Source organism: Schistocerca serialis, chromosome 1, assembly GCF_023864345.2.
Source record: "Schistocerca serialis cubense isolate TAMUIC-IGC-003099 chromosome 1, iqSchSeri2.2, whole genome shotgun sequence".
Taxonomy (NCBI): Eukaryota; Metazoa; Arthropoda; class Insecta; order Orthoptera; family Acrididae; genus Schistocerca; species Schistocerca serialis.
The window spans coordinates 831,797,269-831,869,357 of NC_064638.1; the positions used below are offsets into that span (position 1 = coordinate 831,797,269).

The 72,089-nt window shown below is 38.5% G+C and overlaps 1 protein-coding gene across 1 annotated transcript; it reads right to left on the reverse strand.

Annotated features, from left to right (window-relative positions):
• Nucleotides 1-1,010: 1,010 nt before the first annotated feature.
• LOC126484784 (transcription initiation factor IIA subunit 2) lies at nucleotides 1,011-29,823 on the reverse strand. Its single transcript, XM_050108384.1, has 4 exons — nucleotides 29,597-29,823; nucleotides 6,721-6,825; nucleotides 3,937-4,066; nucleotides 1,011-1,367 (listed from the first exon to the last, which is right to left on the reverse strand). The coding sequence occupies exons 1-4, from the start codon at nucleotides 29,666-29,668 to the stop codon at nucleotides 1,351-1,353; spliced, it is 324 nt and encodes a 107-aa protein (XP_049964341.1). The 5' UTR covers nucleotides 29,669-29,823; the 3' UTR covers nucleotides 1,011-1,350.
• Between the last annotated feature and the right edge of the window lie 42,266 nt (nucleotides 29,824-72,089).

Genomic DNA, 72,089 nt, shown 5'->3' on the forward strand with positions numbered 1-72,089 from the left:
CTTTCAGACACATAGAATGGAAAAAGAATAAAATAAAATGAATAATAATAAAAACTCAGACTTTGTGGCTTGATTGGAAGTGAAGGGTGGTTTTACATGACGAGGACAACCTGAGATCACTCTCTCTACTTGTGTGTTTAGTGACTGGAATACTGGAGAGAAATCTAATGAAAGTAATTTAACTGAATGGGACACACAAGAGGAACCCAAAAACACCAATTGTTACACATGATATGAACAGAAAATGCAATTAATGGTTGTGGCCGTCTGTCGTGACATGACCATAGATAAGGACAGCTCTTGCTCTTCTGTCCAACCCAATAACTTGTTGTAGAAGTGAAGGACTGAAAAGGTTGTGTCATCTGGCTGTGTAGGTGACACTTTTTTTTTTTTTTTTTACTGGAATGCCCGTGTCATTTCTGTAGCAGTGGGTAGTCTATACTTTTGTAGTGTCACTTATGTTAATTTACTATATGTATGATTGGCAGCGACATTACCAATACACCCAGATTTATTTTCGTGGGTCCTTGGAGGCCCAGCTGCTGACAGTTTTCAGGTGGGGAACAGTGGAAGGATATTGGTGGCTGGCAAAGTTTGTCAACGTGAGAAATCAGAGCCAATTTTCAGGGAGTAGCCATCTCAGTAAACTGGCGGTCACTGTTCTGCAGTATCAACAAACATCACTATCCGCTGGACCACCAGCAAAGTACAACCTAGGGAGGGATCTTGTGGCAGTGGGAAAGAGGGAATCTGTACTTGGGATCTGTCTTCTGTCTTCCTATAGTACTGATCTTCCTGGATTTATGTGGCTTTTCGTTACTTGTTGCCTCGTACACAGAGGGACAAGGCTTTAGTTACTGCTCTCCACAATGCAATGTTCAAGTGACATACAATTTTGGTCTGCCAGGAACTTTAATTTCAACGAGTACTTGATCACAGCCCTGTACATAATTATATAAATATATTTAAATCTTGTAATTTTCAGTTACTGACAAAACATAAACAAAATATACAATACTGTAACAGAGATTAGTTTATTTTTATTTTTTTTAACATTACACAACATATAACTAAACAACATTTACAAACTCCAAGATACAAACAAACATGGGTTACTGGTGGGAAACACATTCTACTGGTAATGTTGGATTGTGCTTCAACAAATTGTATTTGTTTGGAACTCTGTATATGTTAATTACAAACAAAATTACTATCACTTAAAAGTTTTTCATGAAAGGAAGTGTCACAGTTTTAGAGCCGTAACAAAACAGTCTTATTAAGCAAAAATTACACAAAACAAAACCTGAGCAATGTAGACAATGATCATGATTCTTCTGGAGATTTCTGATGCTAGTCATTACTGTGATCTGAAACAGAAAAAAGTCCAAAATGTTTAGAAGTGCATGTAGCAGACTGATCATACTATATTTTGCAGAATGCCCAAATATTTTTGTGACATTGTAAAACAGATTCATAAAAGTTCTTTTTCTTATCTTTGCTTTATCAATGCCTTGGTCATAGAAAGAACATGCGAGACATATATTTTTACTTATTCCAAACTTGTAACAAACCTCATCCTTTCTTTAATCTGTTCATAAACATTGCTATTAAGTAATGCTGCAACCATTATCACATTTCCCAAAAAGGAACACTAACAAACAAGCTTCCTCATTCAATGAACAGGTTCGCCCCCCCCCCCCCCCCCCCCATAGTTACAGAGAGAGTCCCGAGGTTACTAAATACTATGTCAGAAAATATCTTTTCTGTCAACAGTCAGTCTAAGGCTACCTATTAACCACTACACACACACACACACATTCTTAAGGAAACTAGTCACTGGCACATGAAGCAAGAGAGATCTGAGGCTTCCAATAGACTTCAGATCCCAATTGTGACCTGCTGTTGTCAGGCATCCTAGAGGACAAGCTATTCATAATCAAAACTAAATTTTATGTTTTTGCAGGGATTCATGTCCTATGTATTACAGTCAGCATTTATCTTATCTAGAACGAGTTTCAACTTTTCCACGATTTGGCAAATTTCATTTTATCACTTGACTTTGTTGCCAAATGCCCTTTCTCACACCACAGTCTTCAAGGTAACCATTTCTCATGTATAAGGTCCTCATCCACTCAATATTTACTGCACAATGACATTGCGTCAATGTACTGTGCAAAATACAAGGCCAAGAACAGTACAATATTACTGCACAATATTTATGCGTGGGACATCTGTTAGAATATTGTCTTTGAAGCAAACAAATTGGCACTCTATGATGTAGGACTTACATGTATTGTGGTTGCAATTGCTATGTGATGCAAAAAGAAAAGAAAGAGGAGGAAGTGGCTATGGGCAAAATAGTGTATTTCTGTAATAAATAATTTAAACTTCTGAAATGAACAAATGAGCAGTTGCAGTGATATTTCCCTGCACTTAAGCATTTTTGTTGGATGTTTCTACAGCTAACAACTGAATAAGTACTAAATACGTCATCAAAGTACTCCCTGAATGACCTTCAACAGATGATTCCTTTCATCTGTCTTTCCTGATGAAGTCATATCCATATGGCACGACTTTATTAGTTGTTTGCATGTCCTCAAATCACAACGTTTTGGCTGGAATTACTGTCCATTATGAAGTATCAACCTTACATGGCACAATATATTGCATAGTATATTTTTAAAACTCTGCAGTCTCTTAATATATTGTACAATATCACCCTTATACTCTACAGTATATTGCAATGTATTTCACATGGGTCTCCAATCATTAATAATAAATTAGTGCACAATGTACCTCAATAACAAACATTACTGCCATTCAAGGCTGTTTCTCCCACAAACACAAAGTTTATCATTCAAGTTCTGCCAGACAAACTTTAACTCGCATTCCTTGGAACATGCCTAAAAGCTTACTTTCTCTCATTTCTTCTCCCTTTCTCTAATTGTTATGGGCTGTTTGTCCCATGCCAATCTCTGCACTTAAATCATCTTCATTATTTTTATCTTTTCACAGATGTAGCTGCTCTTCTGTATGATAGAAATAAATCTCCAATATTAGAATATCATCAATGATCTCCAGCAAACAACTTTTAATGAGGAATGGTGCTCTGACAATTATAATAATATATAAAATCTATTACGTATTAACCCACTGAATATAAATGACTGAACTTCCTCTTCAAGCTGCAGTTAATATTTCTCTTGTTAACATAGCAACAATTGTGGGAGTGGCTGATTTGTCACATATGCAAAAGGCCCCATGAAAATAAAGCAAGTTACGTGCAAAGCTGAGAAACATGTCTACACTATCAAGCAATGTCGGTCTCTCTGTTAGTAGTCTGATAAAGTAAGGAGTATTAGTTTCCTCCAATTACAAGTGACAGTAATACAAGTTCTACAGCCAAATCCAGTTAGGATAATGATATTAAGTCATATATCTGCTGTAACTGTCTTCTAAGGATGTCATCTTTCTTACTGCAATGGAAGTTTTATTTTACTTCAGTGTAGTAGGTACTACTCCCAAACATGACTCAATTAAAATCTAACTTCTGTATTGGCTCTGAGCACTATGGGACTTAACATCTATGGTCATCAGTCCCCTAGAACTTAGAACTACTTAAACCTAACTAGCCCAAGGACATCACACAACACCCAGTCATCACGAGGCAGATAAAATCCCTGACCCCACCGGGAATCGAACCTGGGAACCCGGGCGTGGGAAGCGAGAACGCTACCGCACGACCACGAGCTGCGGACTAACTTCTGTACTGATTATTTAGAACCTCGACGGTTAAAACGGTATTAATGTAAGACATTGTCACACTTAATTATCTAGTGCTGAAGTACACAGAACATTCAAAAATTAACTGAAGACAGTTATAATCTTTTTACAAGTTATTATTTCTTCTAAAAATAGAGTAAACACATTACTTACTTTTACCATCACAAGCCACAATTTTCACTTTGTCAGCTTTTGCAAGATCTTGCACCTCACGAAATTCCACATCGTTCAGCATAAACGTCCATACATTGTCACAAAAACGATATGTATTTAATTTCCCAGCCTTAAGACAAATGAAACAAAACAGAAAATTAAAAGCACTGAGGATCATATTACATAAGCTGCACAATTTCTTTGGAAAGACTGTCTCATACTATGTGCAGGTTCTTAAGAAAACAAGAGACTCATTTTAGAGATCAATAGATTAAAATATGATACTCAATAAGCTGTTTTTGAAATATCCCTATACATTCTTACTAAATAGAGAAAATACTCAGCATGACTACTGAAATTTAGAAGGTGATAGTTTATCCACATGTTACAGCATATCAATGCATGCCTTACTTAATGTCTGTTTTCAGTCGCTCATGGTTTTATGGAATTACATATGCTTCTCACTTCTCAGAAGTCCTCATTTACCTTAGTAATCTTATTGCAGAAGTAATAAATAATAACATGGAAAAGATATGTTGTTACTCACCGCACAGACAGGCAGAATGAAAAAGAATGCTAAAAATGTTCAGATTTCAAATAAGTCCTTCATCAGATAAAGAAAACACACATACATTTACAGAACTACAACATACTAGTACACCGTAATCTCCAGGCTCTAAGGCTAAGGCAGTTGGGCAAAATTACATTGCCCCTCTGACAGAAGGAAAAAATACAAGCCTGTTAAGTGCAGCAAAATATCAAAATGATTACGAACAGCAAGAGTAGTGCTTATTAATCAGACCACTTGATCACGAACTTTGTGGAGTTAAAGTCAAGAGAAGACTGGGCATAGACTGTTCAAGATAATTTTCAATTCAGGGGCGCAGAAGCAAAATGGTAGAGGAAATGTGAGATGTGCCCAGACAAGAACAACATTGGCTATTTTATTCTGACCTGTGCTGCCAATTATATTCTCCAATTATTGATGCAGCACTTTTTAACAAGAATGGCAGCAGATATAAAAAGACTTCCACAGTAAAGTTGGTACACAAACTACCTACTGGCAAAGTTTAGTGGGCTTTATGACAGAGTAGGGGTGAAATTTCAGTAAAATAACTGGATCGTGATAGTAATTTGCATTTGGATCTTACACTAACTGGCTCACTAACACATACACTATAGGACTCACACAATTAGAAAGCAAAACAAGGACTTCAAAACTTACAGCTTCATACTCAGACGGCGTAGCTGATGTAATGAGGCAAACTGTACAAAGTTAAACATCTACAGATCTTGAGCTGCTACACTGTTACAGAACTGTCATACAAAACTGTTGAGGCTTTCGTGACCAACTGTTGGCTTAATGCCTGTTTGCCTGTTGATTTTGTCTTTGAGTGTTTAACTGAAGTCTGATTAAAAAAATTCTTATGTTTCTACAGCACAAATGGCTGGTTTTGACGAAGGTTCACACTCCAGGTGGTAGACTGATATCAAGTCCTATGGTCAGAGATTATATGTACCTGTCACACCAAAGTTTGGAGCCTTTCCCTGGTTATTTCTGCTGTGGTTCTTGCCTTGTTACTTGCAATGGTTATTTGCTGCAGCACTGGTATCCATGATCCATTATCCCCAAAAAATAATCCACTAACATATCCTGTGCCTTATCCACACACATCCCAAATCCTCCACCAACCCCAAGAATTGGCTGTAAAGAAATGCCCTCCTTGTCACCCAATATCATCCCAGACTGGAACAACTGAAACATATTCTTCATCAGTGCTTTGATTTCTCTCATCGTGCCCTGAAATATGGGATATCCTACTCAAGATAGCGGTGAAGTATGCATGACGTATGCCTGCTTCTGTGTGTGTGTGTGTGTGTGTGTGTGTGTGTGTGTGTGTGTGTGTGTTTTTCAATTTCTGAAGAAGGCTGTGGCCTACAAGCTCAATATGTAAACAGTCTTTTCATTGTACCTGTCCACAACTCAATGTCATATTTACGGTGAGTAGCAATGCATCCTTTTCATAATATTCTTGATATTCCAACTTGGACTTTCCATTGTTTAATCTCAACATGTACTTTCTGTAATAGCTTCAGCTGGCATACATTTTTTATCATCCGAGCAAGCAGCAGAATGTTTACCGGGGATCAACCCCATCAAATACATTATGAGGAATATACAAAATACTTTTTAATGCTCTAAGTTAGGTCTTAGCAAGAAAAATTAAAATAAGGGCCCAACAAGACTAATGTTCATTCCCATTTACAACACGACCTTCAAGAAATTGTTCCTCAGTGAGTACCATGTTGGCAGACTGCTGCATTTCCCCAATAGTGTGCACAATGTTGGCTGAAACAACAGATAGCTAGTAACATCCAGAGGTATCTACCTGCTTGCAGTTGTAATCACAAAGCCAAGAAATTTTTCTGAATTTTTGTTTTCCACTGTTAATTTCACGTGTCAAAACAAGTAAAATGTGGTATATGGAATTTACATAGTAAGTAAGTGCAAAAAGATTATTGCTGGTTTCAACATGATAAAAACAACAATGTAAACAGATAGTTTAAAAGTGGTGCCTGGATAGCCCTGCACCAACTATATAAGGCACTCAAGTGCAAAAGTACTTGGCAGAATGAAAGGCACATGAGTAAATAGTAGTATTAAGTATAAGACCCTATGTGCAAATGAGAACTCAGAATAATAAGTAATATGTGACACCTATTCCAATCAATTAATACAGGCAACTTCCTCAATTCTTCAGGGCAAAGAAAGATACAACATACCTTGAAAGTTAGCCTTGATTTCACTCTTGTTGCTAACGCATTGTTGATTGATTTGTCAAACTGAAGCATCACCTTAACGGCAAGCTGTGGAGATATTTGTCCATACTGAAAGAGGAAACACACAGCACTATATTTCTATACAGGGCATACTGTACTGTTTTGTAAAACCAGTCATGTTACAGAAGATACAAACAATAACACTCTTCCATGTCAAAATAATCTTTTCTTTGGATGCTTGAATTTAAATCTGAACAAATTAATAACCTGCATATAATATACAAACAAGAAACAAATTATGTAAGACCGAATAAAAAGAGAACAGCAGAAAATTAAAACAGTAACACGATGTGTGAGTAAAATTATCAAAGCAATATTTTTTTAAGGCTACCATGACTTGTTCCATATCACCGAAGGCTTTCCTTGAGAGGATCTGCAGACAGGTTTATTGACTGAATGAAAGAATGAATAAGTTCAAATGATTTATATCTTTACAAGCCTTACTATTTAGTGTGAGGTTCCAACAATATCTGTAATCCTTTTTTTTCTTGTCTACAATAAAGCTTTTGTTTGAACTTCCTCCTGTTCTGTTCCTCTTCAGTAATACATGTGTTTCAATTCTATTTGGTCTTCTTTGATGTACTTCTCTTAGGCATAGTTAGGCAAGCCACTTGAACCAATTTGACACATCCTGGAACTATTTTATTTCTGAGGTTTAATTTTCAATGTCAGTTCACCATTACTGGTATACGATTAGAAAAATATTTCATGAATATTTTCTTTCTATCTTTATTTCCTAATCTGTAGAATACACCTGATGAGGATATTTGGTTTGTGGGGCACTCAACTACGTAGTTATCAGTGACCGTACAAAGTCTCAATATGTGCACAGTCCAGTCTCGCCACTTTCCAGAATGATGAAATGGTGTGGACAACACAAACACCCAGTCTCCTGGGCAGAGAAAATCTCCAACCTGGCCAAGAGTCGAACCTGGGACCCCATGATCCAGAGACAGCAATGCCAGCCACTAGACCACAGGCTACTTGGTTTAGATCATATGAAAATGTAATTTTAGAGCACTAGCTTAAACAAGATGGTTTTCATAATCACATTACTAAAATAAAAAAATAAAATAAACAAAACATATTTTGCATGTACCAATAAAGCACTGATACCTTTTGGATACCACACTAATTTATCTTAAAAAATACAAGTGCATAATGGTCAGTTGTTTAAGGAAAAGTAAGTATACTTCATTTCTTGTCAAATTTAGTTCTTAGGGCATGATGTGTCTTCAAATTCACCAAATCCACTACATAAAAGATGACATTTTAGACTCTTTCAATCTCTTGGATAAATTTCTGTGGAGACCACGCTGATAGGTTTAATTGCTTTTTACATTTTACAGATATGCATCTGGGCGGACATCGAAAAGAAACTTTAATATGATCTTGTTCAGTAAAATGAAAGTTCAGAATTTCAATCTTCATTCTATTATTCATTTTGTCACTATGCGATGGACAAGCAACAGAAGTCTCTTAGACAGATTTTTGTTTTAAAGTTTCTTAGTATTGCCTGACAAGGTAGACAAAAGGCAAAACCAGAATGACAGTACTATCGTACTACACCCAAGAAAGACAGACAAATAAAAAACATACTGCCCAGTATTATTAAAAGTGGATCAGTACCATGCTGAACATCTAGCATCAAGTAAACACTGAATGGTGCATTTCATATTATGGTTTGAAATCTGTTATTCTATGACTTATCTAAATAAATCACTGCAAGTTTGAATTTCATTGCTTTATTTATTTTGTAAAAACCTACATGTACATGAATACTGTGCAATTTACACTTAAATGGTGTGCACAGGTTTCATCGAATCACTTTCAGACTATTTCTCTATGGTTCCTCCCTTGAACAGGTAGTCAGAAAAACAAAAACTTAAGTCTTCCCATGTGAGTTCTGATTTCTCTTATTTTACTGGGATGGTCTTTTCTCCACATGATAGTAGAACCCAGCAAAATACTGTAAGATTTTTAGGGGAAAGTTGGTCATTGAAATTTAAAGGTTCTCTCCATAGTAAGAAATTTCTGTTTTAATTACTCCTGCGACAACTAGTGTGTCATATCCATAATGTTCTTCCCCCCTTTCTGCCACAATAAAAAGCGAACTGCACTTCTTTGAAATTTTTCGATGTCATCCATCAATCCTATCTGGTAACGATCCCCCATGCAGCAGTATTCCAGAAGAGGATGGACAAGTGTAATGTAATGGGGTTCTTACATCTTCTACATGTTCTGCCAATAAAACACAGCCTTTGGTTTGCTGTCGCCACAATATTATCTCTGTGACGCTTCCAGTTAAAAATTTTGTAATTGTAATACCTAGGTATTTAGTTGAATTGACAGCTGTTAAATTTGTTTGATCTACTGTGTAACTGAAATTTGACGGATTCCTATCACTACACACATTTTTTATTGTTTATAATAGTCACTTTTTACACCACAAAGATATCTCATCTGAATCATTTTGCAATTGCTTTTGTCTTCCATTAGCTTTAAGAGATGGTAAATGACAATCTAAGAGTGCTGCTCAGATTGTCTGCTACATCATTTACACAGATTAAGTACACCAGAAGACCTGTAACGTCTCTAGCGGTACGCCGGTTATCATTTCTCTTTTATTCAGTGCCTTTCTGTCAGTTACTTCAGACTGTGATCTTTCTGACTTGAAATCACGAATCTAGTAGCACAACTGTGATGATCCTTCATAGACATGCAATTTGATTGGGAGACACCTGTGAGGAATCTTATCAACAACTTTCCGTAAATGTAGAAATGATTAATCAATTTGAGAGCCCCTGTCAATAGCACTCAATACTTGGTGTGAATCTAATGTAGTGTGTCCTCTTTACATTTTGTCAATCACATGCCAGCATGCGTTTAATCTTGTGCTTAATTCCTTAAAGTATGGTTCAGATATATTCTTCATTGGAGTGGGGAACCAACTCTCCAGTAGTACATTTATGCATATCATCACTGTAATAAATAAGTGTATTACTATATATTTTGGGTAAGTAAGCCCACTTACATTCTTTCAATATTTTGCACTCCATTTACAGATGTAACCTTTCACAGGCCTATGCTATCAACAGCCCTTTCCACCAGCTATAAATTCAATCACATTCATAACAACGTACCTCATCCAACCGGAAAGAAATTTTCCGCAACCACCTTTCTCATTGCACACAAACTACTTTGAGCTGAAATATGGCTGTACATAATCACGTTATAATGTTACTTCCCACTGCTGCCAAAAATTATGTTTACTTTTATTGACAAATGGTTTTCTTTACATAGTTCTTGGAATGCACATTTCATCCAATTGCACATACAATTTAGCAAGACTATTCTAGCACAGATAAAAACTAAGACCTTGAGACATTCGTAGATAATGGTTGGCCAACGCTGTTATTCTATCTTTTGCTTTAAAAGTCGATTTCCTTGATGTCTGTTGCTTTATGTCATCAGAAGCCAACCAGCAACTTTTCTCATACAGTTTCCTTGCCATACTCTTAATTGCAGAAGTTTATGATCTGAAGAAAGTTTAGTTGAATATAAATAAAAACACAGCAAGAAATGCTACTGACCAATACTGTAAAAAGTGGAGAAACAAGAAATAAACTTTAAAAAATTACTTAGACGACTGATGTAATCTACAATACTCTGAATACATTGCTTACAAACTTACACCACAAGATATTGACCTAATTTTTTGGATTACTTCATGCCTTCTATTTTTTGATGCTGACTGGCATTCAGTTGAACAGTAAGTTGGACATATGTGGGAAATTCCCAAAACTACCATCAAATTGCCTGATAAAATTGGCCTAACAGTACAGGACTGAACCAAGCTGATACTGTCAACCCAATTTGACAGGTAGTTCTGCAGCCACACCAGTTGCAGAATTTATACCTGCATAATTTTTTTTGAGTTGCACTTCATAGAATTCATGATGACGCAAACTACGGAAGTGGACATCTTTTCTAATGTAGAAATTTCACTGTTTTCTTCCCTTTCTTAGTGCAGAAAATTGCTTCCTCTTTTTTTATGAGAATAAAATGGTGGTGGTCTTTACTGCCCACTATATTGCTCGGTTCTGTCATTTCAATATTTCTGAAGATGCGCACTGAAGAACTTTTCTTTCACTATTAATCTACTTTAGCATCAAATTTCCCTTATCATCCTTTAAAGGCATTTGACACCACTTACAACCTCCTGCAACTTTTCACAATGATTTTCTACCTCCTCTTCAAAATGAGACCACATTGATTCAGAATATTATTGAGCAGTATAGTGATATACTGATCAATCTTCTACTATTAGCTTGTCTTTTTTTTAAAATGTATAACCTGACCCGATCCACACGCCTGAAGGTTCTTCTTGTTGATGGAATCTACAGAACAGGGTGAACAAATTACTATTCCCATGGAATTAATTCTGTTAATCTTTACAAGTTGAGCTATTCATTCAATCTGAGGTTCCTCCAATGTCCACTATACTGTTTTTAATTTCTTTGTTTATAATGGAGAGTCTTCAACTGAACTTCCTCCTGTTTCATCCTCATTGGTAACAAGTGTCCCGATCTTAATTCTTTTTGGTTTTTCTTCCTTTTTTTCCCTGTAATTCTGCTATCCACACATCTCTGGATCATAAACTTTTGTAATTTATTGTCTCTAAATAAAAGGTAATACAGGCAAGCAATTTTCTAAGGTATACTTGTGTCTTTAATACAACTGGCTGACAGAGAACACCTGGCCAGCATCTCTTGTCCTGGGGTCTGAGTGACATGCCCTTTTTTAACCCAACATTTTTAGTATGATGGCATTTTTTTATTGTACGTATGGTACATTGTTAACATAAGGGTGGCTTTTTGTGGCTGTGGATATAGTGGAAATGATTTCAGCTACATAGGTAAAGTGGAAATAATTATGTACATCCTACTTCATAAATGGCTTTTAAATTTCAGATAACTACATGTCACTTTTGGTGGGTATTGTGGACTTTATTGAAACTACAAAGGTCAAGTGAATTGATCATTACTAGCAGTTGTGGCTCTTTTTTGGTGAAGTTGCTGCTCTGTCATTAGTTGGGATGATGGAGTTATGTTTAGCTTCACAGGTTCAGTGAAATTATTGACAGTAGTAATTTTGGTGTTTCTTCTTGTGGATATCACTATTTTTCATTGGTGAGCGTCCCACAATACTCATTTTAGGTGTATAAGTCAAGTGAATTTTTCAATACCATCAGCTAATGGTTTTTTTGTTCTTTATTTTTCTCTTGAAATTGTTATTTGATCATTCTTTAGTATCACGAAGTTGAGTTTACTTACATAGGATAATTAAAGATGACAACACCAATTTCCTGATATATTTGGAGGGTTTATATAATATGGATTAATCCATTTTTGACTTTGGCCTATGTAGAAAGTACGGGATCTGTCATTACTCATGTACTTGATTGTAAGCGGCATTTTGATGGTAGAGCTAGGCATCCCGTACGGGGCAGACAGGGACCAGGTAGAAATCGCAGTGTGATACCAATCCCCAAAACCAACAAGTTCTAGGTGCTGTCATTCCCTTACACTCAGCCTGAGAGACTCAAGTCATCTATTTTGGGGAAACCTGTTTTGTCCTGTGTCAAGAGGAGGCAAACACAAAAGGGGAGGGATCTATTAGGTCATCGGGGTAGGTGTCCATCAGTCACAGACAGTTTTAATGTATGGCGAATGATGGTATCCCTTAGGGAACTGGCAGCAATGGACAGGAAAGGACACCAGGTACACTCAGGGTGTATGCCTGTGGGCCTCATTCAACATGTGAAGAGGCTATTCCAGCATCCACTGAAAGACCAGCTGCAGAGAGTGGTGCATGTTGGAACAAATGATGCCTGCTGTCTGGGCTCCAAGGTCATACTTGGATCATTCCAGAAACTGGGAGAGAAGACTAGCCTTTTGCATGGAGTTTCAACAAAACCCACTATTTGCAGAATAGTCCCCAGAATTGATTGTGGCCCCTTGGTTCTGAGTCATGAGGAGGGACTGAACCAGAGATTTTGAAGATTCTATAACAAGCTGCGCTGCAACTTCTGAACTTGTGCCATAGAGTTGAGAACTGCGGGGTCCCCCTAATTGGGTCGGGTGTGCTCTACCAGCAAAGGTTACTACCCAGGTAGTTGGCACTGTGTGGGATGCACACCAGCCTTTTTTAGATTAGGCGACTCGCCATCAAATTCAGGTAACAATAGCTGTAGGAAACCCAGAAGTATCAGTGGAAGATCGAAAGAAATGCCTCCTACAGGTGAGAGTATTAAAATCCAGAGGTTAACTGTTGAAGTATTCGCAACAAAGTGGCAGAGTTCAAAGCACTCCCGAAAAGCAGTGAAGCTGACATAATACTAGGTACAAAATGCTGATTGAAACTTGAAGTTAATAGAAGTGAGATTTTTGGGGAAAATGTAAGTATATGGTGAAAGGATATGCTAATGAGAAATGGAGGCAGTGTATTCGTAGCAGTAGACAACAAATTCAAATCCACCAAGACAGAAATTGAAGCTGCAAGGCAATTCAGTCTCCAGTCGACACCGTCTCTGTGTCACATGTTGCTGGACTCAAGATTACTTGACCAGCCTTGGCACCAACCGTTGCTACGGAGATACATTTTCAGAGCAGCAGATTGGCCACTGATGATAAGTTACATTGAGAGATATTGCCAGAGGAGTCTTCAAATGTTATGTAGCAAGTGGAGGCACTCCGAATTTCTCCTACCCTAATTCCTTAATTATCCTCACCCAGTTCTGTACTCTGAACCACTTATAGCTTGTATCTACAAATGGCCAGAGTTCTATACGCAGTCCACACAATCTTCCACTCATCGATTATTTGTCTGAGGTAAGACCCATATTGCAGAAGTGATGTGTCCTTCACGCTCCCTCTCAGGACAACAGTATGCAAAGATGGGCAGCATGAATGTTCAAAGGCTTGTTTCATCTGTAGGAGAGTGTCAAAGAGATGGTGAAAAAAGCAAACAAGTAGACTCTTGAAGACAGACATGAACTATCCTGAGAAAAGTCTACTAACAATGTTTCAAGAAGCAGATTTAAATGATGACTCTAGGAATATGCTACAGCCCCCTATGTATTGCTCACACAGGGATTGTAAGAACAGGATCAGAATAATTACAACACACACACAGAGGCATTCAAACAATCATTCTTCCCGCATTCCATATCCGAACAAAAAGAAACCCTAATAACTGGTATAATAGGCTGTAGCCTTTGCCTTGCACTTCACAGCCGTTTGCAAAATACAGATACAGATTACAGATGTAGACGTGATGGAAGTAGCCATAAATTATTTGGTTTGTTCTCGTCCAATCCCTGTGGAAGTTTCATTATTTACTTATTAGTTATTTGATCATTTTACATATACTTTCTATTACAAAACTGTTGTCGTTCTTGTTTGTTGTGCCTGCTTGACTGAGACAATGGCTGCCATACTGGATGTAGGTGTGGTGTTTACCAATATCTACCACTTTGGTGTGAACATCTGTGTTGTATATTGGGAACTATCCCAGTTGGTGCATTCAGCTTTCAGTAAAGTAAGTACCTATGAGTGATGACAGCCTTAAAATGAACAGATTCTTAGGCAGTGATACACAGAAATCACAAACTGATATTACTAACTAATGTGATTACTGTTTTCTGAGTTAAGAATATTTTTCAGGATACCCATGAGGCTATGCAGACTGATAAAGATACTTGCCAAATTATTTGCATACATTCAACAAGTTCCATAATGAGACCAGCCTTATTTGAAAGCTTTTTTTTTACCTCTTGCCTAGATTTTCGAAATTGTATTAGCTATCTCAGGTCATTATTCACATCAAATGCTAGAGGAACATTCCTCTCACTATATAACTTGTTTCCCCACCACAGCTATGACTTCCTAAGGCTTGCATTGAAATATGGCATGCCAGAGCTCAGATAGTTTCAACATCATACAAGGTTAGGTTTGGTTTCTTTCTCTTTTGATATCTGCGTAACTGTATGCATTAGATCTCTTCCCACTTCTTCACTGAGTCTTCTTTTGATTTAATATTATCCACTGCACACTGGACCTGTTCCAAGCCCTCAAGGTTGCATATCATGTACATCTCCCTTTTAATTACTGTGTCACTCTATCCAACTTTGTAAACACTTTTCACTTTAACTCATTTATCTTCATATTTATATTCTTATGTCAACTGTGCACTTCACTCTCTTCACTAGTTTCAAGATACATTATACAATTGTGAATTATGCAGCTGCTCCTAACCACATACCCATTTCTTATTCTTTCATTAATATACAACAGTTTGCACTTCATTCATTTCATTAAGCACTTTTCTTGTCAACACCTTTTTTTCCATACAGAAGTCTTAATGTTCTCCACATTTCCCCTTCATTTTACTTTAGTGCTGACACAGAATTTTACATTCTTCATAGAGTGAGGCAATTGTCAAGTTACGAACCCAGTCCTCAATACTCACTTGGGTTTAGGACTTTTTCTGATGCTTTTTGGTTCTTTTATCTCTGACAGTGGTTTTCATACATATAAAAAATGCAAAGTTGCCCTGGTATTTGTTAAACTGTCAAGTCCCTCTGTAACATGCTGGTTGAGTTTGTTCAAACACTGGTATCATGGACCATGTCCTCTAAAGTATCAAGTTGTTCAACCTGACCTTCAGGAAGAGGACTGATTTGCCCCCCCCCCCCCCCCCCCCTCTTTTTTACTGTCTGAGGTATAAGCGTGATCAACAATAGCAAGATTACATGTAGCAAAACAATGTTTCAACGTGTTAACATTATATAATGCTCCGTCGCATAAATCTTTAGGAGCATTCTGTAAATGACTAACAAACAACCGTTTTCAGTTGCTTAAAGTCAACTGAAAATTTCAAGATATATTATTTATATTTCCGAAACTTCACACCAAACAATTTGTTTCCTTTGTAAATACTGAAAGTGTCTTAATCACGTTACTTCCAATTTGAAAGTAAATCAATAGTTCATTACATAATTTAGATTTTGTATGCATGAAATCAAATGCTTACCACCATTCATTTATAACACAGTGGACATGGAAAGATATTCTGTTCAGCTCAATGGGAAATTAAAAATACCACAATGATGGAAAATTTATTTATTTGTTTACGAGCACCTCCCAGAAAGTTTAGTGGCTGAAGAACAAACAATTGTTATCTAATGAAAAATCTATCAAACAACAATTGATATTAATTTCCATAATAAACAAAAAATTGGTTATTAATCACTTCAGCTCTCAGATACCAATGAATGAAAAACAAAAAAATATATTTTGTAGGTGATAAGGTAAAATTTAAGACTGAGTTACAGTTAGAGATACTGCAAATTACCATGTGGGTTATAATTTAATTGAGCATATAACACTATACTGCTCAATGGAATTAATTCATTTAATCATATGTTGTTGTTGTCTTCAGTCCTGAGACTGGTTTGATGCAGCTCTCCATTCTACCCTATCCCGTGCAAGCTTCATCATCTCCCAGTACTTACTGCAACCTACATCCTTCTGAATCTGCTTAGTGTATTCATCTCTTGGTCTTCCTCTGTGATTTTTACCCTCCACGCTGCTCTCCAATACTAAATTTGTGATCCCTTGATGCCTCAGAATATGTCCTACCAACCGATCCCTTCTTCTTGTCAAGTTGTGCCACAAACTCATCTTCTCCCCAATTCTATTCAATACCTCCTCATTAGTTACGTGATCTACCCATCTAATCTTCAGCATTCTTCTGTAGCACCACATTTCGAAAGCTTCTATTCTCTTCTTGTCCAAACTGGTTATCGTCCATGTTTCACTTCCATACATGGTTACACTCCATACAAATACTTTCAGAAACGACTTCCTGACACATCTATACTTGATGTTAACAAATTTCTCTTCTTCAGAAACGCTTTCCTTGCCATTGCCAGTCTACATTTTATATCCTCTCTACTTCGACCATCATCAGTTATTTTGCTCCCCAAATAGCAAAACTCCTTTACTACTTTAAGTGTCTCATTTCCTAATCTAATTCCCTCAGCATCACCCGACTTAATTCGACTACATTCCATTATCCTCGTTTTGCTTTTGTTGATGTTCATCTTATATCCTCCTTTCAAGACACTGTCCATTCCATTCAACTGCTCTTCCAAGCCCTTTGCTGTCTCTGACAGAATTACAATGTCACTGGCGAACCTCAACATTTTTGTTTCTTCTCCATGGACTTTAATACCTACTCCGAATTTTTCTTTTGTCTCCTTTACTGCTTGCTCAATATACAGATTGAATAACATTGGGGACAGGCTACAACCCTGTCTCACTCCCTTCCCAACCGCTGCTTCCCTTTCATGCCCCTTGACTCTTTATAACTACCATCTGGTTTCTGTACAAATTGTAAATAGCCTTTCGCTCCATGTATTTTACCCCTGCCACATTTAGAATTTGAAAGAGAGTATTCCAGTCAACATTGTCAAAACCTTTCTGTAAGTCTACAAATGCTAGAAATGTAGATTTGCCTTTCCTTAATCTATTTTCTAAGATAAGTCGCAGGGTCAGTATTGCCTCACGTGTCCCAACATTTCTGCGGAATCCAAACTGACCTTCACCGAGATCGGCTTCTACCAGTTTTTCCATTCATCTGTAAAGAATACATGTTAGTATTTTGCAGCTGTGACTTATTAAACTGATAGTTCGGTAATTTTCACATCTGTCAACACCTGCTTTCTTTGGGATTGGAATTATTATATTCTTCTTGAAGTCTGAGGGAATTTCGCCTGTCTCATACATCTTGCTCACCAGATAGTACAGTTTTGTCAGGACTGGCTCTCCCAAGGCCGTCAGTAGTTCTAATGGAATGTTGTCTACTCCTGTGGCCTTGTTTCGACTCAGGTCTTTCAGTGCTCTGTCAAACTCTTCACGCAGTATCATACCTCCCATTTCATCTTCATCTACATCCTCTTCGATTTCCATAATATTGTCCGCAAGTACATCGCCCTTGTATAGACCCTCTATATACTTCTTCCACCTTTCTGCTTTCCCTTCTTTGCTTAGAACTGGGTTTCCATCTGAGCTCTTGATATTCATACAAGTGGTTCTCTTTTCTCCAAAGGTCTCTCTAATTTACCTGTAGGCAGTATCTATCTTACCCCTAGTGAGATAAGCCTCGACATCCTTACATTTGGCCTCTAGCCATCCCTGCTTAGCCCTTTTGCACTTCCTGTCGATCTCATTTTTTGAGACATTTGCATTCCCTTTTGCCTGCTTCATTTACTGCTTTTTTATATTTTCTCCTTTCAACAATTAAATTCAATATTTCTTCTGTTACCCAAGGATTCCTACTAGCCCTCGTCTTTTTACCTACTTGATCCTCTGCTGCCTTCACTACTTCATCCCTCAGAGCTACCCATTCTTCTTCTACTGTATTTCTTTCCCCCATTCCTGTCAATTGTTCCCTTATGCTCTGCCTGAAACTCTGTACAACCTCTGGTTTAGTCAGTTTATCCAGGTCCCATCTCCTTAAATTCCCACCTTTTTGCAGCTTCTTCAGTTTTAATCTACAGTTCATAACCAATAGATTGTGGTCAGAGTCCACATCTGCCCCCGGAAATGTCTTTCAATTTAAAACCTGGTTCCTAAATCTCTGTCTTACCATTATATAATCTATCTGATACCTTCTAGGTATCTACACTTAATCATATAGCAATTCAATAAAAGGAACATCCTTGACAGCTTTCAAAGCTCCAAAGACCAGTCTCTGCAAGACACACAATTCTTTTAAAGGCATGTGAAATCCCAGTGGATGAAAAGTGGGTAAACTTGAGACCTTCCTATCAATTTGCTGTTTGGCTTCCTGGCTTCAACATTACATACTGAGCCTAATTCACCCATTTACTCACACAGACTACTCCATAAATGCTATACTGATGGAGAGGTTTCAGGGATGTGGAAATAGTCCAGTTATTGTTGGGATTTTGTGAACAAAATATTTGTTATGTATGTGAGCAGTGAGTTAACATGTATAGATCTCTCTACCTATTACGTGTATTCTTAGGTATTTAAGCTAAATGTTCTATCTTGTGTACCTCGTGTAGTCTCATGCTTTTGTAACCTATGGAAACACATTAAATGTAGAAATGTTTCTCCATCAATATTATTTTATTGCACAGATATATAATTCAACAATTGAACTGAATAAGTTTATCCAGTGAATGGTGGAAAACTAAATATTTTCTGTGAACAGTTTATAATTTACAGCAATTATATTGTAACTGCACAAATGGCTTCTGCCCAAATAGCACAGACTGGGAAGCCCATGGGTTGAGAGAATTATGCACCTTTGACAACAGTTGGATTACCTTTGGAATGTCATGGATGGAACCTTAAAGTCAACATATTCAAATTTCCAGAACAAAAATTGTAAGGCAAAATCCAATTACTTTTTCTAGCCAATCCTGTAAATTACATTCATAAAGAAAAATAAACTATAGAAGGCAGTTGTAATTTCCTTCCTTTGAGTAATGAGTTTTCAATATGTACCCACGTTTACTTCCTTAGAACCAACCAAGGACAAATTGAGATAAATATTTGTTACTTTTCATGGCATGGTTGAAAGACAGGGTAATCGTTGAAAGATGACAATGTTACCAAGTACGTCAATGAACAGTTTAGGCAACAACTGAGTGAATTTGGAATTAGACATAAAACTACAATTTGCTACAGTTCTGCTCAAAATGGAGTAGCAGAATGGGCTAACAGAACAATCTTAGAGAAAGCAAGGAACATATTAAAGGATGCAGAATTACCAAAATGTTGTTGGACAAAGCAGTATGAACTGCAGTGTATCTATACAACAGATTGCCTACTAAAGCTGCATGAACCAAGATCCCGTAAGTAGTCTAGACTGGTGAGAAACCTGGTCTAGATCTAAGAGTTTTTGGATGTAAGGGCATGGTACAAATTCCCAAACAACTTATAAGAAAATGGGACTCAAAATCCAAAAAATATATTTTTAGTGCGAAGATGCCCGAAACAGACAGTTAATAACTAGCAGAAATCTAACATTTTTAGAATCTGGTGAAAATGAAACAAATGATGAAAAGTGCGTACAGATATTAATTTCAAAGAAGACATCTAAAAACATACAAAAGCACCAGTAAATTTAGTAAGAAACTCCAGTAGCATAGGATGTCATTTTTAATGCTAATCACATGTAATGAAATTTAAGTTGTATCCAGCTTATGAGATGTATATGTCTGCTCACAGATTCTACAATGAACATCTTATGGTTGAACAAACCTTGACCAGTCCAAATACAGATAACTGGTAGAAAAGGAATTACAATCTTTCTCCAAGAATGACACTTATGAATGGGTTGATGCACCACAAGGAAAGAAACCATTACAAGTAAGAGTGAGTGAGTTAGTTAGTTGGTTGCGTGTTCCATTGATCAATCGCACAGTACGGTAGCCATTATGATGTGGAACGTGTCAAGTGCACAAGAAATGTACATTGAAACAATATATATATATATATATATATATATATATTAAAAAACAAAGATGATGTGACTTACCAAATGAAAGTGCTGGCAGGTCGACAGACACACAAACAAACACAAACATACACACAAAATTCAAGCTTTCGCAACAAACTGTTGCCTCATCAGGAAAGAGGGAAGGAGAGGGAAAGACGAAAGGATGTGGGTTTTAAGGGAGAGGGTAAGGAGTCATTCCAATCCCGGGAGCGGAAAGACTTACCTTAGGGGGAAAAAAGGACGGGTATACACTCACGCGCGCACACACACACACACACACACACACACACACACACACACACACACACACACACATATATATCTCCATCCACACATATACAGACACAAGCAGACATATTTAAAGACAAAGAGTTTGGGCAGAGATGTCAGTCGAGGCAGAAGTGCAGAGGCAAAGATGTTGTTGAATGACAGGTGAGGTATGAGTGGCGGCAACTTGAAATTAGCAGAGATTGAGGCCTGGTGGATAACGGGAAGAGAGGATATATTGAAGAGCAAGTTCCCATCTCCGGAGTTCGGATAGGTTGGTGTTAGTGGGAAGTATCCAGATAACCCAGACGGTGTAACACTGTGCCAAGATGTACTGGCCGTGCACCAAGGCACGTTTAGCCACAGGGTGATCCTCATTACCAACAAACACTGTCTGCCTATGTCCATTCATGCGAATGGACAGTTTGTTGCTGGTCATTCCCACATAGAATGCGTCACAGTGTAGGCAGGTCAGTTGGTAGATCACGTGGGTGCTTTCACACGTGGTTCTGCTTTGATCGTGTACACCTTCCGGGTTACAGGACTGGAGTAGGTGGTGGTGGGAGGGTGCATGGGACAGGTTTTACACCGGGGGCAGTTACAAGGGTAGGAGCCAGAGGGTAGGGAAGGTGGTTTGGGGATTTCATAGGGATGAACTAACAGGTTACGAAGGTTAGGTGGACGGCGGAAAGACACTCTTGGTGGAGTGGGGAGGATTTCATGAAGGATTGATCTCATTTCTGGGCAGGATTTGAGGAAGTCGTATCCCTGCTGGAGAGCCACATTCAGAATCTGATCCAGTCCCGGAAAGTATCCTGTCACAAGTGGGGCACTTTTGTGGTTCTTCTGTGGGAGGTTCTGGGTTTGAGAGGATGAGGAAGTGGCTCTGGTTATTTGCTTCTGTACCAGCTCAGGAGGGTAGTTGCGGGATGCGAAAGCTGTTGTCAGGTTGTTGGTGTAATGCTTCAGGGATTCCGGACTGGAGCAGATTCGTTTGCCACGAAGACCTAGGCTGTAGGGAAGGGACCGTTTGATGTGGAATGGGTGGCAGCTGTCGTAATGGAGGTACTGTTGCTTGTTGGTGGGTTTGATGTGGACGGACGTGTGAAGCTGGCCATTGGACAGGTGGAGGTCAACATCAAGAAAAGTGGCATGGGATTTGGAGTAGGACCAGGTGAATCTGATGGAACCAAAGGAGTTGAGGTTGGAGAGGAAATTCTGGAGTTCTTCTTCACTGTGAGTCCAGATCATGAAGATGTCATCAATAAATCTGTACCAAACTTTGGGTTGGCAGGCCTGGGTAACCAAGAAGGCTTCCTCTAAGCGACCCATGAATAGGTTGGCGTACGAAGGGGCCATCCTGGTACCCATGGCTGTTCCCTTTAATTGTTGGTATGTCTGGCCTTCAAAAGTGAAGAAGTTGTGGGTCAGGATGAAGCTGGCTAAGGTATTGAGGAAAGAGGTTTTAGGTAGGGTGGCAGGTGATCGGCGTGAAAGGAAGTGCTCCATCGCAGCGAGGCCCTGGACGTGCGGGATATTTGTGTATAAGGAAGTGGCGTCAATGGTTACAAGGATGGTTTCTGGGGGTAACGGATTGGGTAAGGATTCCAGGCGTTCGAGAAAGTGGTTGGTGTCTTTGATGAAGGATGGGAGACTGCACGTAATGGGTTGAAGGTGTTGATCTACGTAGGTAGAGATACGTTCTGTGAGGGCTTGGTAACCAGCTACAATGGGACGACCAGGATGATTGGGTTTGTGAATTTTAGGAAGAAGGTAGAAGGTAGGGGTTCGGGGTGTCGGTGGGGTCAGGAGGTTGATGGAGTCAGGTGAAAGGTTTTGTAGGGGGCCTAAGGTTCTGAGGATTCCCTGAAGCTCCGCCTGGACATCAGGAATGGGATTACCTTGGCAAACTTTGTATGTGGTGTTGTCTGAAAGCTGACGCAGTCCCTCAGCCACACACTCCCGACGATCAAGTACCACGGTCGTGGAACCCTTGTCTGCCGGAAGAATGATGATGGACTGGTCAGCCTTCAGATCACGGATAGCCTGGGCTTCAGCAGTGGTGATGTTGGGAGTAGGATTAAGGTTTTTTAAGAAGGATTGAGAGGCAAGGCTGGAAGTCAGAAATTCCTGGAAGGTTTGGAGAGGGTGATTTTGAGGAAGAGGAGGTGGGTCCCGCTGTGACGGAGGACGGAACTGTTCCAGGCAGGGTTCAATTTGGATAGTGTCTTGGGGAGTTGGATCATTAGGAGTAGGATTAGGATCATTTTTCTTCGTGGCAAAGTGATATTTCCAGCAGAGAGTACGAGTGTAGGACAGTAAATCTTTGACGAGGGCTGTTTGGTTGAATCTGAGAGTGGGGCTGAAGGTGAGGCCTTTGGATAGGACAGGGGTTTCGGATTGGGAGAGAGGTTTGGAGGAAAGGTTAACTACTGAATTAGGGTGTTGTGGTTCCAGATTGTGTTGATTGGAATTTTGAGGTTTTGGAGGGAGTGGAGCTGGAAGTGGGAGATTGAGTAGATGGGAGAGACTGGGTTTGTGTGCAATGAGAGGTGGTTGAGGTCTGCTGGAAAGGTTGTGAAGGGTGAGTGAGTTGCCTTTCCGGAGGTGGGAAACCAGGAGATTGGATAGTTTTTTGAAGTGAAGGGTGGCATGCTGCTCTAATTTGCGGTTGGCCTGTAGGAGGATGCTCTGAATAGCCGGTGTGGATGTGGGAGAGGAAAGATTGAGGACTTTTATTAAGGATAGGAGTTGGCGGGTGTGTTCATTGGCTGAGCTGATGCGTAGAAGAAGGATTAGGTGGGTGAGGGCAATGGATTGTTCAGTTTGGAACTGGTATAGGGGCTGATGGAAAGAAGGGTTGCAGCCAGAGATGGGAACTTTAAGTGTGAGGCCTTTGGGGGTTATGCCAAATGTCAGACAAGCCTGAGAAAATAAAATATGCGAGCGTAATCTGGCTAGGGTGAAGGCATGTTTGCGGAGGGAATGTAAATAAAACTTAATGGGGTCGTTGTGGGGGTGTTGTGAGGGTGACATGGTATTAGAAGGTGGAAAGTGTAACATGAGGTTGAAATGAAAATGAAAGATAAAAATATATGGGGAGAGATAAGGGTGAAGTAGAAAATAACTGGAGATCTGGTATGAAAAAATGCGAAAAAGTGTTGGTTAAGTTGATCCTGTGGTGAACTTGGGTTGGTAGACAGCGATGTGCATGAAGGTTAGGTGGTTGTGTTGCCGCTAAAACACGTTAAAGGACGGAGAAATTCGGGAAAATTTCGAAAAAACGTGTAAATGTATTAAAAGGCGTGGTGTTGTGGTGAAAGATTACGAAAATGAGGCTAACAATTGTAAATAATGACGTTAAAACCTGTGGAGAGCGGCTAAAAATGATCAGTGATGTACGAAAAACGGAAGTGGAAATAAAGTAAAAGTTATTAGAACTAGCCGAAATGGTTGTTGAATACGTGAAAGCAGCTGTTATTGAACTTATATATATATATCCTTTCGTCTTTCCCTCTCCTTCCCTCTTTCCTGACGAAGCAGCCGTTGGTTGCGAAAGTTAGAATTTTGTGTGTATGTTTGTGTGTCTATCGGCCTGCCAGCGCTTTCTTTTGGTAAGTCACATCATCTTACAATACAGAGTTAAAGATTAATATTTCTATTATTTACCCCATTCCCTTAAATGGCACAAAATGCATATACTATAATTATAGATTTATTTATTCATATTCAAGAATTCATCTATGGTATAGAAGGAGTTGTCAAGGAGACATGATTTCAATTTATTTTTGAAGCTATTACTGCTGTCTGTCAGACACCTTATTTCATCTGCTAATTTGCTGGAAATTTTTATATCACCATATTTTACCACTTTCTGTGCCAGAGATAGGTTGATTAAAGGATAGTGTAAGACTTTCTTTTTTCTGGTTTTATAATCATGAATGTCACTGTTGTTTTTAAACTGGTCCATGTTGTTGAGAACAAATTTCATTAGTGAGTAAATGTACTGTGAGGCTGTTGTACGAATTCCCCATATTTTAAAAAGATGCCTACAAGATGTGCGACTATGAACCCCACACATTATTCTAACCACTTTCTTTTGAGCAGTGAATACTTTTTGTCTAAATGTTGAGTTACACCAAAATGTTATTCCGTATGACATCAGAGAGTGAAAGTATGTTAGCTCATTAATTTCTATATCCTCAAAATTGGAAATTATTCTGATTGGAAAAGTTGCTGAACCTAGTCGATTTAGAAGATCCAAAATATGAATTTTCCAATTAAGATTCTCATCTGTACAACCAAAAACTTAGTATACTCTACCCTGTCTACTGACTTCTGCTGATGTGTTACATTTATTGAAGGAACTGTACTTTTCCCAGCAGAAAATTGGATGTAGTGTGATTTTTCAAAGTTTAGAGCAAGCCCATTTGCAGAAAACCAATTAATGACTTTTCCAAAGACCTTATTTGTATCGTTTTCAATTGGACTTTCTTTTACTGGATTAATAACGATGCTTGTATCATCAGTAAACAGTGTCAGTTCAGCTTCCTGTTTCAGATAAAAATGGAGGTCATTCACATATATCAAGAACAGAAGGGGACCCATGATTGAACTCTGTGGAACACCCAATGTAATTTCACCCCAATTAAATGAAGAGGCAAACTTATTTAAATCACTTGACCCATATAACGAAACTTTTTGCTTCCTTTTCTGTAGGTATGACTTAAACCACTCGTATGCTATTCCATTTATACCATAGAATTGTACTTCTGTAACATAATGTCGTGGTTCACACAATCAAATGCTTTGGACAAGTTACATGAAATTCCTATTGGTGACATTTTACTATTTAAAGACTCTATTATGTGGACAGTGAAATTGTATATTGCTGTCTCAGTGGAACATCATTTTTGAAATCCAAACTGGGATTTACTAAGTATCCCATTACTGTTGAGATGGCTAACCACTATTGAGTACATTACTTTCTTGAAGGTTTTTGAAAATGCTGAAGCAAGGATACTGGCCGATAATTATTGACATCTGTGGTGTCCCTCTTTTTGTAGAGAGGCCTGACAATGGCATATTTTAACCTTGAGTTAGTGATGAATTATGTATGTGACTCAGAACATCAGCTGTAATTGCTCCACATTGTTTTAATATCTTATTAGAGATGTCATCTACTCCAACAGAACATTTATTTTTCAGAGATTTAATAATTTTACTTATATCACAAGAGATTGTTAGGTGAAACTTAATCTGACTAAATTCCTTCCATGTACTGTCTGGCTTTTTCTTTTGAACTGTTCTCACCAATTTTTTCTCCTACACTTACGAAATGGTCACTGAATACATTAGCTACTTGTGTACTGTTGGTTAGGATGGTCTCATTCTCTTTAATAGTAATACCACCTACCCCAGTGGTTACTTTTCCTGTCTGCCTTCTAACAACATTCAATTCTGATTTTATTTTATTGCCGGAGTTGTTAATTTCTTCTCTAACATACATATATCTTGATTTCCTTACAACTTTTCTCAGTATGTTACAATAATTGTTATAGTGCAAAACTACTTCTGGATCTTTAATAGTTTTTGCTGTCTGATACAGTTTTCTTTTTCTTTCTGAAGAGACTTTAACACCTGTAATAATCCAAGGTTTCTTGGAAAAGTGTGTGGTGTTACACTTGGTAATTTTCTTTAGGAAACAATGTTCAAAGAGGGATATAAATTTATCAAGAAATATGTTGCACTTATCATTAACATTTGGCTCATAATATACATCTCCCTGATTAACAATTCTTAAGCTTTCTCTGAATTGCTGTATAGATACTGGATTGAGTGACCTCACACTTTTACTTAATGCATAACATTGCAGAGCTATATGAAGTGGGACAAGCATGTAATGGCAGTTATGGGGAGGGCGGATGGTCGTCTTCGGTTCATTGGTAGAATTTTGGGAAGATGTGGTTCATCTGTAAAGGAGACCGCTTGTAGAACGCTAGTGCGACCTATTCTTGAGTAATGCTTGAGCGTTTGGGATCCCTATTAGGTCGGATTGAGGGAGTACATAGAAGCAATTCAGAGACGGGCTGCTAGATTTGTTACTGGTAGGTTTGATCATCACGCGAGAGTTACGGAAATCCTTCAGGAACTCGGGTGGGAGTATCTAGAGGAAAGGAGGCGTTCTTTTTGTAAATCGCTGCTGAGGAAATTTAGAGAACCAGCATTTGAGGATGACTGCAGTAAAATTTTACTGCCGCCAACTTACATTTCGCGGAAAGACCACAAAGATAAGATAAGATAGATTAGGGCTCGTACAGACGCATATAGGCAACCATTTTTCCCTCGTTCTGTTTGAGAGTGGAACAGGGAGAGAAGATGCTAGTTGTGGTACGAGGTACCCTCCGCCATGCACTGTATGGTGGATTGCAGATGTAGAATGGTTTCCGAACTGTACACCCTGTTAGGTTTTGTAAGTTAATCAGTTGTGTATGATGGTCCGACAACCCATTTACCATAAGGAAAGCATGTGTTTGTTTTACATCCTCTTTCTGTACAAATACATTATCTATTAATATGCTACTGTTTTGAGCTGTATGTATAGGGAAATTGATCACTGATTCTAAGTTATATGTAGTTAATAATACTTCTAGTTCACTTTTCCTATCAGAATTACTTAGAAAATTTACATTGAAATCACCACAGATTAACAATTTATTCTTTTTGTCTGGCAAACAGCATAATAGGGAAGGAAATACGAAAGCGTCCGATCCCAACCGTCTGCTTTGACCCATGACGTCACAAATATGGCAGAAACAAAAACAAACACACACACTTTCCACAAGAAGCCTAATGACACTAACAGGACAAGCGCGGGAAATGGGGTGTTTTGGGTGGGGGGTAAACTAAATATAAACAAATTTAGACGCCTTGCATAGCTACAACATGTAAGTGAAGACAGCCATGCATGAATACCCACCCACCTCCCCAGGGGTCGTAACCCCTGCAACCCATAGAAGATAAGATGCTTCAGTAGCTGATTGGTGGTTTTTGTCTTTTTTAAAAAAAAAAAAAAAAATCTCACAAGATAGAACGAACAGATCAGAAAGATAAATATAATAAACTAAAATAGAAATTCGAGGAAACAGATAATTAAAATAAGTAATAAGTGTCCTTAAATAAAAAAAAAACCTCACGAGATAGAACGAACAGATCAGAAAAGTAAATAAAATAAGATAAAACAGAACTGGAGACAGCCACACTCAAACCAAACTCCGCGCCGTCATGACGTCGCACACGACAACACCCTTACATCACGGGTCAAAGCCGACACGTGGGATCGGACACTTCTGTCGACCCATAGGGAGTCAAACTTTTTTGTGAACAGCTCCCAGTCTCCTAATGGGAGATGTGTCTTTAGTAGTAAAAATCCTGAAGATGCAATACAAATTTTGAAGCTTATTTGGTAATCAAAGGCTTCTCTCGGCTAGAGGACACAGACTACAAAGAAACATTCTCATATGTAGAAGAATATGCTCATTTAAGATACCTCCTATCCGCTGCCATAAAAGAAAATTTTTAATTCACTACATGGATGTGAAGACCATATTTATCAATGACAAACTGAGTAGCAATTTTTGTGATTTCACCAGAAAACTCTTCAAGAAAAGAGTAAAACTTGGCTTCTGAAAAGTGGCATGCATGGTCTTAAACAGAGTGCTTACTGTTGGACTCAGTGCTTACGTAAAGCATTAACAAAGATGAACATGAGCCGATCAGTAGCTGGTCCAATACATATCATAGAAGAAACTGTAATTTTGGCCATGTGGTTGATGATATTTCTATTTTGACACAAAATGAAAGTTCGATGAACAGTTCCAAGAAACAACTTCAATCTGATTTTGATGTTAGATGAAGAGTAACAATATCCAGATATGAAGATCATAAAAAGTGACAAAAGAGAATTGTTGATTGAACAACCAATGTACACAATGAGAATCCTACAAAAATATGGCATGAATATCTGTAAGCCAGTTTCCACAGTGCTAGAACAGGGTGTGAAGTTGTCAGTAGCAGAAGAAGATGAAATGAGGAAAAAGTAAGTATCCTACTTGGAGACAAAAGGACTTCTCTAATATTTAGGTCAAACTTCCGAGCCAGATATTGTATTTGCCAAGTATATGGCATTTTAACCTTTCAATAAGAGTTATGGATAAGGACTCTTAAATAGGTAAAATTAGGCCGCATATGATTATTGAGCCGACCAGCGCTAACAAGTTAGCTCAGAACCAAACAAGTGTGCGATCCAAGTACATTGAAATTGGCATAATTTCACTGGGTACCACCTAAAACAAAAAGATACCACGAAAAATGTTTTCTAATTTACTGACCAAGTCTCTCAGGACATAAAAATTCCAGAAATTGGTTAAATTTATGATTTAATCACAAAGTGCAACGCATTGTGCTCTGAGATGGTGTGGTGTTCGACAAGATTGAAGCACATAAAAATATTTGTTCAAAGTTGCAGGTTGGGATCTGGCGAACAAAAATTTTTTTGTGTATGCCGGCCGGTCATATACTATGTAAATACTTACATGTATTCTTACATCACCAAACTAGTTTCGTGTTACATGGCTGATGTAGTATGCTTTTGTAAATTGTCGGGAACATATTGAATAGAGTAAAATGTATGTTCCTATATACTGTTCTTCCGTAAATGTTATTTTACTGCGAAAATATATAAATCAAAACGTAAACACTCGCAAAAAAGCAGCAACTGCGGACTAATTATATAAAGGATGGAAACAAGTAATTACAGCTAATATTAATCGCGCTAAGTCGTTCACAATCAGAATTAATTCTAGATTTTTACTACCCGATCTCAAATAACGATATCGTTTCCAAAGACACTGTCCGTCGCAATATTACGTACATTTACATTAAAACTACTAACCTGTATCAGTTCGTCCAGACTTTCTTGCAACGTATTCCCTAATGTTGTATTCCTATAAAGCTGGTATGACATTTTAGTCACTTTAACCTTTTGATGGGTTGGATAATAACAATAAAGTGGTTAATACACAGTACACACTAAACAAACAGTAATTTCTACAGACGCCTCATACCACTCGGCGCTCAGCAACCGATTGTCTTTGGAATTTGGAAATACTTCCACTTGACATGCCAAACGTAGGGCAACAAATCACTATAAAGGCCAATTCACCCTAAGCGTCACGGCGCGGCCACGTCACGTCGAGGAGCATTTACTTTGGTCGAATGGCTGTCCTCAACTGTCTCTTTCGCGGGGGTTCGATCTTCGCAAGATGGTTTTCCACCTTTTATACGCGCGAAGTGGACATACACATCATGGTACCTCATGTTCGTGGATGCTGGTGTCCACGTTTCTACGAAATTGACATTTATTGGACGGAAATTACAGAGAGAAGACAGAAGTGCAAAACTACACAAAAAAGAGTTGGATCCGAAAAATGTCATTAAGAGATACAGAAGGGGAATTTCACACACTGCACAAGGAGCTCGAAGAAGAGGAATATTCATTTCATATTTTTGGAAGTCGAAGCATCATTTCCTTTTCTGTTGTTTTGCTAAAATGAACACAGTTTTATGTGTTGCCATCGCATCCCACGAAAAACTGGTTTGGTTTTTTTTTTTTTTTAATAAAAATGGTTCTGAGCACTATGGGACTTAACATCTGTGGTCATCAGTCCCCTAGAACTTAGAACTATTTAAACCTAACTAACCTAAGGACATCACACACATCCATGCCCGAGGCAGGATTCGAACCTGCGACCGTAGCAGTCGCGCGGTTCCGGACTGAGCGCCTGAACCGCTAGACCACCGCGGCCGGCAAAAACTGGTTTGTTTGAGGTTAAGTTTCTCTTCATAAATTCTTGTTTTAAAGATAAGTAACTATTTTGTGGCATATAAAGGAGAACACTTAAATATATCATTCACTTATGTACAGCACTACAGCATGCTTGGATAAGAAAACAACAGACTGACATGGAGTAACTATTTCAGCATTATTGCATGGAACATGGAACTTATATAAAAACACCTTGCATAACATATTGCAAGACACAGAAAATAATTAACACTTAACTCTCCTCTTTATTTATTTTTCTTCTTAATTCTTGAAACACGTTTACAGTCTGTGAGTTAGTGAGTATTTCAGCAAGTTGACTTGAACTGTCCACATGTTTAAGTTTGACAGTCGTTCCCATGTGTTGTTGAATAAACTTTCGTGAAATTTCAATGTATTTCTTGCCTCTTGTTATTTTTCCGGGTCTAGTGAAGCAGGGGATACATGCCACCGGCTTTGAACAATGACGTCATTCCTTAGTCATAGATAGTAATGTCTTCACTTCGAGGCATAGAAGCGTCTCGCGGGCCCCGAGGAATCATGACGTCATATCATGGCATGACGTCGTCTCTCATGCAAGCCAATATCGCTGGTAGTTTTCGAAACGCGGATATTCTTTGAACATGGCATGCTGATGCCTTGTGGATTTGTGTATGATGGCGGGATTTGTGTGCGTTAAAGCTTTTCAATCACGGAAAAAAATTGATAATACTTGCCGCAAAAGCACGTGTTTGCAGACGAGAAAGGATAGTTTATATTCCAGACAATGGGCGGTAAGTAACTTCCGTTAGTAATCTTATCACGCGCAAGAAAACTAAAATGTATGGTAAATCTACAGAAATTTCATTCCTTGTGCCTATAGTATTCTGATGCATTATGTTACTCAGTAAAGTTTCTTTCAATGCATCTATGTGGATTATTTGTGGTAACGGCGTATTCTCATAACAAATGGCTTCGGTATTTAAGTTGCAATCATCGTAACTTTTTCCTGATCAAAAATTGTGTAGTAACTGTATTCTAACAGTAACCTGCACATTTGAAAACTTTTGAATGTTCACAATTAATCATTGTTCATAGTCAGTATTTTTGACAGTAAAATAGATATGAATTGCAGTGACTGAATCCAGGTTTGTGCGTGGTGTAATGTGTTTTTGTAATGGATGTTTCAGAGTTTCTGAAGTGAAAATCCAAGGAAGAGAAGACAACGAGAAGTAGCTTTTTTGTCTGTTTCATGGTTTATAGGCCTACTGGGAAACTCGTCATGTAAAAAAACGAGTAACGCATCCAGCTTGGTACCTCCATTGTGATGTGGAAATCCGAGCATTGTTAATAAAGAAATTAAATCTGTGTGTGTCTTTCTTTTGATTCCTTTATCATGTTGCTTATAGTAGACCAAATTTAATTAAAATACCCAGGTGATAATTTCAACATAAATTGGACTGTGTGCATAGCTGCTTCTCACAGGCAAAGTATAAATATTCACCATCCTATGGCATGCGTGTTCACTAGCCAGTTATGGCAAAAGAAATCACTGACTCAAAGCATAATTTGCTTGGTAGACATAATTGGAAATGGCCTTTTTAGTTATAAGTTTACATTATTAGATTTTAGTACTCCCTGAGAGATTATCTTCTGCATTTCTTGGCCCTGACATGATTGGGTCTGGAATACAGCATTAAGTGTGCTGCTCTGCTGTCAGCAGCATGGTAGTCAATGTGTTAAGCAGTCGTTTAGGAACTAGTGTGAAGTATATGCATCTGTACAGCCTTGGCTAAAAAGATACAGCTAGAATGCTAATTACTGTTTCAGGAATTATTATTTACACAATTAAATATATTATGTTAAATATGTATCTCAAACTGAATTCATGAATAACTTTGTAGTCATTTAAATAAAAATACCGCAAACCGAAAAATTGTCCTGAAATGGTAAGGGATATCAAATATAAGTAAATATTTTTCCTCGGTAAGATTAAAGTGTAAAATTGCTGATACCTGGTTGTTACCATAGGATCAGTGCTGGCCCCAGCAGAGCAATCTGCTGTGACCACCGGCACCTTCATGCCAGCCAACGGGTTAATACACAAAACAGGGCAGTGCAAGACTTGGTCCGTAATTGTCATTGGTTGAAGCAACTAAAATTAAATTTCTGAGGTATGCTGCAACTGTGTTATTGGTATATTCCCCAGCATGATTTAAAATCTTTGTATTGAAATGGCACTGACAGTGTGTAATATATTTTGCAACCGAGAATAGATAAAAATTTATGTGGGAGTATATTTCAAGAACCCCTTTCAATCCAAACCTGACAATTATATTGACACACCAGTAAACCCACTTGAATCGCACATTGGGTTACACAAGCATTAGCTGTAGAATAGGTAATTTACACAGAAAACTTTTCATACAAATTTTATTGTAAAGCACACTGAAGTTAAGGGAAAGATGCAATGCCCAGATGAGATAAATATGGACACACAATAACTCGTTTTGCTCAGATATATGGAAAATTAACTGTAGTATTATATGATGTATAACATATATATGACATATAACACATCTGAGGTGCAAATTTGTGGAGAGGAGAGATTACATTGAACCTGTTGTGTATGGTGCATATTTTGTTGCAGTGCTGGGATGATGTCATCCAGATTTCAAAATTAGGGGTCTTGTAATGAAACTCTCATCAGTTTTAATATTTAAAAATAAACACGCCTGAAAAAGGAAGCTGAATAGGACTTTAAATTAAATAGCAAAAATTTTCTTGTTTTGCACATTCACTGCAGCTGACACTTAAAAGCTCTTATTGACCTTTGTGTCAGCCACAGTGAACATGTTGAAGATTTTGAAGTAACAAAGTAGTTGTTGACATTCTGGTATTAATGGATGGCAGCAGGAAACACAGCAATGAAATAATGTGAATGACTTAAACCAGGAATTAAACAAGTCTACATAGCTTTGAACACAGTCATTTCACACTTCTTAGTCACTGCAATTTGTGTGCTATAACTAATGCAGCAACCTTTCATTTTCTCATCTTTGATCTGGGACACATGTCATATCTTACTTATTTTCCTAGAGCAACTCTAGGTTTACTAGATCCACATTTCAGAATTCTGGTAATTGTAGTCCTACTTCATGCTGAAAGTGTGGGTTGATAGCTGTCTCTTCAGATATGATCTCATCAACTGCCATTTCAGAAACTTGAAGGAAAATTGTGATTATTAAATTTTCTGTCAGTGATGAATATATCACTAATGTATATACCACACAAATATTCATGATGCTATAGAATAGTGCAGGGCCATCTTCTGGAACACCTGCTGGGTAACCTAAACAGTGCACTTCGCATCCAGTGCATCAATTTCTTCATAGGTAGTATCATAGTACGCTACTATCTCAGGCTTGATTGTTGCGATGCTCAGTGAAACAGCATTATGCCTTGAAGACACTAAACTAACAGCCTTCTTAAGTTTTTGAATGAAGGATATAAGTAAGTAATATATCCAAAAACAATTAAGTTTTACATTTTGCTGTAAGAAACTCGTTTTGAATCTTTCCTTTTATTATTATTTTGTACATGTGTGACCTTTTTGTGCCCTCTTCCCAGTTTGACAAGTACATCTGATTTACTTAATGAGGATATTTATAGTTACAAACAAAAAAAAAGAAAAAACATGTGGTGACAATGCAACCCGCGACCAAAGATCATCTTCCAAAACTTTACGAGCCTCCTGCTAACAAAGATCATCTTCCAAAACTTTACGAGCCTAGGAAGTAAGCACAATGATTTGGACATAATAGCATGTTTTAATAAACCAGATGTTTCAGTTATTACTGAGCACTGGTATACCAAAAAAGAACCTTATTATGCACCAATTAACAAAAAATTTCTGCTCGTCTTTCAGTAGGGTTATCAAACCTTATGGTGATGTTGCAAAAGTGCCAATAGTTGGTGCTCAATTCCTTACATGTTGAAGGTGTTACTGAACTTTCTGTGATAAGCTATAGATGGGAAATCTAATCTCTATCAATTGCTTGTAGAGAGAGATAGTAAATACTCTGGGAAAACGGCTGGGTAATAATGCTGATAATTGTTCACAGTTTAATAAAACCTTATCTAACACAAATCAGTTTTCACTCTTAAGAATGGCGAGTGGCTACACTGATCTAAAATTACTGACATGTAATACAGGGTACCCAGGACTTTGTACTGGGATACTTTCTTTTGTCGATTTATGTAAATGACAAAATACTGCTCCCCAAATTCAAGGATAGTTCTGTATGCTAATGCTACATCTATTGCATGCAAGTGTAAAGGTCATGAGCAACTACAAAAACTATGAAACTGTATTACAAATGAAATAATTCAGTATTTCTATGAAAGTCATCTCATTGTCAGCACAAGATAGCAGCAGTAATGGATTTTCACCCCACAAGACAGATTTTGAAATTCAGTTGTGCACTGGAACTGATATCAAAGAAAACTACTGCTTGGTTACAGTTAAACTTTCTATATTTAACATGTTATTACATGGAAACTAATTACTGTACAAGAACACAACTTGGTAGCATTAATGTCAAGGACATGAGGAAGAGAAATAATGCAGAATCAATTCAATTGAAACACTTTTAATGTTTCCAGAATGAGAAACATCCCCCAGGCTGTGGCTAAGCCATGTCTCCGCTATATCCTTTCTTTCAGGAGTGCTAGTTCTGCAAGGTTCGCAGGAGAGCTTCTGTAAAGTTTGGAAGGTAGGAGACGAGATACTGGCAGAAGTAAAGCTGTGAGTACCGAGCGTGAGTCGTTCTTCGGTAGCTCAGATGGTAGAGCACTTGCCCGCGAAAGGCAAAGGTCCCGAGTTCGAGTCTCGGTCGGGCACACAGTTTTAATCTGCCAGGAAGTATCACTTTTAATGTGCTGCTACAGTACACCACACCAGTACCATTACTGGTGACGGTGATGGAGGCTGCTATGAAAAGCTTGAGATTTTATTCAAATCTGATGTGGCAAGTTAACAAAACTTTTTATCCATGTGAGTAAAATTATTGTGTAAAATTGATAGCGCAGCTTCTTACAGAAGTCTTTTCAGAGCCCTTCGGAGTCTTTCACTTACATGTAACATATTTACTCCCTAAAAGTATTTGTTGTTCATAATAGGGGTAATTTTACTCTGTTCAGTGAAATGAACTTGCAAAATACTGGAAGTAAAAACAATGTCAATGTAGGCTATACATGGAATATCACATTCTGATTGAAAGTCTTTAACAGGTTGCTGCTAGACATTAGGCAGAAAACTGAAAATCCTAAGGTAATAAAAAAATACAAAGTAAAAAAATATTTTATTAGCTTCTCCTTCTATAACTATAATTAAACATAATGTTTCGACTCACGAATGCAATTGCTAGTTAATGTTAACACTAAGGTTCAAATTAACAGGATTTTAATGTTACCATTATATGAACAGCTGACAGTACTCATTGTAAAATTATGAAATGACTTGTATAAAGTATGAGAGAAAAACAGCACTTAAAAAAAAAACCTTTCTAGCTTTCAGGGTTGTTACTTCTTTCCTCTGGGAAGATGAATATAGTTTGTGACTGGAAATGAGGGGAAGATCACTTACACCACCCATATAGAACAATTATGTGACACATTCATGAGTACTGCTCCAATGTTTGAGATCCAGGTCAGATTTAAGCAACACATTGAAGCAACTCAGAGTCTGGATGCTATATAGGTTACCAGTAGTTTCAAACTATGTGTGAGTATAATGAGAATCCCTGGAGGGAAAATAATGTTCTTTTTGTACGACACTATTGAGAAAATTTAGAAGGCATGAGAAATCTGGGTTCAGATGGTAGGTAGCCTTTCTTCCCTCTCTCTGTTTGCGAGTGGAACAGGAAAGAAAATGATTTGTAGTGGTACAAGGTACCCTCCACCAGGTACCATTTGGTTGCTTGTGTAGTATGTATGTACATCAAAATACGGAAGAAAATTGTGACTGCCTACTACATTAAGAAGTAATAGTTGAACTAACCTAAGCTTTGTGATTTACTTCAAATGTTTTGTCCCACTGATATACTCTGACAATCAGTGACTTGCATTTATAGCAGTCTTACAATTTGGAGATGTCAGTAGGCTTACTGCTTGGATCTATTAATATTCCCTCATTGAGCTCTTTTTATCTTAAGATCACATAAACTGGATTTTTGAGAAACTACATACAGGGAGATGTGATTGGCATATAGCTGTTTGTTTACAGAAAAACAGCGATCAAAATTTAAGCATATTGGTAACACACACTGGGCAAGAGCACATATCTGGGCTAGAGCACTATACTGGATTTCGCCCCCTTCCCCCCCTTTCCCTAGAAACCTTGGCTGGAGTAATAACTATTTGTAGCATAGTCTGAGGTCTACATTAGGTTGAAAAGCGATAATTTCGTCGACAGTTGTGGAACACAGCGAATGAGAAATAACAGTTGTGATAACAGACAGACGTGTGGCTTTGCCTAATATTTGTTTGCGGCGTATTTAAATGCACTTTCCCACATTTAATGCATTTCTCATAATAAAAAAATAAAACTACTGGGTCATCCCCAAAAAACATATATTAGAAAATGAACAATCATCTGACGTGTTTTGATGCATATTATTTACAGATATCGTACACAAACTGGAAAAAATGCAATGGGCGTTCCACTACGTATCCTTTACCATATTTGATTTGTTTTTCCGCATTTGCTACTGCTGGTATGGGTTCAAAGACAAATTCGTGCTGCAGACGTCTCAGTGGTAGTTAGCCTACGTTGGTAAGCAGCAGTTAATGCGTTAAAAACATTTGTACACATTGTCCTCAGTACGTAATATGTGTTATGCTATAAATCACTCTGCCTTTCGACCAATAATTTTTTATCAATTGGCTTCAATCAATCACGTAAGACTCTAATGTGTAACTTTGACTACGCTGCGGATTATTATGTCACCATAATCCAGATTATTCGCATTCAAACCTTCTTTCTACAGTTAATTCTGTTAATGGAAGCTTCATTCAAACAATCTGGATTGATTTGACGTTCCAAAACAATAGCTGATGGCAAGTCTGTACAAACGCTGTGGCCAACGTGTGACGTCACTTACGTCAACAGAGTTGTTTACAGGTCTAGTCACCAGGCAGCGCTGTCACGCTTTCAGCCTTACTGATGACGTCATGAAGCGATTCCTCGGGGGCCCGCGAGACGCACGTTCGAGGCATAGACAATAAAACAGTTCTGTGTTCTAATAAGCGCTATCATTTAAATAATTGAATGTGAATCTAAAAGCGATCGCTTGATATTCGCTAAAACATTAAACGTGTGATTTAATTAAGTTAATTGTTTGTTTCTTATTCAGAGGTTGCAAATGTAACGTACGTGTATTTCCACCTATTCGTAAGTATGACCAGTTTATTCTATCTCGTGAGATTTTTTTTTAAAAAAAGCCAAATAACACTTATCAGCTACCGAAGCATCTGTATCTTAGAATCAGTTTATTCTATCTCGTGAGATTTTTTTTTAAAAGCCAAAAAAACACTTATCAGCTGCTGAAGCATCTGTATCTTAGGATCAGTTTATTCTATCTCGTGAGATTTTTTTTTTAAAAAGCCAAAAAACACTTATCAGCTACTGAAGCATCTGCATCTTAGGATCAGTTTATTCTATCTCGTGAGATTTTTTTTAAAAAAAGCCAAAAAACACTTATCAGCTACTGAAGCATCTGTATCTTCTAATGGGTGCAGGAGTTACGACTCACACCCAACCAACTCTGTTCTTGATTGATCGTTAGATCGGGTCTGGGGGCACCAAGTTCTTTCACTTTCATCCTATGGCTGTGTTCCAAGTTTTGGGTCTAGTGAAGCAGGGGATACAACCCGTCGGCTTTGAACAATGACGTCATTCCTTAGTCATAGATAGCAATGTCTTCACTTTGAGGCATAGATAATAAAGCAGTTCTGTGTTCTAATAAGCGCTATCATTAAAATAATTGAATGTGAATCTAAAAGCAATCGCTTGATATTCGCTAAATCATTAAACGTGTGATTTAATTAAGTTAATTGTTTGTTTCTTATTCAGAGGTTGCAAATGTAGCGTACATGTATTTCCACCTATTCGTAAGTAGGATCAGTTTATTCTATCTCGTGAGATTTTTTTTTTTTAAAAGCCAAAAAACACTTATCAGCTACTGAAGCATCTGTATCTTAGGATCAGTTTATTCTATCTCATGAGATTTTTTTTAAAAAAAGCCAAAAAACACTTATCAGCTACTGAAGCATCTGTATCTTCTAATGGGTGCGGGAGTTCCGACTCACACCCACCCACCTCTGTTCTTGATTGATCGTTAGATCGGGTCTGGGGGCACCAAGTTCTTTCACTTTCATCCTATGGCTGTGTTCCAATAAACAGCACATCTACAATTTGTATCCCATGTTCCACTTAGGGTTTACTGAAGCGGAGGATACATCGTTCAGGTGAAGAACAGGACAGTAATGCTAGTGAAAACGAAGAAATCGCCTTACGACAAACTCATATTCCGGACTGTACTTAAGCAACAGACTTCGAATGAGCTTTTAATTTTTATCGGGTTTCATTTGCGGTTTAGTGAAGCAGGGGATACATAGTTCAAGTGAACAACAGGACAGCAATGCTAGTTGAAACTAAGAAATCGACTACGCTGAACTTGTATACCGTACGGCACTTAAGCAATACAGTTCGAAAGACTTTCGAGATACAACTGACGTACATTTAACGTGATGTATTCTTTGCTAGTAATTTCATTCATTTCTTTCCATTGTATTTTGCGGAGAAATACTAAGATACAAACACGCGATATCGTTAACATGAAAATACTACTGGCCCTTACATATGTGAAATAAAGTTTATCTCTCTCACATTCCTTTGTTTCTCAACATTCTCCTCAGCTCTTTCATCTTTGTAATACATGCTCTCTGGCGACTTGTGACGTCATTGTTCAAAGCCGACGGGTTGTATCCCCTGCTAAACTAGACCCATTTTTCCTTCAAAAGTATTCTTCAACATATATATATTGCAGCTTGATTATCAGCTCAGAGTTCTGTTGGTTAATTCAAGCCTGACATTCTAGGTTATTGTCCAAGGTGTTGTATCCAACATATATCATCGATTGAAGAGACAGCAGTTCGGTATTCTGCTTCAGCAGTTGAAGTTGCCACAAGACATTACTTTCGAGCATACCAGACAATGGGCCCTCTTCGCATAATAAAAACTCTGCTGGTGGAGCATCTGGTTGCAATATCACCACCATAATCAGAATCAGTATAAGCAAGCAATGTTGAGCCTTCATCAAATACTATGCCATACTTCATAGCTCCTTTTGGATACTGAAAAATTTATTGCACCATTTTCCAGTGACTAACCATTGGTTTATTACTGAATCTGCTTATGTAATTAACAGCAAAACTAATATCCGGACGTGATATTGTTGCAAGATGCAGTAGACAGCCTGTAGTTTCTCTATAAGATTCAGTCCTTTCTAATGGTTCATCGTTGACAAGATTTACTTCATCTGTCATCATTCCACGCTCCATAGGTGTGGCAACTGAATTTAAATCATCGAACTTAAATTGTCTTAAGATTTTCTATGTATATGTAGATTGATGTACAAAGATTCCTTGCAAACTTATTTTAATTTTCATTCCAAGATCTGTCATTTGATTTCACATTTTCCTGTCAAATGTTATTTCAAATATCTGATTAAATTCAAATGGTTCAAATGGCTCTGAGCACTATAGGACTTAACACCTGAGGTCATCAGTCCCCCAGAACTTAGAACTACTTAAACCTAACTTACCTAAGGACATCACACACATCCATGCCCGGGGCAGGATTTGCACCTGTGACCGTAGCGGTCGTGCGGCTCCAGACTGAAGCGTGTAGAAGCGCTCGGCCACTCCGGCCGGAAAACATCTGATTAAATTTGTTCAAAACTTCAGTGATGTTGTCTGTCATCCTCCCAATAAGTAGTCCATCATCAACAAACAGTGCTATAATGATGCTTGTCATCATTGTAATAGATACAAGGGTCATCATCTGTATTTTCAAATCCTAATGTCATCAGATAATTTGAGAATTTCTCGTTCCAGTTCTTTGGGGATTGTTTTAGGCCATATAAACTCTTATTTGTACTCTATTTGTACCATGTTGAATCCATCAGGTTGATTCATGTAGATTTCCTCTTGCAAATCACTGTACAGAATTGCTGTCCTCGCATCAAGTGTTGCTATTTTCATTTTATTTGTAGCCGCAATACTAAGCAATAGTCTAATTGATTCAAGTCGTGCTACAGGACTAAAAGTTTCTGAATAATCCAATCCTTCTTCTTGCTCAAAACCTCTAGCAACTAGTCTGGCTTTATAACACCCATCTTGATTTTTATGCAATACCCAGTGACAGGTTAAAGGTTTTGCATTCTTTGGAAGTTCTACGAGACTCCAAGTTTTTAATTTTACTATCGATTAGTATTCTTCAGACATTGCTTTATACCAGTTCTTATTTTTCAAGGCTTTTGAAACAGAAATGTCATCAACTTCGCCAATCATGCCAATGTTTGCATTATTATTTTGTTGTATGTGATCCATTGCGTAGTCTGTAAATCTGACAGGTTGCCTAAAGTTTCGTCAGTCACGTAATTTCGGCGGTGAGACTTCATTTTTTTTATGTTATTAGATGACATGTTACAATCTTCAGAGATATAAGAGAAACAATCATTAGATAGATATGTTTCTTCTGGATATTTTAATTCATTCTCTTCTCCTGTGAAAGATTTAATTACACTAGCTCCCTTTCTATCTTCTATTCTTTTGTCAAATATGACATTATCTGAGGTAACTACGTCCTTTTCATCAGGTAAATAGATTCTGTAGCAGGGTGAATCCAAATCATACCCGACAAAGGTTCATTTCTTTGATTTCTTTTCAGTCTTTCTTCGTTTGTGACCTTCAGTCAGAACATAGCAGTCACATCCAAAATTTCTCAACTTACCAAAATCCATTTTTCGTCCAAACCACAATTCAGGAGGACTTTTTCCTTTTACTGAACTTCTAACAGTTTGATTTAGCGTAAAGACAACGTAATTTATCGCTTCAGCCCAAAGATTCTCATTCAGATTTCGTGCATGTATTGCCGATCGTGCTGACTCGACAACTGTGCACATTTCTCTTTCAATTCTCCCATTTTGCCGAGGTGTGTACGTGTTCGTCGTGATGTGAAATACACCAAGCTCATCTAGAAGCCTTTTAGTGAGTCCATTCTTCATTTCGGTCCTGTTGTCTGACTTTGAACATTTTACTTTCTTCCTAAACTGCCTTTCTACCATTTTCATGAAAGCTTCTAATTTGGAAACAGCTTCATCTTTCGTCTTGAGAAAATAAATAGTTCGGAAATGAGAAAAATCATCTTTAAACAGAAAGAAATATCTTGCTCCTCCTAACGACTTGAGATTCATTTCACGCAAGTCAACATGAATTACATCCAAAGTATTTTCAGCAACTTTCGTATTTTTCAGATGAGATTTGTTATGTTGCTTGCCATAGATACAACCAACACACACATATTCACTCCAGTCATCAATATAATCGATACCGTTTCTTTTTAGTACATCCCTGACATGTGTGACATTTTTATGTACTAACTTTTCATGCCACATTTTAATTGAGATAGTTGTCACACATTTGTTAAATTCTTTTGTACAAAACAACATTTTGTACAGCTCTCGTTCGCGTCGACCTATTGCTATGGTTTCCAGATTGTCAGCGGTTTTGAAAACTGAGAGATCTGCATTTGCAGTCTGAACATAACCTTTGTCTAAGACTTGAGTAACAGAAAGTAAATTAAAGTTTATGTTCAGTACATATAGAACATTCTCCAGAACTACATCATACCACTGTTCTCCATCGAAAGCCTCTAATTCGACATCTCCTACTCCAATTCCTTCTAATTCGGTTGCATCACCAATTAACACCTTCGTACAGTGATTTAACTTGACATAATTTATTAACCAGTCCCTTCTAAATGTCATATGTTGCATGGCATCACAGTCTTGGTACCAAATGTTCTCTTGACCTGACTGTAAATTTATTTCATTTATATTGGCAATAGATAATCCAACATTGATCAGTGCTTTATGTTTGTAACCTTTTGATTCTTTACTGTCAAGTTACCACTTGTCTTGTTTCTCTCTGACTTTGGACTTGGACATTCCCTGGCAAAATGACCCTTTTGTTTGCAGTTGTTACATGAATAATTCTCTCTACAGTATACTAAATATTTGGCACACGGTTTATTTCTGCAGTGTTTCTTTAAATACCCATTTTTGCCGCATTTGAAATATTGAACTGTGGACGTTTCCTGCTGACCTGCTTTGACAAATTATTTACCTTGTTTTGAGATAAAATTATTAGTGTAGGACGTGCTTAACCTTTCTTCCTCCAGACCCAAACGTTTAAACAATGTGTCGAGATTTTTGTCCGCTGCTGCTACATTATCCCATGCAGTACGGAACTGGTGAAGTTTTGGCGGTAACATCCCAAGAATTCGCGACATATCCCAGCTCTCTTTCATGGCTTCACCTTCCGCTGTTAAATCTTCTGCTTATTCTTGAATATGCATATAGTTTTGAATAGCATACTTACTCATATCGTATTTGTAACTGAAGAAATTTCTCTACAAACCTTCAATTGTCAAATCCGATTTCTTGCCATATAGCGGTTCCAATTTTTGAAGCATTTGACTAGCACACTTGCAGTTTGGTATTTTCCTGGCTATGTTGCTACTAAATTAAAACCTATAAAAATTTGTGCTTGAAGATCTTTCTCAACCAAAGCTTTTACATGTTGATCACTTTCTCCTCCTGTTGGTTTAATTTCCTGTCAGGTTGCTACCAAATACAATTTCTTTGACTTTAATGTTAAATCTAGTTTAAATCGCCATTACATGTGGTTACCATTTCCGTGGTCATCCTCCTCAAATTGTGTCTTGATAGAATTCATTGGTAACAGGTAAGAACTCTACTGTCTGCGAAGTTAATACACGTAACTGACTGTTCTGACTGTACTTTGACGATTAACAAAGTTTTCGCGACTTTAATTTTCGTGACACTAATTTGCCGATTGGCGCTACTTCAGACTATTTACTGATATGCAATGCGTCACTGACCTGTTTGTGCACTCCTTTAAAAATAACAGACGAATAGTTACATATCCAGTTTTGTACTTGCATTTATCTGGGCAAGCTTATAGATTCGTTCTGGGTCCATAAGCTCTTGATAAATTCTTGTTTTAAAGATAAGTAACTATTTTGTGGTATATAAAAGAGAACACATTAATATATCATTCACTTACGTACAGCACTACGGCATGCTAGGATAAGAAAACAAACTGACATGGAGTAACTATTTCAGCATTATTGCATGGAACATGGAATATATATAAAAACACCTTCCATAACATATTACAAGACACAGAAAATAATTAACGCTTAAGAGTTTCGCTGCTAGTGTAGTGCACATTTTTGTGCAATAGTCGTATCTCCCTCGATATCTATCCCTTCAACATTTAGAGGGCAAGTAATTTAGCACACTCATGTCATACAATTCAGACTGATGCCTTACAACTTCAATTAATCTTTTGTCATTTGTTATAAATTTTAACAAAAGAAATAACGAAATGAAACAATTTATAACAAATAACGAACGAAAAACATCTGATATTAACCACGAAAACCACAGTGAAATTAAGTACGGAGATCTGAGCATGGCCGTATATCGAGAGGAAATAAGGTTGGAGATCACGTGATCAACATCGGACGGATGACGGCAGTCGACAAATTTTCTCCCCGAGAAACCTTGATGGTGCTGTGACGTGACGTGACGGGACGATCAGTGTAGATGTTGCCATCTGAAATGCATTGCCACGCGTTTTGAAGGAACGTGGTGGCCAGTTTGAATTGGCCTTAAAGCTTGGCTTTTACAGGCATGAATTTCCTAAACGTGTAACCCTCACCACCACTAGTGTAAGACAGCTTATATGTGGAAGCACCCTGCTTGTATACTGTCATGCCAACTTATGCGTAAGTGACAAGAGATGAAAGGGGCTCTACTTTCTTGCACGATGCGGCTGCCCCCACCTTTGTGTACGAGTTTCTGCAACTGCCGATACGTGGAAATGCTTCAGTCTGCTCTGGTTCGTTCCACAGCACATGTCTAGAATCGTTTATGTCTGTGGAAAGTTAACGTTGTGCCAAAATAACGGGCTTATTCTTCAACTAAGTAAATAAATACTTTCTAAAGTGGCAAAATGTTCTTAAACAGTGCGATAGGAATATCATTCTAGCATTCAGCAACTTATTTGTAACAGAGTAACACATTATCGTTTGCAACGACGAAATGGATTAGAAGTATTAAAACAGAGAGTGCGACCTTGCTGATGTTCATATTACAACAGAACAGTCAATACTGTAAAGTTTCTTTTTTGTTTCAATCTAACCATAGTAACTTTTGCTTTAGTCATTGGGTGTAAATATTACAGTGAAATGCAAATTTATTGGTGGCTTTAGACATTTAAAACTATTCTTGACCACGATTAAAATCCTATGCAAATATAATAGTGTTTGTATTGGCGCTTTCACTGAATAATGAGTGTTCTGCACAGTGGTACAAAGTTTGTTTACAAAATTAAGTACTGCAGTGGTGAAACAAACATATATATACAGCGTCTGTGACCTATCAGAAACCTGAAACACCCAACACTTAACTGTTGTGACAGAAACCTTGCTTTCTGATGTACTTCCAGTGCGTTATTGATGACATAAAATTTTAGAAACACTGCTCTCCGAAATGCAATATTGCAGTGACTCCAGTTGCCAGATATTTTAATGTTACCTGTAGCTGGCACAGCATGTTACATACATAAATCATGCTTTTTTACACAGGCAGAAATGTGGGTCGACAAGATTTTAAAATTGATTTTACTCATTCGAAAATGACTTTGGAGTGAAACGTCATCCTTGAGAGATAACTCCCTTACTAACATACTGGATGTTACCACTCAGTTGCTACGAGATGTCCATTTACATACCCAGCATTTTTGTGCCAGATTTTTGTTCATCAACGTTACTATAAGATCTTTGGCTGAGAGCTGTTAAACCCCCATACAAATAATTTCACTCTTCACCAACTTGAAAATCGTATAAGTAGCATTTCCAGCTTCGATGAGTGAAGACGCTAATGTGTATACAATTGTAATGGTGAACAGTTGCACATACAACCTCCATCCATAGCGTTCAGAAGCGTTGCAACTCAGGTGACCTGAATTTCTATTGGCGCAGCACACACATTCCAAGGTGGCGCCAACTGAAATAGATCATGCAGGCTTAAATGCAGTGATGCAGATATTAAGTCAAGAGATAACAGAAACGTTAATGAAAAGAAAATTGCTTCACAAATAGTGGTTGCAAAAATGGATTTCCTATAGAAATTATTTGACGGAGTTGCAAAAGAGCAGCCACCATGTGCTGAAGATGTGGTTTCTTGTGCTACAAACTTTTTGATGTTTTTAGTGAATTATACTGATGCTACAGTGTTCATTTTTGGCGCAGTAGTGTAGAATGTGAAGCGTAAAATCCTAGTGACTCATATATTTCTTTACATATATTTACATATTTAACTGAGCTTACACTATTTACTTTGCGTCCAAATGAGATCATGTGCATATGATCAAATAGCTAGGTCTTCGAATAGCTCTGTAGTCCGAACAAGTGAATGACGTATAGAGGTTCTGTGCAGCAAGTAACTACGCAGTGTAATTAACTATTGCATATTTTGTCGAACAAATTGTAATTTCTTGACATTTGAGATGACTCTAAATTTCCCAATGAAGTGCCAGAACGGTCGCTTCAGCATGACAATGGCTAAATTAGTGTATGGACACTTTTTGAATTGCCCAAAGAATTTTTATTGACTTGTGAAACAACGTTATTGAAGTCACAAACTTTGCACAACATCTGTGCTAGCACACTTGCAGATCCTGTCCAGCTGTTTCTGAAGAATGTTCGATCCAGCGACTATTTGGTTTCTGTGACTTACTGTCCTGCAAACAGGTTTTTTTTTCTGACACAACGCTATTCGTATAGCTCTCCAACCATCATACAGTGGCTCATGTATAGTTTTGACACAACATCATACCATGTTTGACGCTGACTTCAATGGCTCTTCTGACATATTTAAGCCAGCCTTTATCCCAGTTGAGATTCACACCCAATGAAGAACAACAATTAACTCTGAGACACTAACTACATGTGATTTCACGAGGATGACTGATGCATCCAGACTTCTACCACCATATCCTGTGTCTCCAAGTAAACTTTTAGTCACAACTCATTTCAGGTGTCGCATATGCTTCAACCTCAAATATTGTTGACACTTCATGATGGAAGCGAGTGGTTGGAACGATGGGGACAGTAAATAGATAGTAGGAAACAAAGAGTTGCCCTAAGAGCAATGAGTGAAACAATAAAATCAAAATGGGGCATTATTAAATACAGTGTTCTCAAGGATTCAGTCCTTGGAGTACTGACCATCTTAGTGACATTTACATACCAGTGTCAATAAGTAATAGGGCAAATATAGTAATGTTTTCTGATGATACAAGTATCATGTTGACAGTCATAAAATTTTTACCATGGATTACAGTTGAAAGAGTAACACACGAAGTACACAAATGGTACACAATAAGTATAATGTCATTAAACCTTCGAAGAAAAAATCTAATGCAATTTCAGACAGCAAACAATAAGGCACAAGTTCTTGTAGTAGATATCAATGGTTAGGAAATTAATATAACTCCAGGTATAAGATTTCTAGGCATACAAATGAATAATCAGTTAAGATGGAATGAACATATTGATCATCTCTTCAACAAACTAAGCTTAGCTGGCTTTATCCTGAGAGCCGTTCCACCCTGTGTTGATAGGGAAATATTGATGATGTCGTATTTCACATATTTCCTCCCTCTGCTCTCATATGATGTAATATTCAGGGAAAATGCTGCAAAAGTAGAAAAACCTTTTACACTACAAAAAAGAGCTGTGAAGTTCATCTGTAGTGTTACAAACTGGACATACTGTCGGCAGCTATTCAAGACACTTCAGATACTGACTCTCTAAGTGTGTATATCTGATTACTGATGATAATTGTAATCAATAACAAAAATATTTTCCAGACCTCCTGTGACATTCACTATCATGACACAAATCAGATCAAAGCCTTTACAAAGACTCAGTAAATCTCAGTACAGAGCAAAACGGAATTATCCAGTATTGAATAAGGGTTTAGACCAGTGGTCATCAAGCTTCTTTGCTCAAAAGCCATTATTGACTCTGCAGCACCTCGGGCTGCATATGTACTGATCTTATTATCAGTTGGCAACCTACATAAATTAGTGTGTTACAAGATACCAATAGCCTACTTGTAGTAAGCTCCCGTTAACTCGGCCACCAACCCAGAAGTATCGTTCAGAACCGGCACATCAGGAACACATTGTGTCGATTGTTGTCTGTTTTACATAACTGGCACCATCATAGAACCCAGAGTTATGATACTGTAACTGCCAGACAAATTACATTTTGCAATACGAGATACAATCACAGATGTTTGCTAAATGTTTTAATTGTCATTTTTCCTCTACTCACTGCATTGTATTACGACATCCTTAAACAATGTACCCCCCCCCCCCCCCATGAACCATGGACCTTGCCGTTGGTGGGGAGGCTTGCGTGCCTCAGCGATACAGATGGCCATACCGTAGGTGCAACCACAGTGGAGAGATATCTGTTGAGAGGCAGACAAACGAGTGGTTCCTGAAGAGGGGCAGCAGCCTTTTCAGTAGTTGCAGGGCCAACAGTCTGGATGATTGACTGATCTGGCCTTGTAACACTAACCAAAACGGCCTTGCTGTGCTGGTGCTGCAAACGGCTGAAAGCAAGGGGAAACTACAGCTGTAATTTTTTCCAAGGGCATGCAGCTTTACTGTATGGTTAAATGATGATGGCGTCTTCTTGGGTAAAATATCCCCCATTCGGATCTCCGGGTGGAGACTACACAAGAGGACGTCGTTATTAGGAGAAAGAAAACTGGCGTTCTACAGATCGAAGCATGGAATGTCAGATCCTATAATCGGGCAGGTAGGTTAGAAAATTTAAAAAGGGAAATGGATAGGTGAAAGTTAGATATAGTGGGAATTAGTGAAGTTCGGTGGCAGGAGGAACAAGACTTTTGGTCAGGTGAATACAGGGTTATAAATACAAAATCAAATAGGGGTAATGCAGGAATAGGTTTAATAATGAATAAAAAAACAGGAGTGCAGGTAAGCTACTACAAACAGTATAGTGAATGCATTATTGTGGCCAAGATAGACACGAAGCCCACACCTACTACAGGAGTACAAGTTTGTATGCCAACTAGCTCTGCAGATGATGAAGAAATTGATGAAATGTATGAGGAGATAAACGAAATTATTCAGGTAGTGAAGGGAGACGAAAATTTAATTGTCATGGGAGACTGGAATTCGAGAGTAGGATAAGGGAGAGAAGGAAACATAGCAGATAAATATGGATTGGGGCTAAGAAATGAAAGAGGAAGCCATCTGATAGAATTTTGCACAGAGCATAACTTAATCATAGCTAACACTTGGTTCAAGAAACATAAAAGAAGGTTGTATACATGGAAGAATTCTGGAGATACTAGACGGTATCAGATAGATTATATAATGGTAAGACAGAGATTTAGGTACAACGTTTTAAATTGTAAGACATTTCCAGGGGCAGATGTGGACTCTGACCACAATCTATTGGTTATAAACTTTAGATTAAAACTGAAGAAACTGCAAAAAGGTGTGGATTTAGAGATGGGACCTGGATAAACTGACTAAACCAGAGGTTGTACAGAGTTTCAGGGAGAGCATAAGGGAACAATTGACAGGAATGGGGGAACGAAATACAGTAGAAGAAGAATGGGTAGCCTTGAGGGATGAAATAGTGAAGGCAGCAGAGAATCGAGTAGGTAAAAAGACGAGGGCTAGTGGAAATCCTGGGTAACAGAAGAAATATTGAATTTAATTGATGAATGGAGAAAATATAAAAATGCAATAAATGAAGCAGGCAAAAAGGAATACAAACGTCTCAAAAATGAGATCGACAGGAAGTGCAAAAGGGCTAAAAGCAGGGATGGATAGAGGCCAAATGTAAGGATGTCGAGGCTTATCTCACTAGGGGTAAGATAGATACTGCCTACAGGAAAATTAAAGAGACCTTTGGAGAAAAGAGAACCACTTGTATGAATATCAAGAGCTCAGATGGAAACCCAGTTATAAGCAAAGAAGGGAAATAGAAAGGTGGAAGGAGTATATAGAGGGTCTATACAAGGACGATGTACTTGAGGACAATGTTATTGAAATGGAAGAGGAGGTAGATGAAGATGAAATGGGAGATACGACACTGCATGAAGAGTTTGACAGAGCACTGAAAGAGAGTCAAAACAAGGCCCTGGGAGTAGACCACATTCCATTAGAACTACTGACGGCCTTGGGAGAGCCAGTCCTTACAAAACTCTACCATCTGGTGAGCAAGATGTATGAAACAGGCGAAATTCCCTCAGACTTCAAGAAGAATATAATAACAACAATCCCAAAGAAAGGAGGTGTTGACTATCAGTTTAATAAGTCACAGCTGCAAAATACTAACGCGAATTCTTTACAGGCGAATGGATAAACTGGTAGAAGCCAACCTCGGGGACGATCAGTTTGGGTTCCGTAGAAATATTGGAACACGTGAGGCAATACTGACCTTACGACTTATCTTAGAGGAAAGATTAAGAAAAGACAAACCTACGATTCTAGCGTTTGTAGACTTAGAGAAAGCTTTTGACAATGTTGACTGGAATACTCTCCTTCAAATTATAAAGGTGGTAGGGGTAAAATACAGGGAGCAAAAGGCTATTTACAATTTGCACAGAAACCAGATGGCAGTTATAAGAGTCATGGGGCATGAAATGGAAGTAGTGGTTAGGAAGGGAGTGAGACAGGGTTGTAGCCTCTCCCCGATGTTATTCAATCTTTATATTGAGCAAGCAGTAAAGGAAACGAAAGAAAAATTCGGTGTAGGTATTAAAATCCATGGAGAAAAAATAAAAATGTTGAGGTTCGCCGATGACATTGTAATTCTGTCAGAGACAGCAAAGGACTTGGAAGAGCAGTTGAATGGAATGGACAGTGTCTTGAAAGGAGGATATAAGATGAACATCAACAAAACCAAAACGAAGATAATGGACTGTAGTCGAATTAAGTCGGATGATGCTGAGGGAATTAGATTAGGAAATGAGACACTTAGAGTAGTAAAGGAGTTTTGCTATTTGGGGAGCAAAGTAACTGATGATGGTCGAAGTAGAGAGGATATAAAACGTAGACTGGCAATGGCAAGGAAAGCGTTTCTGAAGAAGAGAAATTTGTTAACATCAAGTATAGATGTTTCAGGAAGTCGTTTCTGAAAGTATTTGTATGGAGTGTAGCCATGTATGGAAGTGAAACATGGACGATAAATAGTTTGGACAAGAAGACAATAGAAGTTTGTGAAATGTGGTGCTGCAGAAGAACGCTTTTAGATTAGATGGGTAGATCACATAACTAATGAGGAGGTATTGAATAGAATTGGGGAGAAGAGGAGTCTGTGGCACAACTTGACAAGAAGAAGGGACCGGTTGGCAGGACATGTTCTGAGGCATCAAGTGATCACAAATTAAGCATTGGGGGGCTGCGTGGAGGGTAAAAACCGTAGAGGGAGACCAAGAGATGAATACACTAAGCAGATTCAGAAGCATGTAGGTTGCAGTAAGGACTGGGAGTTGAAGAAGCTTGCACAGGATAGAGTAGCATGGAGAGCTGCATCAAACCAGTCTCAGGACTGAGGATCACAACAACAACAACATAATAAATATAATGTTCCTTGTTACAAATAAGTACCACATTTTGTGAGGTGCTAGAGTGGAGAAGAGATTGTATCTTTTCAATTCTGGCGAATGTTGCATGAGAACTAGACCTCCTTTCTTACCACCTAATTAATTATGTGCACAACGGTAACGAAAGGAATTGATAGTCGACCCTGATAGTTGGTAAAATAAGGAGTGCACACTCACAATAATTTAATAAAAATTGTAATACTCAGAAGATAAGGGGAATTTTATCATAATAAACGACAGGAAATCGGATTCCACATCTATTCTGATGAAATATTACAATGAGATTTATTATAAATAATAACAGAAAGGTACTTCATTGTCGATACAAATAGTAGGCTAAAGGATAGAGTATACTGAGCTATTATGAGAATAAGAGTTGGCTCGAGAAAAAGGGGCTCCTACTCTCTGTGATACAATAAATTGACGATAATGCCTGGAGGTCAATATTACTCCCCCAACTGTAATACAGTATCGTGGTTAGCAGTGAGAGCTCAAATGGGAACACATGGAGAAACAAACAAGGTGGTCTTGTAGCAAAGTGATCAAGTGTGCTGTTGAGGACTTCAATATAAATGATAGGTATTACAATGCCAGAACCACAAAATACTTTACCAGTCCTGAAACCTGCAGCACGTCGTCGGTAGGCAGCGTTCTGATGATGCAAGCGCCGACTCCTGCCGTGCAGCAATCCTTTTTCAACTCGTGGCCTTGAATGCTGTGCGAGAATTCTGTTCTGCTTGTGTGACCAAAGCAGGGAAACTCCTGGATGCACGAGGATGTATCTCCAGGAAGAGACATAGCAAAACTGCCTAAACTCGCCCTGTCGGTACAGGTGCGAAAACGGAGAGTAAGAATAAGGTTCTTAAATCGCAGAATAAAACTGGAGTGTGACCAAAGTCATGCTCCGCAACGATTCCGAAAACGTGCGACCAAGTCGCAAGACCTTCCGATTCCGATCAAGATCAGAGTCCGAATACTCTGCAGCCGCGCAACGCAAAAGCGAAGCCAACATTATTCAACGCCACGCTACCCTCGAAAAGCCGCGAATCAGCATTCAGTGCTGATTCCAAAATTCCCTCACACCGTCTCAGAACATCATTCGCGCCAATAGCGACGGTTCCCTCTAATTTCGTGCAGTGTTTTTTGACGTCAACTGGCCTCAGTTTAAGTTGAACAATCATACCTCTGCTATTTAGCTTGGGCACTGTACTTGCCATTTGACCAGCTACAAAAACAGCATACCAAGACCACGGGCCATCTGGCGCCAGACAGTTGCACTCAGCACCATCCACAAGGATACTCAGAATCATGAAGACAATACAGTCAGTTGGCGCCAGCAGTCTTCTTTCCAGATACACCAGAACGGTAAACACATAAACCGTGGCGACACTCAGACGGCTCGCAGGTCATTTCGGCCTCCATACAATAGGCGAAACTCGACCGGGGTCCGTTGCCCCATCATGCACTCAAGCCCGTAGTGTACGACCCTCTGCATGTAATTATTTTTGTTTGTTACTGACCAGGAAAACTACACTGTAAAGAAAATAATACTAGTCGATGTTTATGGATAAAGGTCTTAATTACTAGATACATATTATTAGGACCTATGGTTGAGAAGCGAAGGCTGCATGAGTACTTAATTTGGGCTGCAAGTGGCTCGCGGGCCGCACTTTGACGACCATGGTTTAGCTTCCATTGAATGTAAAAAGTACAGTGAAGACCCTAATATACAGTGTGTTAAAAAAGTATTCCATTTGTTGAGAGGTTATAGTATGGACCAAAAAAGTCAAAAACGTCCAGTAGTTATTGGATTTAAAATGCGTACCTTAAGAGTTAGAAGCACTTGTTGATCTTCACTATTGGGAACCACATCTCTTCTACTGCAAAAATGTCTTTGCTATTACGAACGACCGACAGAACTCAGTTCTCGAATGAGTAAGGAAATAAGAGCATATCATTCTGTTACTGTGAAACAGCAGAGCTTCTAATGCAACCTGCTTGCTATTACATACAACCTGCACTTGTGAGCCATCATTAAAGAAAGTTGGGGCTATGCAGCCAGAGTCTAACAGTCGCTGGAAAAGACAGCTGAATAACTGTGCAGATTGTACATTGCATTCTGAGAATTTTTCAGCATAGAGGACATGAGCTCAACAGTTGCTTCCATTTGCCAAACCATACCAAAAGATGTTGCCTACCATTTCGCGTGTGGAATAAGAGTCTTCCATTATGCTGGTAAGCGCAAAGATAAAAGTACAGTGTAAAAGCACTTGCTAAACTTATCAAAACACAAACTTGTTGCACTAGAACTAATGTATGATCTCCACTTATCCAGAACTGTGAATATGGTTTACAGCAGCAACACTAACAGGCGTTTACAGCATGCTGCATCCATGAACAACATAAGTGGAACGTGTCCTCATTAGATTACAGCATTCTGTTTCTGAAAGACGAGTAACTAAAATGAGCATGTTACAACTGGCGATCAGGTCGGATCATGTGGCGTTCTTCGTTTGCTACCTTTTGATGTTATATAGGATTTCATAGTATTTAGCTGTGTCTGTATTGTAACTAGCGTGTTATGACAGTATGACGTTTCAAGGCAATGGTGCAGTGAAGATTTATCGCAATCGCTAACAGTACATCAGTAGAAAAAGCGTTTAGGAGACAATAATAATACTTGCAGTCGTATATATTCTTCGTGGTCTTGTGGTTACAGAAGTGCAGCTACAGAGTCACAGGGAGTAGGTTTGCGTCCTGCTACACGCAAATGTTTTTTTCATCTTCACGTTTGTAACATTGTCTGGTTCTTTCTTATTCATGTAATACAATCATTTTTCTCAATATTCGTAGTTATTTACATATAACAACGTGGTCACTCAGGATCTCTTCCGATTTTGTTACTTTAGTCCGATTTTAAAAAAGTGAAATTCTTGTGAATGAAAGAACAAGCAATGACGTTTGTCTTGTCGCTTGTCACAAATATTCGGCCACTTTTCCCTAATATGTTGCGATTTACATGGATGTGATTAGACAGGAACCCAAGAGTACAGTTTAAATCACAGCGAGTGAAACGAGCAGTAATGGCATTTATATTCTTGCTGTTCACTAATACTTTTTTGTTTATTCCGAATATGTCACAATTTCGGAGGTAGTGTTAGGCAGGAACCCAGAACAACAACTTAAATTGCTGCAAGTTCTTTTTGTCACAAACATTTAACTGTGATCAAATCGTTAAGAGTGTTTCTGTAAATGGGACAGCTGAGAGCGAGGGATTTAATGTGACCCAAACACCAGCTGAACACTGAACACTAGTTGTAGCTTCCTAATTTTAGCCAATCGTTGCTGCAGGTCATTCATAATAGCAAAGAGCTGTAATAGAAAATATGTGTTTCACTGTGCTGGACATGAACAACTTAAGGTAAGCATTTTAGAGCCTATGCATAGTGGACAGTTTTGTTTAGTTTTGGTCCGTACTATCACCTCTCAAAGTATGGAACACTTTTTCTAAACTCTGTATTCAAGAGGAGAGTGGGAGAATTCCTCATAAGCCATACTGCACACAATTTAAATGATTTTCTAGAGCTGTAAGCTATGTAACAGATGTATCATATTATGAATTATATTCTAAAATTGTGTGCTATGTATGTAAATTATATGCTTTGTATGTTTACTGTTTGCGGAAGGCCTACTGTTCTTTTTCTCTCTTTTTATCTGTGTAATAGGCTTATTGTATTCCCTGATGCGTTCTACATTACAGTATAATCTTTGTAAAGAATCTAATTTAACAGTCCCAAATGAAAATCAAATGAAATCACAGGTCCCACGCATCTACAAGAAGGATACCTGCAAGTGACCTACAAAACTATCGTCCGATAAATTCTGCATCCATCTATCATAACATCTTCGAAAATTTTCTGCGCTCAAGCTTTAAGATGTATCTGGAACAAACTGACCTCCACCCCAACCAGTATGGATTCTGAAGACATCGACAATACAAAACCCAACTCACACTTCTCTCACTCTGTATCCCTAATGCCTTGGACCCAGGCAATCAGGCGGATCAGTATTTCTTGACTTCCAAAAAGCATTCCACTTAGTATCACACCAACACTTATTAACAAAAGTACAGTTGTGTAGGATATCAAATGAAATTTGTCACTGGATTGAGGATTTATTGGTAGGAAGAAAGCAGCAAGTTGTCTTAGATGGAGCACCTTCAACAGATGTAGAAGTAACTTCAGGCATTTCTCAGATAAGTGTATAGGAACCACTGTGGCTCATGATATTAGTTAATAAACTGGCAGAGAATATTAACAGTAATCTCAGACTTTTTGCAGTTGATGCAGTTATCTAAAAAACTGCACAAATGTCCAGGAAGATTTTGATAGGATTCAAAGTGACGCAAATATTTGTTACATGGTTTAAATGTGAAGTAATGTAAACTTGTGCATTTAAAAAAACACAGAAAAGAAGTATCTGTAATCAGCCAAAACATACACTTTTCGTGGATTTGAAATGTAATGATGACATAGGCTCAAATGATCGTAAATCAGGAGCAGACGCTGATTCATTGACAGGCTACTGTGGAATACGGTCAGTCCACAAAGAAAAGTATCGACAAAACACTTGCGTATCCTATCCTAGAATTTTGTTCAAATGTGTGAGATCTGTACCAAATACAACTAATGAAGAATGATGAAAATATTAAAAGCAGAGCAGCATGAATTCTTTCATAGGTTTATTTGACATATGGATGAGCATCATGGAAATGCTGAAAAATTTGAAGAGACACACACTTGAACATAGACTCAAACCTTGGATGTCAGGGGTAAACTGTCATCAGGACAGGAGAGGATAAAGCAGCTACTGCGCTCGCATTTTGCTGCCTGTAAAGTACGTCAAGTACACAGTTATGAAGAGGCTTCCTTTTTGTATGCTTTCTCGTCAGTCTGCACATGTACTTTGCCTTTATGAAAATTTCTGTGTAATATTATGGAGAGAGGGGATGCAGTTAAAAAATGTTACCTCTCCGGAATATATTTGTGAAGCTGTTTTTATTTACACGTAAAAAAATACTGTCAAGGTGCTTATTACAATAGTTTGTTGTCCATTTCTTTTCGTATTTATGTTTATATGTCTTGTAAGCCTCTCAGGAGGCCCCTCCTACTTGGTGGGAGACATCGTTGTTCTAGGCACTTTTACTGGCTCACAGTGCGCTCACAACTGAAAAGAGCGTCTTGATGCGATCGACGGTCATAGTAGAGACACTACCCAACACATCTGTGCAAAGCTTCATTGGGTTTTCACTGTGGTTCCATTTCGCGACCGATACGAACTTGCTTTCTGGACAACCCTCGTACTTACACGTTTGGTTACCCACAGTAAATTTAGCGCTAATTCCATGATGATTTTACTTCTGCCACTAATCGAATCCATTTTATTCCTTGAGTCCATTATAAAATGCTGCACATATTTAGCAATGTGAATAACAATACAGAAGTAATGTATCACAGAGAGGTAAACCATCATAACAGCCAATACGATAAGGAGCATAGAGGCTTACATTCTGCTCAATTGTCGCATGATCGTTTATCATAGTTTACCACTCGGTTCTGCTTGTACATATGATTGTATCACATTACTGAATTTCGCTTCTGCAATAGTGCAATGCAAACATGCAATAGTCTTCCCTTAAGAAGGTATGACTTAAACAAACCTTACATGATAAAAACCTACAATCGTCACTTTTGTATTTACGATAATTTACTTCTGATATCCAGAACTATCCCATGAAAATCGACTTACAATAGATTCAAGAACTATTTTTAAGTGAGCAATCTAATAACACGTTACATCCTTGTGCATCTCGTTCCCATGGTTATCATAAAGAAAAGATTAGACTAATTACAGTGTGTACAGGGCATTTCAGTAATCAGTCTTCTCATGCTCCCTACACGAACAGAATGAGGAGAACGCCTAATAAGTGGTACAATAGGAAATAGCCTCTATCATACACGTTATATATGGTTTCCAAAATAATGATATAGTTATAGAGGATAAAGCATCGTTTGATCGTTTGAAAGTCATTTTCGAATAAGTAAAACTAATTTTGATTTCCTTTTTAGCTGTGTTTCCCGCTTTGTTGAGAACTGAGATATATGTACACTAGGTGGCATGCTAGCTCATATTACGTCAGAAGTGACACCGAGATACTGACCAAGACACGCTTTACTTTCATTTTAGAATGTTTACTAAATTCCTATCAATACTATTTCTAAATTTCAATGTGAAATTCTGAATGCCATTTACAATACACTGTGGTACACTTGAAAGTAAGGTTCTTATCTCATCAGTTCTAATTTGTTCTTTTTTTTTGAAAAACTTAGTCAGGATTCGGAGTGGACACAGGTGCTGTACCGAATTTTGTAACCAAACTTTTTAGTATTGTGCAGAACCAGTCATCAGTCATTAACTGTGCCAATAAGACACTATTGTATTAGAACAGCATTTTATCTCATGTCTATAGTAGCTGTCAACCTCCGAAGGCACAAATAATTTTTTTCCACTTTCTTGTAATATTTACACTCAATGAAAAAATAAAAAAACATTTTTATTAGACTTAAAAATCCAAATACTTTGAAGATACTGACAGGTATACAGCAATATCAACTGTAACTAGTGATTAAAAGAAATAATTGCGGAAGGATAGAATGAGATTCCTGTCACAGTGTGCAGGAATATTTTACCTATTTAAAAAGTGTATACTTGTTTAATTAAAGACAAATTCTGTGGTGCTGAACGAATGAAACCAGAATCTAAATCATCGTCTATACTCTGAAAACCACTATCAAGTGTGTAGAAATTTGAAAAGGAATTCAGCAGTTCTGATTTTGTTATGCTATCCACATTCTCAGTTCCTTCGTCAACCATGAGTACCTGGACACTAAATTTGATGCCACTGATAACTTTCACACGTGAACAGAACTTTTATAGAGTTTTTAAGAAGTCTTTCAATAACATTCTGTTCCAGTAATCATTAACAGTTTCATGTAACTGACAGCCAAATGTATTTCATTTAGCATTTATCTATGCTGTGTTTTATACCTATTGTGCAACAGTCGCTGATTCCTTATAATTTTTTTGTACAGAGACTGTATGCCTTCGATGCCACTCCCCGTATAAAGTTTTGTACTATGTATTATTATTTGTTCACTATATGAAGAATGACTGACTGGCTGACGGAAGTAGCTGTTTCAATAGGCGTATGACCACAGAACACCAAAATATCAGAAGTAGAATGCCCCTGCTATGGTACAGAAACAGAGAGTGACACTAGAGCTCCTTATTGCCTGGCAGTGAACTTCGTATATGAGAAAATATGGCGTGAAAATCCATATTTTTAATTCAAAATATGCGATTTAGATGAGGTTATTTTTCATTTATTCTTCGTGGATGGGCCTCGTAGTCTGGTAGTAAAGGGCGTTCTTGGAAACTTGAAAGATGGAAAGTAATACGTTCGAAAAATCTCACTCAAGAACAAGGATTAACTTCTCATAGCTAGGATTCACAGTCATGCAAAATTTTGTAAATGACGTTATGGTCACCTTTGCGACTTTAAACTTATTTATTTGTAAAACCCACTGTCACAATTTCGACCATGTGGCTATTATCAAGTAGAAAAAAGTGCGCCTTGGCACGCATCAAATAGGTAAAAATTATCTTATATGACACAGAAGCTGGTTACACTGCAGTGTTCCTGATTAAATTTTTTGTGTGTACTGTAATATCTCAATTGCTTTGTTAATATGTTGCTTGTATTACACTATGTGATCGAAAGTATCCGGACACCTGGCTGAAAATGACTTACAAGTTTGTGGTGCCCTCCATCGGTAATGCTGGAATTCAGTAAGGTGTTGGCCCACCCTTAGCCTCCATGACACCTTCAGTCAGGTGCCGGACGGTTTCTTGGGGAAAGGCAGTCCATTCTTCACGGAGTGCTTCACTGAGGAGAGGTATCGATGTCAGTTGGTGAGGCCTGGCACGAAGTCGGCGTTCCAACATCCCAAAGGTGTTCTAAAGGATTCAGGTCAGGACTCCGCGCAGGACATTCCATTACAGGGATGTTACTGTCATGTAACCACTCTGCCACAGGCTGTGCATTATAAACAGGTGCTCGATCGTGTTGAAAGATGCAATCGCCATCTCCGAATTGTTCTTCGACAATGGGAAGCAGAAATGTGCTTAAAACATCAATGTAGGCCTGTGCTGTATAGTGTCACGCAAAGCAACAAAGGGTGCAAGCCCCCCTCCAAGAAAAACGCGATCACATCATAACACCACCGCCTCCGAATTTTACTGTTGGCACTACACACGCTGGCAAATTACGTACACCGGGCATTCGCCATACCCACACCCTGCCATCGGATCGTCACGTTGTGTACCGTGGTTTGTCACTCCACACCACGTTTTTCCACTGTTCGATCGTCCAATGTTTACTCTCCTTACAGCAGTCGAGGCGTCGTTTGGCATTTACCGGCGTGATGTGTGGCTTATGAGCAGCAGCTCGACCATGAAATCCAAGTTTTCTCACCTCCCACCTAACTGGCATAGTACGTGCAGTTGATCCTGATGCAGTTTGGAATTCCTGTGTGATGGTCTGGATAGATGTCTGCCTATTACACATTATGACACTCTTCAAATGCCGGCGGTCTCTGTCAGTCAACAGACGAGGTCGGTCTGCAAGCGTTTGTGCTGTACGTGTCCCTTCACGTTTCCACTTCACTGTCACATCGGAAAGAGTGGACCTAGGGATGTTTAGGAGTGTGGAAATCTCGTTTACAGACTATGACATAAGTCACATCCAATCACCTAACCACGTTCGATGTCTGTGAATTCCGCGGAGCACCCAGTAGTGCTCTCTCACGATGTCTAATGACTACTGAGGTCGCTGATATGGAGTACCTGGCAGTAGGTGGCAGCACAATGGGCCTTATAACAAAAAATTATGTCTTTGGGCGTGTCCGGATACTTTTGATCACATAGTGTATACTTTATTTTTACATGTATCCATGATATTGGGCACAGTGAATGATTCCATTTTGTTTTTGTTTCAATTAAAACAAAAGTTGCTTTTGTCACTTAATGTTTATGGACATTTGTTCCTACCTACGAATCCACGTATAAACTGCTTGTTTTAAATGCATTACAAGTATATTGCCGTATTCTACCCGACAGCCGTGTTTTGTACTTTCTCACACTTAATGGAGAACTCAGTGTTAGCAGCTTTTGACAGAACTGATATTTAACTATATTACATCTTGTCATGGAATGGGTAGGGCCTATATATTTGTGCTTTGAATGGTGTTGCTCCTTGTAGCTGGGTGTGTTTTGTAGTGTTAATGACTAAGGGATTCTTCCTTACAAATGATGAAACTGCAACAGAAGTCACCCATATGTGTTTAGACATTATTAACCGTGTACTGTACCCATCGTCAGTCAACAGGGAGAAAGTATGAAAATGATAATGTTAAATGAATCTGCTCAGTAGTATGTAATGGATGGATTACAGTTTTGCTGTCAGGACACGTCCCAGAAGCGACAGCATGATGTATTTGAATACATTAATTATGTCATTGAGGATTAATGTGAATTCTTGTAGGAAAAATGAAATCACTATTGTTTACTGGCTGGTGAGTGTATCAGGCCCTGGGTCATGGTGAACATACCATTGTTCGATAAACAGACTGACCATGAAAAATTCTGATTTAATTCCCCTTTAAATAGTGGTACTAAAACTGAATTGGACTTCATATTTAAAGATACAGACTCTATTCAGAATACAATGCCCCACCAGCAAGACACAATCTGTGATCGGACTCATTGCTTTCAAACAATGTGGATTGCCCTTCCTGACGCACCATCTCTGAAACAGAAAATACATGGCACAAAAATGTAAATGAGGAATCTATAGGTGATTACATTAACAGAAAACATCTTGATAAATATTCAGAACAATATAAAGTACAAGATATGCCAGTTACCCGTACCTACATGTTATTTGTAAACCGATACCAGTGAAAGTGATTAGCTGGAAGCAACTTCTTCCCTCAAGAAACTTCTACTGTTTAGCAACTGAAAAATGGTTTTTTATAGATCAATACATTTATCTGAATTTATTCACTTATATAAAAATGTTTAGTATTTTATTCTTATTGGAGTGCCTAGTCTGTTTATATCTTATTGTTGGGTGGGTGTATATTTTATTAAAATGATGTGGATAAATTAAAGAAATTTCAAATCATTTTATTTCTTACACTTGATTGCCCCTTCCCCCGCCCCCCGAATCCTGGAAGGCATGGCCTCGCTTCCAGGATTCAGCCATGAGAACCTATATAAACAGACTGAGCGAGGTGGCGCAGTGGTAGCACACTGGACTCGCATTCTGGAGGACGATGGTTCCGGCCATCCCGATTTAGGTTCTCCGTGATTTCCCTAAATCGCTCCAGGGAAATGCTGGGATGGTTCCTTCGAAAGGGCACGGCCGACTTCCTTCCCCATCCTTCCCTTATCCGATGAGACCGATGACCTCGCTGTTTGGTCTCTTCCCCCAAACAACCCAACCTATATAAACGGGTTCATTCAGTTGAACTGAAATTACATTTAGTTCTTGTTGTGCACCTGTTTTATAAGTCGACAAGTTGTCACTTTAGAGCATACGTTCGAACTTTTAACTGACATACTTGGGCAGTTTGAAATTTATTTTCATTAAACTATTTTCCGATAACATTTTTTAATGCTTTCACCCATTCAAGTGCGATATCAAGGAAACAGAGCACAAAAACTCAGTATGTATGGCAGACTCCCAGAATTACAGTAATCTTTTTACAAAACGTCGCTGATAATTGGTATATTAACATACCATAACAATATAATAAAATATTTCTTTAGTTGCTGTTGCAGTAGTGAAACCCCTGCTCATTAGATGAAATAGCAAAAGCCATTAACTTAGTTGTATAACAATACTGTAATTACCATTGTTCGAGAGGTCATAGTGAATTTATATTTAGCTATTACGTGACTAACAAGTTCGCTATACTTTCAAAATGTGTTTTGTATTACAACGAAATAGTTCAAGAATAATTTACTTTTAATAGGATACAAGGCCTTGGGGAAGACGATATTCTGCCAGAACTACTAATAGCCATGGGAGAACCGGCCATGAAGAAACTCTTCCATCTGGTTCAAATGGCTCTAAGCACTATGGGACTTAACATCTGAGGTCATCAGTCCCCTAGACTTAGAACTACTTAAATCTATTTAACCTAAGGACATCACACACATCCATGCCCGAGGTAGGATTCGAACCTGCAACCGTAGCAGCAGTGCAGTTCTGGACTGAAGTGCCAGAATCACTCGGTCACAGCGGCTGGCCTTCCATTTGGTGTGCAAGATGTAAGAACACGCGAAATATTCTCAGAATTCAGAAGAAAGTAGTAATTTCAATTCCAAAGAAAGTAGTTGCTGACAGGTGTGAAACTTGCCGAACTATCTGTTTAATAAGTCATGGTTGCAAAATACTAACACGAATCCTTTAGGGAAGAAAGGAAGAACTGGTGAAAGCTGACCTCAGGGAAGATCAGTCTGGATTCAGTAGAAATGTAAGAATGTGCGAGGCAATGCTGACTATACGACTTATCTTAGAATATAGGTTAAGGAAAAGACAAACCCACGTATATAGCATTTTTTGACTTGGTGGAAGCTTTTGAGAAAGTTGACTGGAACACTCTCTTTAAAATTCTGAAAGTAACAGGGCTAAAATACGGGGATCGAAATGCTCTTTACAGCCTGTACAGAAACCAGATGGCAGTTGTAAGAGCCGAGGCATATGAAAAGGAAGCAGTGGTTGAGAAGGGAGTGAGACAGAGTTGTAGCCTATCCCTGATATTTTTCAATTTGTACATTGAACAAACTGGGAAAGAAACAAAAGAAAAATTTGGAGTAGGAATTTAAGTCCAGAGAGAAGAAATAAAAGCTATGAGGTTTACTGATGAGACTGTAATTATGCCAGTGACAGCAAAGGACTTGGAAGAGCAGTTGAACAGAATGGACAGTGTCTTGAAAGGGAACTATAAGATGAACATCAACAAAAGCAAAACAAGAGTAATGGAATGTAGTCGAATTAAATCATGAGATGCTAATGGAATTAGATTAGGAAACGAGACACCTAATGTAGTAGGTGAGTTTTATTGTTTGCACAGCAAAATAACTAATGATGGTCGAAGCAGAGAGGATATAAAATGTAGGCTTGCAAAGGCAAGAAAAGCATTTATGAAGAAGAAAAATTTGTTAAGATCGAATACAGATTTAAGCGTTAGAAAGTTTTTCTGAAGGTATTTGTATGGAGTGTTACCATGTACAAAAGTGAAACATGGACGATAAACAGTTTAATCAAAAATAGAATAGATGCTTTCGAAACGTTACGATAGAAAAGAATGTTTCAGATTACATGGGTTGATCACATAATTAATGAGAAGGTACTGAATACAACTGGGGAGACAAGAAGTTTGCACCACAACTTGACTAAACGCAGGATTGGTTGATTGAACATATTCAGAGATAAGAAGGGATCAACAAGTTAGTATTGGAGGGAAGTGTGTGGGGTAAAAATCGTAGAGAGAGACCAAGAGATGTATGCAGCAAGCAGATTCAGAGGGATGTAGGTTACTGGAGTTGAAGAGGCTCGCAAAGGGTAGAATAGCATGGAGAGCTGCATCAAACTAGTTTTCAGACTGAAGACCACAACAGCAACAGCATGAATTAACGTAGTTTTAATGTTCAGTTCAGTTTTTAGATGAGTAATCTTTCACAAATAGTATTTTTTCGTCAGTGGTAAAAAATATCGTTGAGTATCAGTGTTGTGTGTAAATGCACCACTGTGACATCGCGCCGCTAGTTGACCAGATTGATCTCACGTTTGTTGCCACATGCTGCAGTCACGGTTCAGCTCAAGTCACAGAGTGACAGTTGGTTCTGCTTCATGTTGAGATGCCATTCCCGATAGTTGAATACATGAAATATTCACACAACAGTATCAGTTTTCTATCAAACATGACTTATTCTAATGAGGAAAGAAGGACAATATCATTAGTACATCGCTTTCTTAGTTCCCAATATTTCAAAGTATTTGTTTTATATTTCTAATTTTATTCTCCTTGATGCATGTTTTTCCACTGAGGAATTTCATTGCATGCTCGTTATTATTATTACATTTATTAAAATTTTACTTTCTATTAGTTACATAGCAAAATTGCACAGCTATTTACTTATAGAAATTGTCATGTCTGTCGTTAATTTGTGTCCAAGTACACTGAATTCACCATCACAAGCACAATTTACAGGTTTCCTTCGATGGTAGTTGTTTTATTTGTAGTTTATATACAGTTCATTGCCCCTATGTTTAACCACTTTCACATTTCAAATGTCACAATTCCCACTGTTGACAGCATATTGCGTTAGTTTCGTTGCACATGGTTGCCACAGTAGTACATAGTATTCACTGTTAGAAGTGTCCAGCCCTGCCATCGTCAGAAGTCCATCACCTTTATTCAAAGAGTTTATCCACTTCATAATCTACACTGGGATTGACTTGTACATCAAAACCCATGATTCATCAAAGGTAAGTGAACTTTTTATTGATTTTCATTCTTCACAGTCCTTTGCACCCAACCTCTCAGTAACCCGGCAACACTTCTGATGTCAAATTAATTGATAATTAATTAAATTGACTGAAAAATTAGCGGGAAGATAGCTCAATTTTACCACTTTCGTACTTAGGAGCTGCTTCAGGTTATTCGAATAGCACCCCCTACCACTGTATCAATTTCACTGACTAATTAGTTAATTAATTAAATCGATACCCCTCAGTTTTCCTTGCCTCCTTCCCACTTCTGTAAATATTGATTGATTGATTACAGTGTGTGGAATAATGTTTAAACAATTCAACGTGTGAAATATTTGTTATTTAAAAATATTATAGGAGTACACAGTGGTGTATGGAACACAGTTTATTTAAAGAATTTGTCAGGAAATCTATTGTAGTGTGTGAGATAATGCGGCGGTTTTTCATTCCGATCGCGTAGTCTGCATGCATGAACAACCTGTCGATGATGGCGCACGCGAGAGACGCCTTCGTTCCAAACCAGATGCCTGACTGGGAATCGATCCAGAAATACTGCTGAATTTAATAAATAATTAATTCCAAATCACATGATCGTGTTGTAGGGGATGTAAGTCAGATGTGGTAGCTACTTCACGCACACAGGTTGACGATGTCACAAAGCTAGTAGCAGGCTGACTCGAAATACACTTTAATAAAAGATCGTTCCATACAAAGAGAGTGAGACAGAGAGTGGGGGGGGGGGGGGGGTGGCAGCTGTAGTTTGCACTGCAGATGACATCTGAACTAGCATGGGATAAACTGCCACAGCCTTCCTGGCGCACTTTCTTGTGTTCCGTTTCACAAACTGCTTCAGGAGTTACTAAATCTGGTGCGGAATATCACACCTTGAAGATGTCACAAGTGTTGTTTCAGAAGACGTACCACTTGAAACATTAATTAATTAATACAAGTGTTAAAACAATTTGCTTCACACAGTTTAAAACTACTAGAAATAAAAAAAGATCGACACTGCACAGTAGTTTGCGTGGATCAACAACGGTGTTATGTTTTGGACAAGAAATTTCATTAAATAATACAAACCTATTATTATTTGACGTCACGATTGGAAGCGGTGATGTATGAAATCACAGTTGGAATTTCAAATTTCGACGTGAATTTATACCGTTACGGTATGTTAAGTGTATTTTCTTTTTTTAAAATGCTATAGAATTCCTAAGTTGACTAGTTCTATCCACTACGCCAGGATGAAGGAGGAGGGAGGAAAGGGTCGACCACGTGAGGGGATAGTAGCAACAACAACAACAAATACCCATGCAAAACATAACCACTGCAGTGTAATGAGAAAAACTAAATGTGACACACATTTAAACCACTATCCAATCTGTAGTAATAAGTTGCCATGGCTAGATGTCAGAGATCGATATCGGTCGGGAATCTGACGTCGCGATTGGGTTTTTAAGGCACTATAGAATTCCTAAATTGGTTCTCTTCCCTTAAGTCAGAAGAAGGAAAGCTCTACTGCGTGATAGGATAGAGACAACAACAAATACCACTGCAAGACAGAGTCCACTGCAATGTATTGAGAAGCACTAAACAGGACATGGTTTAACCACAATCCAGTCCATAGCAGTGGTAGCCGTGGGTAGATCCTGGAGATTACTGAAACACTCGCACATTCTGTGCAGTCACCTCCCAGACGTCCACACACAGCAGGCCCATCCCCTCATACACCACCAGCGCCGACGTTCAGAGACGGGAGGAAACTACCACAGTGATCGCAGCCACAGTTGTGGACACGCGTGTGTGTGCCAGAGTGCGCCACCCCTGGCCATGGAGAGCATATGGGGATGACTGGAGTGGTAGGAATTCGGATATTATCCATACGTCCAGCACAAACGTCAATCATTTTGCATCTTCTCTCGTGGAACACACACATGTCCGCTTCTGTCACGCTAACCCAGCACACTGGTCACTTTACCAGCCCTCGCTGCCGTTGGCAAGATCAGACAGGTCGGCGCGTTCTTTGTATCCGGCCCAGGGGCCCTATTCTGTATCGTTTCATACCGATCGGTAGTGACGTCATTTTCGGTTCTTTAACGAAATATCCTATTCAGTAAGCTTCTGAGACCTGTTACCAAACGGTCTTCCCACCGATTTTACGACAATTGTACCGAGAAGTTTTGGATTTCGGTGTGGCCCTGTCGATCAGTGAGCTGTGGTTTATGTACACATGTAATTTGTTATTTTAAACATATTTAGCGGTTTTAGCTTTGGATTTAGTGATTGTGTTACTAAAGAATCACCAGAGGACTCATTCGGTCGGAAAGTGATTTCATAATAGACTATTTTCCTTTGTTAGAAATATTTAGGTTAGATTGTTACTGTGAATGATTACATAAAAAAACGTTTCCGGTCGATATTCTCTCAAAATACGTGTTTTTTAATGCAAATAAGCGCTTTAAGATCATTAAATATCAAGACATTGGCTCTGCTTACGTATATTATATGACTGTGAACTGACCTTACTAGTGACTTTGTGTACTTTTTCCCACAAATGGTTTAGTTAATAATTATCGAAACGTGTTACAACTTTCAAGTAACAATGGAAAGCAATTATGTGAAGCCTGATATTGGAAACCTTCCAAACTATCACGCATTTCTGACTTACGCAGCACCGAATGCCAATCAAAAGGACACGGACACGTTCTGAGACATTGTTATTCGTGTAAGTTAAGATTTTTCTGCAATATTCGAAATTACTTACATGTAAGAGTGCACTTCCTCAGTATTGATTTCGTGATTTCTGTGTGTTTAAAAAACGAAATATGAAAAAAATTGCTGGAGGTGAAATTGCTGTGAGTGAAACAACCGACAGTGACCTTTATGTTTTTTCTTGTCGGAAATAATTCACCGTTTTTTTCGAATATGTAGCGATTTCCGTTTGCGGTTAGACAGGAATCTAAGAGCACAACTTAAATTACTGGGAATGTAACTAGCAGCAGTCATCTTCATAGTCTTGCTTGTCACAGCTGTTTATCTGCGATTGAATCCTCAACAACAGTAGACAGAGATAAAAGATTTCAGCCGTAATATTTTTAGACTGTAGCACCATATACGGAACATTTTCATTCATGAGATGCATATTATAAACTTCGACGAACTGCAGGAGCTCTCGAAAATGCGTTTTTTCAATTTTGTATTTAAGACCCAAATCGTTGATGTATCATATAGGGAAGTGGATCTCTAGGAGCGAGTTATAACCACATTCTGTTTATCTTCTTATTCTTTGAAACTCTCAGAATCAATTTTTCGGGTGTTTTATAGATGTATTAGTACACTATGGTACTACACACTATTCCTAACTCATTTTTCCGAAACGTAAAAACCAAAACACGATCTCAGTGTGAATGAGAATAAATTAATATAATGCGGCATTTACGACAATCTGCAGAATACAGTCAAATACGCTATCATTAGCATGGAAACATGTGGGCAGGGAAACTAAAAATTTCTATGCATTTCAGCTGAGAATCATGGAAATGGATATACTGCGCCTGATACTGTTAAGGAGGAGGCAAGAGCGATGAAGGCTGGCACGTCAGCTCGATGGAATGCGGCGTAATGCGTTATGGCAACGTAAACGCAATTTTCGGTACTTGGAAGAATAGCGCGCCTGTGTCGTCTGCTAGCCGCTTTGTGTTCGTGGCGCTGTGCGCGCTGCAGTGCGCATGCGCGGATCCGCGGCTGCTTGCTTATGATTGGCTTGCCCGAAGCGAACCGACAACAGCGCTTCGGTTCTCTAGACCTGAACGGTATTGCTACCGAAATGCATACTGAATAATGCAGGGGCTCTAATTCGAGTACTAGACCGTTCGGTGTTCTTGAGTACCGAAACGATCGGCACAATGGCGGAAAGATACAGAAAGGCACCCAGGTTGAGCTATTCCGTTTCTGCCAGTTGCCGACTCCTTGTGACCGCTGCTGCAGCCAGCCTCGGTGCACTGCGAAACAAGCAGCTACAGCGTGGACGTATAATGTAGTTCTAAACTATTCCACGCAGACATAGACCCACCAGTTTAAAAAATCCACTTTGTCCAATCTGAGGCAGCCATGTTGTTACCATACACCCCGAATTTCTTACGAGAAATGTAGATTCCTCCCCTTTACACGAGTTATTTTCGAAGATAGAAGATATCGGACAATACACGTGTTTCCACATCGCTAAAGTATCGTTACTTGTAATGAAAATTCTGTACAGGACTATAGCACAGTCTATATTCCTTCAGATAGAAGCATATCTTTTCTTATCTGTCCTGTCCTGCATCACAGGACTAGAATATTAAGCTCAGCTTTGGCTCATGATGGAGTGCTAAGATCTACTACTGTTACAGGATGCCTCCTCACTTTCAGTCTCTCTCTTTAGGTAACAGTACCAAGCTGTTGTAAATACTAGGTTTATGCTACGATCACTATAAATTTGGTAATACATTTGATTTTGTTACGATGTCCATCTCTCCTTGTGTAGGTGAGAGATTTAAATATCGTTAAAAGACATCGCCGTCAAGTCAAGAATCATATCTGTGGTGTCCTAGCCATTGCCTCCACCCACGAGCTTGCATGCCACTAATATCAGACTGATAGGCTATTTAATTAAATTGATCGTTAGAGTCGTTTTGCATGGCGAGTATGTTTTTCTCAATTGTCGGATTACACTCACCAGATAGTTCTAATGGAATCCCTGGAGGGAAGACGAAGTTATTTTCGAGGGACACTATTGAGAACAGACATTTGATTTTGATTGCAGAAGGAGCGATATACAGGAAACAGAGAAAACAACCTGCAGCTGTTGAATATGTGGTAGGAGATGACTGGATTCGAGTACAGTGCTATACTCTGCCGTCCGCTAGGTGTTGCGCTTATGTACTACATTTACAATCAAATTTAGAATATGGAACGAGAAGTGATGTCATGATCGCATGGGCAGAAGTGACATAAAATCGATAAAATTTCAAAAAATTATGAAAATTACGTGTGAAGTGAGGGAAAATACGCCGAAAGGGGGGCAAATTGAAGGAGTACTTGCATGTCTTCTGCTTGGTGCAAGACAATTCTTGTAATGGGAATGAGTATGCGACAGTAAGAGGAATACGAGAAAACGTTGACATGGAAGCTCCGACAACCAGGAAACAATCATTTTTCGTCGACAGCGATAAGATGTTTGGAATAGAATGTTTAATGTGGATGACCACCAAATTTAGAGTAATAAATTTATATTTGTCGGATCACAAGCCCACGTGCAACCTCGAAGTTATTGGCAAACGCCTTAAAATTTTTTGTAAAGTGTCCTTAGCTAAAGAGCATTGTATTACCGGCTGGGGTGACTGAAGAATACAAGTACAGAATGGATTGCGTGTTTGACCCTGCGCAGGACTATTTAGGAGTTTTAAGCCCTAACAAACAGTATTTACAATGTGCTTCTCTGTACTCGCCGTCAGTCACAACCTTGCGGTGTCAGGCAACAAGCAGTTGCTGTATGGCAACATTCTTCTGTATGTCTATTGACGTAATAGCGATACATGCAAGATGACTGCTGTCTTTGGTGTTCTGGAAAAGAGAGCCATCTGCCTCTAAACTTACATGGAACTGATTTAAAGTATGGTACGGAGCAGATGGAGCGATCAGTTGAGAGGGAGAGAGGAAGACGTTGCTGCAGGTCATTTATCACGCATTTAACCATTTTTTCCGTTGTTCTCTTGGGGTGCATCAGTTGTGTGGTATAATCTGCGATCGACTAGTATACAACTGCGTGTTCTGTGTGCTGCTTAGAGCACTATCTACATGTGGTCGTTAACAGCAAACTTCTCTGAACCACAGTCATCAGAGGACTTCCAAGTGATGTGTGATGAAACACGTCCATCGATGGAAAACCTGTTTGGGCATCCTCCTCTAAACGAACGAAGATGTATGTGAAGAAGACCATTTCTCTGCCACGTCTTGGACGCAAATCGAGTCTTCAGTTTCACATAGGTACGAAACGACTGTTACTATACTTTTCATGTTCGTCCTATCCTTCATGGACGCAAGTGGATCATCGGGGAGAGGGCAAGTCAGAATTTTTTAGTAGGTTAGTGTATCAAAAGCGCAGATATTCTCGTAGCAAATCAAACAACACATGGGTATGTCAGTAACATGACCATATACATATGGAAAACTGTGGAAGAATATGATTGGTTCAAATGGCTCTGAGCACTATGGGACTTAACAGCTATGGTCATCAGTCCCCTAGAACTTAGAACTACTTAAACCTAACTAACCTAAGGACAGCACACAACACCCAGCCATCACGAGGCAGAGAAAATCCCTGACCCCGCCGGGAATCGAACCCGAGAACCCGAGCGTCGGAAGCGAGAACGCTACCGCACGAAAGAATATGAAAGATGACATAAAATCGGTAAAATTCGAAGAAAACCTGGTATAATCACGAAAAGTAGACGTGAGACATGTAAAAATTTAAGAAATACCATGAAATATGTAAAATCGCGAAAACCTAATAAAATTACTGACTGAGAATACAGAAAATTAGAGACAAATACAATGAAAAGAGCACCGCGCAAAATCAAATTGCGTATTCTGGTGAGCAGAGTAGACTGATACTACATATACACACCGTATTAGTGATGAGAAGAGGCTTCCAGATGTGTGACGTCAAGGCGAAACGGCAATACTATCCTGCACATGAGCAATACAACCTAACATCGGACCATGACTTCCATGTACAAGAGGAAGGTTACCAATGGGCGGTGGT

Coding starts and splice junctions, on each gene's coding strand:
- LOC126484784 (XM_050108384.1), bottom strand. CDS start 29,668: ATGTCATACCAGCTTTATAGGAATACAACATTAGGGAATACGTTGCAA. Junction 6,826..29,596: donor GTCTGGACGAACTGATACAG/GTTAGTAGTTTT, acceptor TTCCTCTTTCAG/TATGGACAAATATCTCCACA. Junction 4,067..6,720: donor AATCAAGGCTAACTTTCAAG/GTATGTTGTATC, acceptor ATTTGTCTTAAG/GCTGGGAAATTAAATACATA.